A 71862-nucleotide genomic window follows, 5' to 3' on the forward strand; every position below is an offset into this window, starting at 1 on the left:
ATTAGTCGTTGACAGTTTTACCTGGTGCAATACCAGATAAGTATGACATGTGAAATTTTTTTGGATCACATAGATTAAGGAAGGCATAGGTTCAACCCATCGGGGCATCATAGAAACATATACCACAAACTTCAGGAGCGAATAACTCAAGCTCGGGAGCAGAGCCTGGTTGACAAAAGCAGGGGTTACAATTTTACCAAAGGCATTATATACCCATGGAAAGGCTCACAAGGTTATTGAATATGAAGGACGCTGTCGGATAAAGTCCATTAAAGGATCTGCCGGTCCATAACAGAGCTGACGTGAGCATCGGCACACAACCAGAGGAAGTAACAATGCAAAGGCATTGGATTATGGAAACAACTGACTAATACAGAGCTCAAATGCAAAGGAATTATGATATTCAAATCAAGGGATCAGAAGCAATGTTCTGATTAGGGACGAATAAGTTAAATAGCCTTAGGGGTACAATCGACGGCAATTGGATTTGTTGAGAACCAGCTCATGTTTAAAATGACGTCTGAGCCGGAAAGATAATTTAGAAGGATCAACTGATGATTGCGTGCATTCGCACTCATGTTGAATCAAAGGGATCAAAATGACGGTGTCTAAGGATACTAACGAATATTGCCAGACATATGGAAAGCATCCATCATGCAAGCAGGCAAGTATTGCAGAGCAATAAGCTACTAAGGATTTTTGGAGGATCGAATAGTATTTCGATGACCATTGTGAAACACATGGACAACTAATGAGCGGATACTCGATAAGTGCGAGAATTATCCGTAGGGGTATTCAGGTGACAAAGAACAGCAAGGCAGTAAGCTCAAAGGATTATCGAAACAACAACGAGTATTTTGGGGTATCTTGTAATAACAAGACCAACTCGGAATAAAAGTAAGAACGACAAGTGTAAGTATTTATCCATAGGGATTTTTCGGTGGTAGGGAATTGCAAAAGCAATGGCACAAAGTTTCGGGAGAACATCGGAGAGTATTATCAGAATCTTCTGTTGAAGCAGTCGATCATCTATAATAAAGGGCTCTCCGGGAGAAAGTGATAACGAGATCCTAATGTTAGATTTAGCAAAATTCATTTAACCTGAATAGAAGAGAGTTCAGAGTCCCAGAGTAAGGATCGAGGAGTAAAAGATCCTAATACCACCCAGATGGCGACATGGGCCCGTAAGCCGCACAACCATGTTAGTAAAAGTTTTTCAATGACTAGACTCGACTTCGGCCAAGGAGTTGGAAAGGGGGATTCATACAGGCAGTCGGCTCTGATACCAACTTGTGACGCCCCCGATTTGACCGTACACTAATCATGCACGCAAATGTGTACGATCAAGATCAAGGACTCACGGGAAGATATCACAACACAACTATACAAATAAAATAAGTCATACAAGCATCATATTACAAGCCAGGGGCCTCGAAGGCTCGAATACAAGAGCTCGATCATAGACGAGTCAGCGGAAGCAATAATATCTGAGTACAGACATAAGATAAACAAGTTTGCCTTAAGAAGGCTAGCACAAACTGGGATACAGATCGCAGGAGGCGCAGGCCTCCTGCCTGGGATCCTCCTAACTACTCCTGGTCGTCGTCAGCGGGCAGCATGTAGTAGTAGGCACCTCCGGTGTAGTAGGAGTCGTCGTCGAAGGTGGCGTCTGGCTCCTGGGCTCCAACATCTGGTTGCGACAACCAGGTAGAAGGGACAGGGGGAAAGAGGGAGAAAGCAACCGTGAGTACTCATCCAAAGTACTCGCAAGCAAGGAGCTATACTACATATGTATGCATTGGTATCAACTGGAATAAGGCTATTATATGTGGACTGAACTGCAGAAAGCCGGGATAAGGGGGGATAGCTACTCCTTTCGAAGACTACGCTTCTGGCAGCCTCCGTCTTGCAGCATGTAGAAGAGAGTAGACTGAAGTCCTCCAAGTAGCATCGCATAGCATAATCCTAACCGATGATCCTCCCCTCGTCGCCCTGTGAGAGAGCGATCACCGGTTGTATCTGGCACTTGGAAGGGTGTGTTTTATTAAGTATCCGGTTCTAGTTGTCATAAGGTCAAGGTACAACTCCAAGTCGTCCTGTTAGCGAAGATCACGGCTATTCGAATAGATTAACTTCCCTGCAGGGGTGCACCACATAACCCAACACGCTCGATCCCATTTGGCCGGACACACTTTCCTGGGTCATGCCCGGCCTCGGAAGATCAACACGTCGCAGCCCCACCTAGACCAATAGAGAGGTCAGCACGCCAGTCTAAACCTAAGCGCCCAGGGGTCTGGGCCCATCGCCCTTAGCACACCTGCACGTTGCGTGGGCGGCCGGAAGCAGACCTAGCCTAGTAGGCGTTCCAGTCCAATCCAGCACGTGCCGCTCCGTTGCTGACGTCACGAAGGCTTCGGCTGATACCACGACGTCGAGTGCCCATAACTGTCCCCGCGTAGATGGTTAGTGCGTATAGGCCAGTAGCCAGACTCAGATCAAATACCAAGATCTCGTTAAACGTGTTAAGTATCTGCGAACGCCGACCAGGGCCAGGCCCACCTCTCTCCTAGGTGGTCTCAACCTGCCCTGTCGCTCCGCCTCAAAGTAACAGTCGGGGGCCGTCGGGAACCCAGGCCCACCTCTACCGGGATGGAGCCACCTGCCCCTTCATCCCCCATCTCCGAACAGTATCACAGGTAAGGTAACTGTGCAAAGTATATTGTATATGCCCGTGGTCACCTCCCGAAGTGATCACGGCCCAGTAGTATAGCATGGCAGACGGACAAGAGTGTAGGGCCACTGATGGAACACTAGCATCCTATACTAAGTAGTAGGATAGCAGGTAATGGTAACAACAGTAGTAGCAAGGATAGGCTATGCATCAGGATAGGAATAACGGAAAGCAGTAACATGCTACACTACTCTAATGCAAGCAGTATAGAGAAGAGTAGGCGATATCTAGTGATCAAAGGGGGGGCTTGCCTGGTTGCTCTGGCAAGAAGGAGGGGTCATCTTCGATATAGTCGAACACACGAATATCGGCAGCGGTCTCAAGTCTACCGGAAAGGAGCAACGGAGGGGGAACACAATAAATAACATAGCAATCAAATGTAACACAAAGCAAGACGCGGCAACACGTTGTGCTAGGGGTGACCTAGCGTAGGGATAGGCGATACCGGTGAAGGGGGGAAACATCCGGGAAGGTATTCCCGGTGTTTCGCATTTTTGGACAGACGGAATGGAGGGGGATTGTTGCATGTTCGCGATGCTAGGGACGTGTGGCGGACAAACCGACTGCGTATCCGGATTCGTCTCGTCGTTCTGAGCAACTTTGATGTACAAAGTATTTTGATCCAAGTTACGGATTACTTTATATGATTTTTCAAAGTTTAAAACAAATTCTGTAATTATTTTAAAAATTAAAATAAAGTTATTGCATCAGCATGACATCATCGTGACATCGGCAGGGTCAACAGTTAACTCTAACCGGGTTGACTGGTCAAAGGGGCAGTGGGGCCCAATCATCATTGTCTATTTAATTAATTAACAGTTAAATAGCTAACTAATCAGACTAATTAAATTAGGTTAATTAACATGATTCATTAAATTAATTAATTACTAATTAATTATTTAAGTAATTATGTTTTTAATTATATTTTTTTAGAAAAGAGGGCGTGGGGCCCCGCTGTCATAGGCCCAACTAAAACTAAGCCTAATATAAATTAGTGTAACAAAAGGGCTTGTTTTAACTGGGGATTAGTCCCTAAGCTAGCAAAGGGTTGGCCACACATGGCTGTGGCAAAAGCCAGCCATACACACAACTCACGCACACACACATTGCGCTCTCACACACCACGGCCATGGCCTTTGCCGTGGCTAGCAGCAAGCAGAACAGAGGCAGGGCAGCGCAGAAGCACGCAAGGAGCATCAGCAGTGCGGCGCCAGCGGTACGCGGCAGCAGCGGCCAGCAGCAAACGGAGCAGCAGCGCAAGCACGCACACGAAGTAGGGGCGGGCGAGCACGGGACAGCAGCAGCGACAACCGGCAGCACCGGCAACAACGACAGCAGAAGAAGTAACAGGCGGCAGCGAGCGCACGCACGTACGCGTACACGGGGGTTCGAGCTCGACGGAGATGACAGCCTACAGCGTCCAAATTGAAGGGCTAAAAAGGGGACCCGAGGGAGAAGCTCACCCCGGTTCTTGTGGACGAGGTTAGAAGGTCGGAGGCGGCCCGGAGCAGTGGCAACGATGACGAGTTGGTGACGTCCGCGGCGGAGAAGGGCTCGATGGCGAGCGCACGGACCGTCCCGGCTTGAGGTGATCCCCGGAGCGGACGGATCCGGCCGCGACGGACCTCCTGGACGTGCTCCCGCACGCCGGAGACGACAGTGGCTGCGGATGACGGCGAGAAGGTCGGCGGGGTAGAGGCGGACCGGTCAGGGCGCCGCGACGTCGGCGGGCGTAGAAGGAGGGGGCGCGAGGGGGGATGGACTGCGAGGGGGCTAGGGTTTCAGGGGCGTCGACAGAGCCTTGTAGGCGGGGCAGGGGTCGCCGATGGCTGCCACTGCGGCCAACGCGCCGTGGATGGCTGCCACGGCCCCCTCCGTCTCCTGTAGCGACGGGAAGGGAATGGCAGGGGTGGCTGGGCCGTTTTTCTTGGGCTAATGGGCCACGTGGCCCAGTAGATTAGTTTTTGTTTTTACTTTTCTTTTGTATTTTTCCTTTTGTTTTCTATTTCTTTTAATTAGCTTCTGTTTTCCATTTAAAACTTGAACCAAATGACTTTTGTAAGAAGTGGAGCCTTGACATATAAATACTATGCAATAAGCTGCACTACCACCAAAAGTCTAGTCCTCAAATAATTTAGTTTGATATTTTATTAATTAGTAAAGGCATTTCAATAATTATGTTTGCTACTATTTTATTTATATTAGAGCATTTAAACACTTTATAAAAATGTGGTTTCCTCACCATAATTACATATGCATTATTTGTCACCGGTTGTATTTTTTACTTTTGACATTTGATTTTTTTCTAGTTTGACTTTATTTTAAAATTTGAATTTCGAATCGATTTTGAACTACGGAAGAGTAACAACAGTAATTGAGGTGACATGGCATCATTAGGCGAGGGTTACTGTAGCTTAATTATCCAGGCGTCACAATGAGGATGATGAACCCCTCCGTGATTGTTTCCCGCTCCGGCAAGGTGCTGGAATAGGGCTCTAGATTGGATCTCGTGGTTCTGGAACTTGCGGCGGCTGGAATTGTGTTTCGTCGACTCCCCTATGGTTTCTAGAATATTTGGGTATTTGTAGATCTGAGAGGTGTTGGAAAAGATCACCATGGGCCCCACAAGGCACCAGGGCGTGCTTGGGGCCTCTGTCGTGCCCTGGTGTCTTGTGAGCCCCACAGGCCTCCTCTTGTACACCACCTAGGCTCCCTGGGTCTCTTTTGGGCAGAAAAAAACTCCAAAAAAGTTTTGCGGCATTTGGACTTCATTTGAGACAGATATTCTATGAAGTAAAAAAACAAGCAAAAAAGCAACTGGCATTGGGCACTATGTCAATAGGTCAGTCCCAAAAATGATATAAAATTGCTAGTAAATGAATATAAAACATCCAAGATTGATAATATAATAGCATGGAACAATAAAAAATTATAGATACGTTGGAGATCTATCAGCATCCCCGAGCTTAATTGCTGCTCGTCCTTGAGTAGGTAAATGATAAAAACATAATTTTTGATGTGGAATGCTGCCTAACATGTTCATGACATATTCTTTTCTTTTTAGCATGGACATTTGGACTTTTAGATGATTCAAAGCAATAGTCTAGAATTGACATAAGGACATCAATACTCAAGCATATCAACAAGCAACCATGTCTTTCAAAATAGCAACACTAAAAAAGCTATCCCCAGCCCATTATGCTCAATCATTGATCCATTCATGAAACACACTCGAATATTACCTACATCCAATGCACACGTATGATTATAGTGTTCCCTAGTTGGTACTTTATAAGAGAAGATGGAGACACAAATAGAAATAAAAATTGCATCAAGTAAATAGGTAGGCCCTTCGCAAAGGGAAACAGAGATTTGTAGAGGTGTCAGTGCTCAAAGCTTAAATTGTGAGATAAAATATTTTGAGAGGCATGCTTTTCCCGTTAATGAAAACGACCGAGAATTACCAATATTTCTATGCTAGATTTATCATAGGCGGTTCCCAAACATAAAATAAAGTTTATTACTTTTACAACCATTCTTTCACAATCCATGACTAGCCGTATCCACGGGTGCCTTCCATACCAACACTTTCCAAGGAATTTATTATTTAACAACGTAAATATTTTTTTCATTTTGGGACTGGGCATCCCTATTACCTTGCCACACTCTCGTGCAATGACAAGTGAATGAAAACTCACCTTAAGAATAACATATCTAGCATGGAAAAATATTGGCCATCCTTGCGACTTCATGAGCAGTACGGGCACACAAAAAGGAATTTCATTTTTAAAATTAGAGTTCGCACATACAAATTTACTTGGAACGGCATGGAAATACTGCATATAGGTAGGTATGGTGGACTCGTTTGGCACAACTTGGTTTAAGCAGTTTGGATGCACAAGCAGTATTCCCACTTAGTACAAATGAAGGTGTAATATCCCGAGACCGACGCTCCAGATGCCTTCCATGTTTTCTTGGTAGCCTCTTTAATTATTTTTGTTTGTTGAATTATTCATCCGATCATTTGCATTGCATCCGGGTGTTTTTATAAAAACTCATAGCCGTTCGTAGTTACTGCTTTACTTCTTGTCTCCGTGTCCTTTTGTCAAATTCCTTTTGCCTATGTCAACCTTTCTCAGACCAACCGTTCTTTTGTTGTCTGAACATTTGACTCTCTCTGCTCAGTACTCAAACCCCCTCGTGCACGTCCAAAAAACTTCCCACAGATCCGAACTAAGCGGTTGTGACCATTGAGTCTGAAGGAAATATGCCCTAGAGGCAATAATAAAATTATTATTTTATTTCCTTATATCATGATAAATGTTTACTATTCATGCTAGAATTGTATTAACTGCAAACTTGTTTCATGTGTGAATACATAGACAAAACAAAGTGTCCCTAGTATGCCTCTACTATACTAGCTCGCTGATCAAAGATGGTTAAGTTTCCTAAGCATAGACATGTGTTGTCATTTGATAAATGGGATCACATCATTAGAGAATGATGTGATGGACAAGACCCATCCGTTAGCTTAGCATTATGATTGTTGAGTTTTATTGCTATTGCTTTCTTCATGACTTATACATGTTCCTCTGACTATGAGATTATGCAACTCCCGAATACCGGTGGAACACCTTGTGTGCTATCAAGTGTCACAACATAACTGGGTGATTATAAAGATGCTCTACATGTGTCTCCGAAGGTGTTTGTTGGGTTGGCATAGATCGAGATTAGGATTTGTCACTCCGTGTATCAGAGAGGTATCTCTGGCCCTCTCGGTTATGCACATCACTGCAAGCCTTGCAAGAAATGTGACTAATGAGTTAGTTACAGGATGATACATTACGGAATGAGTAAAGTGACTTGCTAGTAATTAGATTGAACTAGGTATGAGGATACCGACGATCGAATCTCGGGCAAGTAACATCCCGATGACAAAGGGAACAACGTATGTTGTTATGAAGTTTGACCGATAAACATCTTCGTAGAATATGTAGGAGCCAATATGAGCATCCAGGTTCCGCTATTGGTTATTGACCGGAGATATGTCTCGGTCATGTCTACATAGTTCTCGAATCCGTAGGGTCCGCACGCTTAACGTTCGATGACGATTTGTATTATGAGTTATGTGATTTGATGACTGAAGTTTGCTCGGAGTCCTGGATGAGATCACAGACATGACGAGGAGTCTCTAAATGGTTGAGAGGTAAAGATTCATATATTGGAAGGCTATATTCACACATCAGAAAGGTTTCGAGTGATTCGGGTGTTTTTTGGAGTACCGGGGAGTTACGGGAATTCACCGTGAGAAGTAATGGGCCATACGGGAAAAGAGGAGGCAGGCCAAGGGGAGGTGGCGCCCCCCCCCCATGCGTCCGGATTGGACTAGGGGAAGGGAGCAGCGCCCCCTTGCCTTTTCCTACTCCCTCTCTCTTTTCCTCTTTCCTTCTCTCCTACTCCGAAAAGGAAAGGGATTCCTACTAGGACCTGGAAGTCCTAGTAGGACTCCATACTCTTGGCGCGCCCAAAGGGGGCCAGTCTCTCTCCCTCCATCCTTTATATACGTGGGAGGGGGGCACCCCAATAGCACAACAGATATTATTTTTGCCGTGTGCGGTGCCCCCCTCCACAGTTACATACCTCGGTCATATCGTCATAGTGCTTAGGTGAAGCCATGCGCGGGTAACTTCATCATCACCGTCCCCACGCCATCGTGCTGACAGAACTCTCCCTCATCCTCAAATGGATCAAGAGCTCGAGGGACGTCATCGCGGTGAACATGTGCTGAAAACGGAGGTGCCATACATTCGGTGCTAGGATCGTTGAATCGCGAAGACGCTCGACTACATCAACCATGTTACTAAACGCTTTCGCTTTCGGTCTATGAGGGTACGTGGACACACTCTCCCCTCTCATTGCTACGCATCTCCTAGATAGATCTTGCGTGATCGTAGGATTTTTTTTGAAATATTGTGTTCCCCAACAGTGGTATCAGAGCCAGGTCTATGCGTAGATGTTATATGCACGAGTAGAACACAAATAGTTGTGGGTGATAATAGTCATACTGCTTACCAGCAACGTCTTACTTTGATTCGGCAGTATTGTTGGATGAAGTGGCCCGTACTGACATTACATGACCGTGTTCATGAGACTGGTTCTACCGACGTGCTTTGCACATAGGTGGCTGGCGGTTGTCTGTTTCTCAAACTTTAGTTGAATCGAGTTTGACTACGCCCGGTCCTTGTTGAAGGTTAAAACAACACACTTGATGAAAAATCGTTGTGTTTTTGATGCGTAGGTAAGAACGGTTCTTGCTAGAAGCCCGTAGCAGCCACGTAAAACTTGCAACAACAAAGTAGAGGACGTCTAACTTGTTTTTGCAGGGCATGTTGTGATGTGATATGGTCAAGACGTGATGATATATAAATTGTTGTATGAGATGATCATGTTTTGTAGAAGTTATCGGCAATTGGCAGGAGCCTTATGGTTGTCTCTTTATTGTATGAATTGCAATCACCATGTAATTGCTTTACTTTATCACTAAGCGGCAGCGATAGTCGTAGAAGCAATAGTTGGTGAGACGACAACGATGCTACGATGGAGATCAAGGTGTCAAGCCAGTGATGATGGTGATCATGATGGTGCTTTGTAGATGGAGATCAAAGGCACAAGATGATGATGGCCATATCATATCACTTATTTTGATTGCATGTGATGTTTATCCTTTATGCATCTTATTTTGCTTAGTATGGCGGTAGCATTATAAGATGATCCCTCACTAAATTTCAAGGTACAAGTGTTCTCCCTGAGTATGCACCGTTGCTACAGTTCGTCGTGCCGAGACACCACATGATGATCAGGTGTGATAAGCTCTACGTTCACATACAACGAGTGCAAGCCAGTTTTGCACGTGCATAATACTCGGGTTAAACGTGACGAGCCTAGCATATGCAGATATGGCCTTAGAACACTGAGACCGAAAGGTCGAACATAAATCATATAGTAGATATGATCAACATAGTGATGTTCACCATTGAAAACTACTCCATCTCACGTGATGACCGGACATGGTTTAGTTGATATGGGTCACGTGATCATTTAGATGACTAGAGGGATGTCTATCTAAGTGGGAGTTCTTAAGTAATATGATTAATTGAACTTTAATTTATCATGCACTTAGTCCTGATAGTATTTGCAAATTATGTTGTAGATCAATAGCTCGTGTTATAGCTCCCCATTTATTTTTGATATGTTCCTAGAGAAAAATAAGTTGAAAGATGATAGTAGCAATGATGCGGACTGTGTCCGTGATCTGAGGGGTATCCTCATTGCTGCATAGAAGAATTATGCCCTTGATGCACCGCTAGGTGACGGACCTATTGCAGGAGCAGATGCAGACATTATGAACGTTTGGCAAAGCTCGGTATGATGACTACTTGATAGTTTAGTGTGCCATGCTTTACGGCTTAGAACCGGGACTTCAAAAACATTTTGAAGGACAAGGAGAATATAAGATGTTCTAAGAGCTGAAATTGGTATTTCAGACTCATGGCCGAGTTGATAGGTATGAGACCTCTGACAAGCATTTTGCCTACAAAGATGGAGGAGAATAGCTCAATCAGTGAGCATGTGCTCAGAATGTCTGAGTACTACAATCTCTTGAATCCAGTGGGAGTTAATCTTCCAGATAATATAGTGAATGACAGAGTTCTCTAGTCACTATCACCAAGTTACTGGAACTTTGTGATGAACTATAATATGCAAGGGATGACGAAAACGATTCCCCGAGCTCTTTGCGATGCTGAAATCGGCGAAGGTAGAAATCAAGAAAAGCATCAAGTGTTGATGGTTGAAAAGACCACTAGTTTCTAGTAAAAGGGCATGGGAAATAAAGGGAACTTCAAGAAGAATGGCAAGCAAGTTGCCACTCACATGAAGAAGCCCAAATCTAGACCCAAGCCTTAAACTTAGTGCTTCTACTGCAAATGAAATGGTCACTAGAAGCGGAACTGCCCCCAAATACTTGGCGGATAAGAAGGATGGCAAAGTGAACAAAAGTATATATGATATACATGTTATTGATGTGTACTTTACTAGTGTTCATAGTAGCCCCTGGGTATTTGATACTGGTTCAGTTGCTATGATTAGTAACTTGAAACAGGAGTTACAAAATGAATAGAGAGTAGTTGAGGGTGAGGTGACAATGTGTGTTGGAAGTGATTCCAAGGTTCATAAGATCACCATCGCACACTCCCTTTACCTTCGGGATTAGTGTTGAACCTTAAATAAATGTTATTTGGTGTTTGCGTTGAGCATAATATGACTGGATCATGTTTATTGCAATACGGTTATTCATTTAAGTCAAAGAATAATTGTTATTCTGTTTACATGAATAAAACCTTCTGTGGTCATACACCCAAGGTGAATGGTTTATTGAATCTCGATCATAGTTGTCGGCGTACTGGGAACCATGGTACCCAGACTTGCCTGTCTACGGCCCATGTCGCGTACCTGGTATGGCCCGGTAGGGCCCAGCTGATCGACCAGCTGCTCAAGACCCTCGCAAGGGGGACAGCCCTAGCGAGGAGAACGACCAAGACCTCCTCGGGGAGCGGCCTCACCTAGGCTGCTCCAGAGGGGCAACCGAAACCTCTACCAAGAGTGGCCTCAGCTAGGCTGCTTCGGGAGGGCGGAGATCTCAAGGCAAGGGCTGCCTCAGGAGGAGGCAGTCACGCAAGCCATGATGAACCGTGCCAGCGGGCGCCAGCGCACGCCGGCGGGCGCAGTTTCCATATCGGTGCAAAGGAGACCGCGCAGGCGCAGGTTCCCGAGGGGCGAGACAAAGGTTTCCCCTTTGGTGCAACAAGACCGAAGCCGCAAGGACGGCAAGAAGGATGTCATCGCCGAACCCACCATCGCGTCACCGCCTGCCCTCTTTGCAGGCGAAGACCACCTTTTGTCAGGATAGGAGCGTCCTTGTGTTCCCGCTCGAATGGCCGTTGTGGGATTCCCTTCCCGCCTAAACATTTCGGGGGAAGAGGGCCATGGCCGTCTATATAAGTATCTAGGGTTCCTAGCATAGGGAGGAACCAACCCATTGGGACTTAGATAGCAAAGGAGCAAGAACATCCGCTTCCTCACCCCTCTCGAGCTCACCTCTAGAGCTCAGGAGACCATTGTACTTGTTCATACTCGAGCCCTCGCGAGGCCAATCCACTAAAGCAGGACGTAGAGTTTTACACCGCAAGGTGGCCCGAACCTGGGTAAACTCTTGTGTGCTCTACTTCTTTGCTTGCTTGCATTCCATTCCCACCACCAGGAGAAGAGCGAGGCGCTAGGTAGATGTGTAGTGGTAGAGATCTTTGTCACGCCCCTGTGTTCGAATCTTAAGGGTTTTGCGGAGCCCGGAATCCGACATTTGGCGCGCCAGGTAGGAGGCATGTCGAAATCTCGCTTCTCCGACGACCTCGCTCCGCTCTTCTCCATCGACCTTGGTTCACCGCCATGGTGGACACTCGCCGAGCACGCGCCGCCCGTCGCGCCGCCAACGTCGCTCAGGCGGCGCCCACGGGTAACGGCGCACCACTCCACCCCAACTCGCTGGTCGCCAACGCGGCCACGGACCCAGCCGTTCACAAGCAGCAGGACTCGTCATTGCCGCTGTCCGTGCGGCGCGAAGGCCGCACGGTGACCCCGTCACCTTCGCCGACCGCGACGTTGTCCTCGCTGGTCCGCCGTGGGCCGGTCTACCAGCAGCCTGCGCTACTGATGGCGCGGGAGCTCCTACGCTACTGTCCGGCGGACGACATCTACGACGAGTGGCTCCACCGCATCACCGAGCTCGTCAACGCCGTCGGGGAGGCACCCGCACCGACCTATTTCTCTCGCCCTCTGTCGCCCATGGCGGGGAACGAGGACCACGGCTCTCCGCCCCCACCTCCACCGCGCGGCGCCGGCCAGGGGCTCAGGCGCGAGGCTCCATGGCGCGAACAGCCCCGCAGGGCCCCCGCGCGCGACGAGGAGAGCTGCCAGGTGGTCCCGCGCCCCCAGGCAGAAGCGCGCGTGCTCCCCGCTCAGCAGCACCAGAACCGCGCCCCACAGGAGGTGGTGGCGCCCGCACCCCAAGATCCAGCACCGCAGGCACAGGGGGCGCCAGCAATCATGAGCGTGGCTGGATGCCGCGCCCTAGCTCCTGAGCTACGGTGCCTCGTCTGGCCCGGCAAGTTCAAGCCAGACCTGCCTTCGCGTTACGACGGCACCGCCGACCCGGCGGAGTTCCTCCAGCTCTACGAGCTCAGCATCGAGGCGGCGAACGGCACCGAGCAGGTCATGGCGAACTAGTTCCCCATGGCCCTCAAGGACGGTGCGCGCTCCTGGCTCCTGAACCTTCCTCCAGGATCCATCTCTTCTTGGGAGGAGCTTCGTGAGCGCTTCATCGCCAACTTCCAAGGTACCCGCGACCGAGCTCCAGCGGCCGCAGACCTGCGCCGTGTGAAGCAGCAGCCTGGGGAGACCCTGCAGAAGTACATCCAACGCTTCAACACCGTGCGCCTCAAGATCCCCAGGGTCTCCGACGAGGCCATCATCTCGGCGTTCTCCGATGGTGTCCGCGACGTCAGGATGAATGAGGAGCTTGCCATCCACGAGGACCTGTGCACGGCCCTCGAGATGTTCAATCTCGCGGCGAAGTGTGCCAGGGCAGAGGAAGGCCGCCTCTCCCTCCTGGAACTGCCTGAGGCAGAGGCCGACGACAAGAAGACCAAGGCCAAGGAAGCAAAGCGCAAGGGACCAGCCGTGCTGGCCGTGGAGCCAGAAGTGAAGCGCGGCTGCGGCTACAACGACCCTCCAAGAGACAACCGTCCGTACTGCGTCTTCCATGATGTCCATAGCCATAACACCAACGACTGCCAAGAGCTCAGGGCGATGCGCGGTGGGCGCGTCGGGTAGCGCCCTGAGCGCAACAACCGTGGCTACGTGTGGGGACCCCGACTCATAAGTCGTGATCACCGAATGCACGTGTACAGTGATCCCAGAGATCAATGCTCACTGAACACACAGAAGCTGAATAACAAGAGTCTTACATCCATACATACCGTATTACACAAGTAGGACCATTATGGTCAAGTCTTGAGTATAACATTGTAGCGGAAATCTTCGTCGATAACTTGGACCCATGCCATCTGCCTTAACCCTACAGGCATTCTGACTGGGAAGCGTCCTAGCTCGCATGTTCGTCACCAAAGTATTCTTCATCCTATCATGTTCTTTCATGCCTGGCCAATAAAATAACCAGTGGCAAGCCAATGAGTACTTTGAATGTACTCGCAAGCAACCCAAGGGTGATAACAGAATAATTATGCAAGGCACTGCTGCTAATTTGGCATTTTTGCGGAAAACTAGTTTTTCTCATGCAAGTATGATCAACATTTATCAAAGATATGAATGCATCTGCAACAAGTATCAGGAGGTTACAGACATCAACATCGAGATAGAGTTGTGAACAACTCATACTCAAGCTCATCGTGACTTCCTCATGAATCACGTCAACCAAACCGTGTTGTTTGTCAGAAACATATGGACGTAGTCTAAGCAGCACCACCCAACTGTCCTTGACCGTGGACACGACTATTCGAATAGTTTTACACTCTGCAGAGGTTGCACACTTTACCCACAAGATCCGGGGAACTTCCGTGTCATCCATGACCCGCGGTACCTCAAGTACCCGGGGTAAGCACCCGATCACTATCTTTCCCTAGACGACACTAACAAGGAGTCCACTCGTTGTTCCGTATCCTCTCGATATACATCATACGAGACTCACTCGAGATCGTAACATCCGAGAGGGGACACAACGGTGTATCCGGTGCCCTGTGAAAACAGTCATGGCCGCCCTACCTGGCACGACCCCGTCCCGAGAGAGCGCACCAACAACTCTCCCGTCACTAGTAATGTGGGCTGCAAGCTAGTATCGGCCTAGGTAATCAATAATGCACTTTCCCATATAAGGGTAGAGTGGTTGCGCGTGTAAGGTTGGGACAGTCGACAAATCTTAAATCTAATCCGTCTCTGTAAACAACACTTTTATCGAGCCTCAGTACACTACTTCTCCACCAAGTAGTGACCTAGTTCATCATCATCTCCCAGGGGCATTGGTGGCACCCACTGGGCTATTTGCAAGTATGTCAAACCACACTTGTTTCTTTCCATGCATAACCCTGACCCACTTTGTGTAGCCATTTACTATAGCATAGTTCTACAACCCACCAACACAACTCTAAGCAAGGGTAGAGTCATGAACAATGCAAGTATCAATGGAGTATGCAACGGAGGCAAGCCTAGCAAGGTTGCCATTCAAAATATATCATGCACTCAGTGAAGCAACGAAAATGCCATCATGATGTAAAATGGTTCATCATGGTCAAAGGGCTGCTTGCCTGGTTCATCAGAGTCTTGAGATCTTCTAGTCCTTCTCCAAGTACTCCGTCTACTTCGGCAACTAACGTCGAAACAAACACAATAAGCAACACAACAAGGCAAGAATAAATGTGCTCAAAAAATATGAAGTTGACTTTTCTAGGACATCTCTGGTTATACGAAAATTAACCAGAGTGGTTCCATTGGAATTGGGTCAGTGGATATTTCTAAACATTTGGATATGATGGAATCAAGGGGTTTATGGATTTGCAAGAAGTGTACAGAAATATATTTTTGAAAAATGAGCAAAGGCACCCATTCAACAAAGGATGATTTTAGAAGCATCTAGGAATTGGTTTCACTGGATTTCGAGTTGAAATGATTTTCCTATGAATTTGCAAAGTTCACAAATATGAAGAAATAGACCATTATTTGAGGTGATACAGAAAGTATTAGTAAAAATGTTCAAAAACTAAGATTTGAACTTATGGACATCTAGGATTTTGAATCATGGAATTTGGATCAAAAATGGGCTCTCTGTGATTTTCTAAAGTTCAGCACAGAAATAAGAAAATAGGATTTATTTAATATGTGTGAAGGGAAATGTGCTAGAAAAATGTGCAAAAAGCACCATGTGATAGGGCATGATTTTAGGAACTACTAGAAATTTGAATCATCAAATTTGGAGTTAATTTGAATTGTTTATGGATTTTTGAAGCTGACTGGAAAAAGAAAAAGGAAATAAGGTTTTAACCTTATCCTGCACACGGGGCAGCAGATAGGCCATGGGCCGGCCCAGCCGAATGGCCGCACGGGGTGACCGAGGCGACGTCGAAGGCGCCCGCGCGAAGTGCGCCTTCACCGCGGGGACGCGAGAGCAGGCGAACCCGCCTCCACTTGCCAGCGTGGCCCGGTGGCTGGGCCACTGACGAGCGGGGCCCGCCTGCAGGGCCTTCGTCTTCCTCTTCCTCTCGCGCGCTTGCCTGGCCGAGGGAGCAGAGAGCCCCGACGGCGACTGCCGGCGCTACGGAGCACCTCTGGCGACGCTCTGGCTATGGATGAGCTCGGCGTCGAGCGCCGCATCCATTCGTGTATGCTACAGCTACCGGGGATGGTCGAGGCGACGGCGGCTTGGATGCCGGTGAACGGTGGCATCGGGCGAGATTGGGCACGGCGCTACGGTGCGTCCTCGGACGAGGGAAAGAGCGTGGGAGCTCCGCCTTGCTCAGGGGAGCCTGCTGGTGGAGAGAGGAGAGGGAGAAGAGCTCGGGCTCGGCTGAATTTAGGTGGAGGCCGGCGGCTCGACTCCGGCCTTGGAGGTGGATGGAGGGCTCGGGGAGAGGTTTGGCTTCGTCCCGTGGGTCTCTGGGAGGGAGAGAGGGCGAGTGGTGAGGAGAGGAGGGCTCGGGGAGGCCTTTAAATAGGCGGGCGACGGTCTACCGAGGACTCGTGCGCCGGCGAGCTCGTTGCCATCACCACGGGTCACAGGAGCTCGTCGCGGTGTGTCTGGGGCGTTCCTGGATTCGGTCTAGAGCTAGGGAGAGAAGAGAGAGAGCAGGGGGGCCAGGGGCACCGCGCGTGTGAGCTTGCTCACTGGTGTACTCGGGCGGCCGGCGCATGTGCGAGCAGGGCAGGAGGAGGGAGAAGGAGGAGGGGGACAGGGGTGTAGCGTGCTGCGGACGTCGAGGCGCGTCGGCAGGCATGTGGGGGAGGGCCGAGGTGGTCGGAGGCATCGGGCAGAGGGCAGCTACAATGCAAGGGCGCACTGTAGCGTGCTCCAGAGCATGCATATGGCCGGCATGGCCATTTTAAAAGGTCAGGGGCATGTCCACTTGTGTCCTGGAGCTTCCTTGGATGCTCTAGAGTGGTCAGGAGCTAGGTGGGGGCTGCATATAGAAATGAGAGAGAGAGAGGAGGAGTTGCCATGGGTAAACAGAGAGAGAAAGAGATGGGTTTCACCCCCAAAATATTGAGCTGAGGCTAGGGAAGAGTTATTGGAGATAGGAGAAGACTAGGAGGAGATGTGGTAAAAAGTTGAGCTCAAGGAGATTACTGGAAGAGGTCAAAATGATGATTTTGGGAAAATGGCAAAAGGTGTTTGTTGTTGTTTTGGGCAAGAAAATTAATTACACTTGCCATGAGAATTAACAGGATGGAATGGCACATAGAAGTAGGATGTTCCACCAAGTTTGAGCTCATTTGGGCAAAGTAGCCAACGTAACTTTGGTAAACCCTAGAAATCAACAGAAATGGCTTTACCAAGATTTAGTCATGCAAATCTATTTTCCTTGATGCACCACTTGGTGTAGTGTCATCATTTGAGGTTATGAACATGTCCACAAAAGTTGAGATCAAAAGGAGAAAGTTGCCAATGTAGAGTTGTTCAAATTTGGTTCTGAACAGGAAGGGTTTTGGGGTACTTTGAGCAAGATAACATTCTCTCCAACTTGTGCCATTTGGTCTAGATGCATAATTAGACCATTTGAGCATGTTCACAAGGTTTGAGAACATTTGGACATGTTTGGCAATGTAAAGTTGCTCAAACTTCAAAATGGACAAAAATGGTTTTGAGGAGATTTCATGGGGTTATACTATTCTCCATGACATGATACTTGGCAAGATCATCAAACATATCATATGTGACATGCTAGAATTTTCTTGGAATTGCTGGGGAATATTTCCTGTAGAAATATTTCAAATTCTTGAAATGGGCAGAAATGGTTTTTGAGGGATTTGACCAATATTTTGAACATGACCATGTGTTGAAACTCTTATATATGGACAATATATGTCCATTGAGTTTCCCTAAATTTTCTCAAATATTTTTGAAACAATAAAATAATTTTTCCCTATTAAAGACCATTTCTGGCCTTAAGAAAAAGCTTTTAAATAAAATAGTAAAATAACTTTTAAAATTATATTTTTGTGGTTTATGGGAGTCCTATATCTAATAGGATTCAAATATATTTTTGGAAAGATTTTTACTGCCCTGAATTAAGTACTTGCAGTACAAATCTTAATTCAGGGGTTTTTGGAAAACTAATTTTTGAAAATACTTTTTGGCCAAATTATTTTTGTAAGAAATACTATATTGCTCTATACACATGGCATGATCATTGGTTCAAGAGTTTGGAGCAAGGAGATGAAGTATAGGAGTTGGAGGATTTATTTGATTTTTAGAGCACTTGCAAACAACAGACAAAAATCCAATCAAGGCAAGGTCCAAAACACTCAAAAGTTTTTGTCAAACCACATTTTATCATGATTGTTAGCTTAAGTGTTGTGGCATGAAAATCAGGGTGTGACACTACGACCGCGGAGGAGGCCATGGCGGAGGACGCTGGGACGGCAGGAGCAGCCTCGTGACGCCCCCTAGCGCGACTAGCCTCGCGAGGGTTGCCCTCAGGGCAATGCGGGCCTGCCTCCGCTGCCACCACTGCCAAGAAGGAATGACAACGACCGCCAGGGAGACAAAGCGGGGGGCTTCCAGGAGCCACACGGGGTCGCGTGCATCCTGGGAGGAGCCCACGCTCCGGCTTCTCACCGCATCTTCAAGCAGTTCGCTCGTGAGGTGAACGCGGCTCTCCCCAGGCCTGACGTCGCGCGCAACCTCAGGTGGGCCAAGCAGATCATCGCCTTCGACCCCAAGGATCAGCTCAGGTGCACCACCATGCCAGGCACTCTCCCGATGCTCTGCACCCTGACCATCAGTAACGTCCGCGTGACCAAGACCCTCATCGACGGTGGGGCAGGGCTCAACGTCCTCTCCGTTCAGATCTTTGAGACTCTTCAAGTACCCTACGATGAGTTGCACCTGACCAAGCCATTTTACGGAGTCACAGATGGCTCCACCCTCCCGATGGGGCAGGTCCGCCTCCCCGTCACCTTCGGCGACCGCGACAACTACCACACCGAGCTCATCGACTTCGACGTCGCCAACACCAACCTCTCGTACAACGCCATCCTAGGGTATCCGGCCCTCTCCAAGTTTATGGCGGCAACCCATCACGGCTACAACATCCTCAAGATGCCTGGAAGCGGCGGAGTCATCACGATCGCCTGCGACGAGAAGGAAGCAGTACGTTCTCTGGAGCGCTCCTACCAGACAGCGGCGATCGAGATCTCCGACGGAGACGGAGCCGTCTTCGCCCTCATGACCGCCCCCAAGAAGAAGCAACTGCCCGACACTCAGGCCTCGGGGGCTCCCGACGGCACCATCTCAAGCTCCGCGCCTGCTGTCAAGGCGCCTTCCGCCCTTGCATAGGGAGGCACGCCCGGCGCCCCTCTCAGGACGGGCTCGGGGGCTCCCCTCAGGGGGACCCAGGACCTGGTCATGAGGGAGGTGCCCGGGCACCACTCGCGGGTGCGCCCCGCCGTGTGTCATCATGAGCCCAGCATGAGCCTCATAATGCTGGGGGCTTAGGACCCCATCGACCAAGCTACCAAGGAACCTTACCCACCTACTCAAGACCCAAGCAACCAGTTTCGCGTCTGCATCGACATCCCGAGCCTCAACAGGGCTGCCGCCCAGGGCCTCTTCCAGCAGATGGCGGTCGGCTGCAGGAGGGCCTTCCCCTCTGGCCTCCGCAACGCAGCCACCACGTACCAGAACTTCCTACAATAGGCCGTGGGGGCTCAGAAGGCTCAACGACAGGCGGTCCTGACGGAGCAGGACCAGGACCCCCGCGACCGCTGAGGGCCTCCGGAGCCCTTGGGCCTTGGGAGCTCGGCTCTCCTCAGGAGCAACCTGCATGGCTTGCGTCTCCAGCTACCCCAACTCCTCTTCAGCGGCAAGTACCAGGTGATGTCTCAGGTATTCTGTCGAGGGCGCCCCTCAGGCTACATCATCCTCGAGCTGCTGGGGGCTTACCCCCACAGCTGTCTCTTTTTGTGCATGAATCAGAACTGGTTGCTTCCTTTCACATTATCTATATGGTTGGCACCCTCACGGCCACTAAGGTCATGAGCCCTTGTGAGCCCACCCGTGACCGCCCCATGATTAAGGACTGGCACGGAGTCTGTGCTCGGGTCCGTCCCTGCAGCGTCGCTAAACCCAAGGGCTGAGCTCTCTCTCGCGAGCCATTCCCGTGACGTCGCCTCCCGTGGTCCTTGGTGCCTTGTTCTCGCATGGGCTAATAGTTGGTGGGTAAGTAGGGGCCCGTGGCAGGTGCCTCGCTCCCGCAGGAACCGCGTGTCGGTTGTTTATCTTTTGGACTATAGCATGAGAAGACTAGGCGCGGCGTGTGTGCTTGGGTCCATCCCTGCAGCGTCGATAAATCCAGCGGCTGAGCTCTGTCTTACGGGTCGGTCCCGCTAATGTCACCTCCTGGGGTCGTTGGTGTCGCGGCCTTCTCATGCAATGCCCTCTGGAGATGCATTCGGCACAGGTCTAGGCAACCCATCTCTTTTCACATTTTGCAGAAGAAGACTTAGGCGCAACCCGCCTCAGGGTAGGGTCTCGTGAGTGATGCGTAACCTCGCGAGAACTTCCTCAGAGTGAAAGGATCAAGAAGAGGTGTCTAGAGGGGGGTGATTAGAGACTAAGTGCCAAAAGTTGCAGTTTTTAATTTCTTTAAGTTGAAGTGGAGTTTAGGCACTAGTTTAACAAACACAATACATATCAAGCAAGCATGCAAAGAGTATGTGAGCAGCGGAAAGTAAAGCATGCAACTTGCAAGAATGTAAAGAGAAGGGTTTGGAGAATTCAAATGCAATTGGAGACACAGATGTTTTTGTCGTGTTTCCGATAGGTGGTGCTATCGTACATCCACGTTGATGGAGACTTCAACCCACAGAGGGTAACGGTTGCGCGAGTCCACGGAGGGCTCCACCCATGAAGGGTCCATGAAGAAGCAACCTTGTCTATCCCATCATGGCCATCGCCCACGAAGGACTTGCCTCACTAGCGGTAGATCTTCACGAAGTAGGCGATCTCCTTGCCCTTACAAACTCCTTGGTTCAACTCCACAATCTTTATCGGAGGCTCCCAAGTGACACCTAGCCAATCTAGGAGACACCACTCTCCAAGAAGTAACAAATGGTGTGTTGATCATGAACTCCTTGCTCTTGTGCTTCAAATGATAGTCTCCCCAACACTCAACTCTCTCTCACAGGATATGGATTTGGTGGAAAGAAGATTTGAGTGGAAAGCAACTTGGGGAAGGCTAGAGATCAAGATTCATATGGTAGGAATGGAATATCTTGGCCTCAACACATGAGTAGGTGGTTCTCTCTCAAAAAATGTGTATTGGAAGTGTAGGTATGTTCTGATGGCTCTCTCTTCGAATGAAGAGTGGGTGGAGGGGTATATATAGCCTCCACATAAAAACTAACCGTTACACACAATTTACCAATCTCGGTGAGACCAAAGTGAAAAACTCGGTCGGACCGACTTAGCAAACCTAGGGACCGTTAGGGTTTTCGGTGGGACCGACTAGATCAACTCGGTGGAACCGATGTGCTAGGGTTAGGGTAAAACCAAAACTCGGTTTGACCGATTACTCAGACTCGGTGGGACCAATTTGGGTAATAATCGGAACAGAGAGTTGGCCAAGCAAACTCGGTGGGGCCGATTGCATATCTCGGTGGGACCAAAAATATTGCAACAGGTAACAGAGAGTTTGCAAGCCCATCTCGGTGAGACCGAGATCCCATCGGTGAGACCGAACTGATTAGGGTTTCTGGCAGTGGCTATTTCAACTAAACTCGGTGGCTCCGGATAGAAAGAATCGGTGGGGCCGAGTTTGACTTTTGGTTTAGGACATATTTGGAAGTGAGAAAGTGGTTGAGGGCTTTGGAGCATATCACTAAGCACTTTGATCAAGCAAGCCATTAAGCAACACCTCATCCCTTCTTAATAGTATTGGCTTTCCTATAGACTCAATGTGATCTTGGATCACAAAGATATAAAATGTAGAGTCTTGAGCTTGGAGCTTGGGCCAATCCTTTGTCCTTAGCATTTTGAAGGGGTTCCACATCCTCTAGTCCATGCCACTTCATTGTTGAACTCATCTGAAACATACTAGGTAAAAGTGTTGGTCCAACAAGAGATATGTTGTCATTAATTATCAAAATTACCTAGGGAGCACTTGTGCTTTCAATCTCCCCATTTTTGGTAATTGATGGCAACATACATCAAAGCTTTAGATAAAGATATAGAGAATAGCAAGTAAAACTTTGGAAAGACATGTAACAAGCATAGTCTCCCCCTACATGTATGCAATCATGTGAATATGGTATATAGAAGCATGTGAGAGCATAACCATGACAGAGTAGCAATGTGTTACATGTATCTTGGCTATATGCATCAGAGCAAGTGATGAAAACATGAGAAATGTACCTTCATGCCCATGAGTCCTTCTTGCAAACAGTATGCACATCAGCAAGAATTTGTCATACACATGACCATGATGCATATACTTACCTTGTGGTCTTGACTTGGCTAGGATGTGATGAACCTACGTAAACAAGGTTAGATAACACAGATGCACCTACTAGCTAGAGCAAACAAAAGAAACCACAAGAGTACCAAGACTGGGATGACATGTAGAGTGAGTACAGAGTACCACGATAGGTATTGACATGTCCCCATAGAGAAGGATATGCAATGAATTTAAGAATTTTCTTTCCCTTGGATGTCTTGCTCCCCCTGAATCTAGCATGGCATACTGGGAGAAGATAGGGAACAGAAAAACAGAGCTCAAAGAAACAAATGAATAGAGCTAATGCAAATAAGCACATATGAACATGTCTTTCCCCAAGAAGACATATGGCATCTCTCCTCTTGAACATCAAGCATCTGGGATCCTTGAAGATTACTCTTTCCTAGAGTATTCCCTCCCCTAGAGATCTCTCCCCTAGAGATATGATTAAGCTTTGATGTGATCTATCTCTCCCCCTTTGACATCAATTTCCAAGAAGGGTCTTCTGGAATTTGTTGTGAATGGGTTCGGTCCTTGAATCACAGTACAAAGCATTAAGGTAAATGTGATGCTTGCAGAGGACAGGATTCATTGAGTGGAGCTGGATCAAGAATAAAGCAGGAATAAATGGCAAAATGTTTTTCCTGTAGTGAAATCGGTGTCACCGAGTTGTATGCTTCAGTTGCTCCGAAAATCTTCGGTTAGACCGGAAACATGATACCGGTGGAACCGAGTTCATCATAGAAAAACACTCGTCACCTCAGCTCACTAGACAAATAAGATCTCACAAAGATTTGCAGTGAATTGGATGCAGAAAAATGCAGAACAAAGAACAAAGAAAAGAAACTAAAAGGTCTAGATGAAGTTTGAAAGGGGAAACAAACATGCATGAGACAAGTGCAAGAACACAGAAAAGAACACAAGAGAACTTCATCTAGAGTTGGGCGGTGACAAAGTCACCTATGTTAGAGTACATTGACTTAGGAGTCAAGTGAGATCACTTGATCATAGGTCGTACTCATCGTTTAAGCTCAAAATGGGGTTACCATTTTTCGTTGAAGTATCTTGATGTATTCACATCTTGTCGAGTTGCTTTGACTCATGACTTGGAGTAAAGCTACTCTAAGATGGAATAACATACCTTGGGTGGCGGTGTTGATCTTGATCATGTAGTTGAACTTGTGTGGGTTGCTCAAGGTTGATTTAGCCCATCAAGAGTTGGGAGCACCCTTTGGATTTTGAGTTCATCTACCTACATGGGTTAGTTTTCTCAAGGAAGAGCACTTGTGTATCCAACATGACAATCATGAAACTCAACATAGAATTTGTCAAAGGATATGTTTGAAAGGTTTCGTGTTTCCTTGTCATCAATCACCATTATGTAGAGACTTGATGATGTAGAGATTGCTCAAGATGTGAGTGAATTGTAATCTCATAGCATTAGATTCATCCAAGTAACTACAAGGGTTAGATAACATGCAAAATGCAAATTTTCAAGACATAAGATAATCATCAAAATATTAAGTGATTAGTCATGAGCTCAAGTCTTGCATGTATCCAATGGAGTTCCTACTCCAAGTTTGAAACGTCAATGATGTTCAATTCACCTCTTAACCTGCAAAACACTTTATCATCAAGTGGTTTCGTGAATATATCCGCTAATTACTTATCGGTGCGAACATGCTTAAGGTTTATGTCACCCTTAGCAACATGATCTCGAATAAAATGATGACAAACTTCGATATGCTTAGTTCGAGAGTGTTGCACGGGATTGTGAGCAATCTTGATAGCACTTTCATTGTCACAAAGCAATGGAACATGTTTCACATATATCCCATAATCTTTAAGAGTCTGTGTGGGAGTCCTAAGAAGCAGTCAAAGCGGCGGCGCAAGCGCCGCCCCAAATCATGCCTCGCCAGAAATAACGATAACACAGACCCAGCGTTGGAGCAGGGCGAACCACTGCCGGACCACGGCAATACGGAGAATCAAACCGAACAAACCAATTCTGTCAAAGATAATAGTCTGGACGACACAACGCCGGACAGGCATCCGGAGCAGCAGAATGCCCGTCAAAGGCTTGTTGCCACCGCGAGGAGTCTGAAAAAGCAGCAGCAAAGGCTCAAGGCTGCGCAGGACACACTCCAAATCAGATGGAGTAAATTACTCAACACAGCAGCGAAGTACGGCGACAATCGCCCCACCAAGAGCTACCCAAAGTGGAAGTTGCTACCTGAATTCGATGAGGAGGCCTCAGATCCCTCACAACCAAAAATCCTAACAGCCACCTGGCCGGATAGACAACCTCATGGCCAACATAGAGCACGGCCGTAAACGCCGAATTTAAAAGCTCTCGGCCAGGTCAACAAAAGCCGCCCCCTAAAGGCGCCAGAGACGAACTGTCCAGCCTAAACAAAATTCTGGACCAAATATGTCAGGTCCATAGCACCCCTGGCAAACCAGCCAATCATACCCACAGAGAATGTTGGGTCTTCAAGCAGTCCGGCAAGCTCAATGCCGTACACAAGGGGGAGGATACACCAAGCGAAGATGAGGATGAGCCTCTCAAGGAAGACACTGGGGAACAAAAGAAATTTCCACCAAAAGTCAAAACAGTAAACGTGTTACACGTGATCAATGGCAGAAACAAAACGGCACTCCCAGAAAAATACGCCAGAAGGCCTATCACCGCGGAGTCCTGCCACTGGTCGTCTCAACCGATCACTTTCGACCATCGTGATTACTTAGCAAGTGTCCGGCGTGCAGGATTGGCTACCCTGGTATTAGACCCAATAATTGACGGATACCACTTCACACAAGTCCTGATGGACGGTGGCAGCAGTCTAAACCTGATATACCAGAATACAATCCGCGAAATGGGGATAGACCCAACAAAAATTTTCCATAGCAATATTACCTTTAAAGGAGTAACGCCAGGCCCAGGGACTCGTTGCACGGGCTCCCTGCTACTAAAAGTTATATTCGGCTTCCCCGATAACTTCCGTAGCAAACATTTAACCTTCCACATCGCTCCGTTTCAAAGTGGCTATCAAGCACTACTCGGACGCGAAGCTTTCGCTCGCTTTAACGCAATACCACACTACTCTTCCCTCACACTCAAGATGCCCGGTCCACGTGGCATCATTACAGTGAACGGAAGTATTAAGCGATCTCTGCGCGACGAAGAGCGTGCGGCTGCCCTGGCAGCTGCACACTAAAAACGGCCTCACCAACTAAAGCATTTAGCAGGTCGTCACGACCTCGGACACGGTTAGACGAGTCCGGTGCATCCATATGCAATTTTTACCGGATCAATGATCACACCCCTATTACAAATACAAGGGGCTCAACGTGCACAGACAAGCGGCAATTCTTACTTACCTTGAATTATACATGCTTTCTTTAAAAAACTATCTTTTTGCGCGACAGCTTTTTCACCTAAGCTCCTCTCTTTTACAGATAATCATCGTGCTACACCCGTCCAGGATACGGCACAACGGAGACACAGGCGCAGACGTGTAGCAGGGACCCACTCCAAGGATTCTTTTTAGATTAAGACCCTGCGTAAACCTTTTTTACTGTCTCTTGTTGATACATATCCATCGAATTCTCAGCACAGTTGAGAAGGATGCTAGCGTCTTGGCATGTGGCCACATCAGAACAATGCACGTACCTGGACACAAGGGGCTTCTTATGAAGGGCACTATTTAGGCCCGGTTTATACCATAAAGACCGAATACCTTAGGGAGTGTTCGGCATCGCGAGTTTGGCCTTATATGCATCAGCTCCGAATCATTGTCTTTGGTAATATGTTGGGTTTGCCCGGCTCCTGTGTTTTGGTGCCTTATGTTCTGCTTTACCGGCTAAGGTAGCACCAGGAGAACTACTGCGATTGTGCCCTGGTTCATCCGGACGAGCACCTCACTAGAGAAAGCCGAAAACTGACTGTCATGATATAGCGTGAGACTGGTTAACCACTCGGTGACCTATCGGAATGTTAAAAGTCCTCCGCCTTAACGAAGGGCCGTTTCCCGGCCAGGCATGTACGCACCCCGCGATTGGGAGAGTGCGGAGCCACCAGGGGCTATCTAGTGGCCCCACTGTCAAACTCCTATGGCTAAGTGAAAGTGTTAAAGCATTATAGTCTGGTTGCCTCGCTCGCTACGCTATCACCTCCTTAATAGGACCAAGACGTTGGGTTAAGTGTGAACATGCGTTTTTTGCGAACACCCCCGCATTTTATGCGTGGGAGTTGACGCCGACGTCTGCAATCTTTCAGGTTATACACAGGTATACATAAACGGCCGCACATGAGGCATCATACTACTTTCAGGCAAAAGTATAAAAATAACCTTATAAACAATTCATAAAAGCATTGTGCTTACAATGAAAATACATATCACTCAAACATAATATTTTTCGAGCACTGGGCCTCTATCAAACGAGCACCCTCGAGAACCTCCTCGAAATATTGCTCGGCAGCCACCCGGCCTATGGCCGATCCCTGCGCCGCAACAGTGGTAGCGTCCATCTCCGCCCAGTATGCTTTAACACGGGCAAAGGCCATCCGCGAGCCTTCTATGCACGCCGACCTCTTCATCGCATTAATGCACGGCACCGCATCAAGGAACTGCTGCACTAACCTGAAATAGCTGTTCGGCTTTGGTCTTTCCGGCCATAGCTGATCCACAACAGACCTCATGGCGAGTCCGGACAACCTATTCAGTTCGGCCCATTCGTCTAGCTGGTCAGTCAATGAAAGCAGACGCTCTGGAACATGGAATTGCGTCCAGAACAGCTTGTCCACTTCATGATCTGTCTGACCTTGGAAGTACTTGGCCGCATCAGCAGCGCTCGCCGGCAAATCCATATATGCATTTGCCGAACTCCACAGCCGATCCAGAGGGGCATACCGAGGATCTCCGAACTTCCTCTGTAACATGAAGGGTTTCCCAGCCGCAATATCCTGGCTTCCCGCAGCTCCTCCTTCTTCGCTCTCATAGCAGAACAGGTGTCTTTGTCCGCCACCGCGGCCTTCTCAAGGTCCGTTGCCTTCGCTCGGTTTTCTTTTTCGAGGAACCAGCAACGGTCAGCAGTGTCTTTTAATTCTACGGCCATCTTGGCCATCTTCTCCAGGCTCTCGCAATGTACGGCCTTCTCGGCTTTCGACTCTTCGGCTGCCTTCAAAACAGCCGCATTACTAATCCTCGCTTGTTCCTTGGCTCGGGCAAGTTCCGCCTGCAAGGCTTCCACGGTGGCAGCTCCATCTGCAGTCACAACATATTAAAGATACTGGCATTATGCTACTCTTACTATGTGGCGTTCACCGGATAATAACACTTACCATGTGCCTCGTCAAGCCTCTTGTTAACAAGCTCGATGTCGGCGTCTGCCGCATCCAGTTGCCGTTTTAATTGGGCAAACTCCCTAGTCCGGCTAGCCACCGGAGCTTCCACCACCTGTACATAGAGGCAGTTTGGTTATTGCCTGGGAATATGATCCTCTGTTCGCCGCCGTTCTCGACGACAACCAGAGTCTCCAGGGGCTACTATCTACACAGGGCACACCTAACATGTGCAGTACTATCACATATTATCTCACATACCTCAAAGCCTATCAATAGACTCATAAAGGCTTCATGTAATTCGCTTTCGGCGGACGAGATTCTCTCCATCACCGTACCCATCAGCGTACGGTGCTCTTCCGAGATGGCCGCTCGCCCCACCAACTCCTTCAGAATGTCCGACAGCACACCAGACGGTGTCGGACTCTTTTGTATGCTCTCTTCGGGAGCCAGACACTGGGGACTTTGGGGGTCTACGGGATTATCTTCTAGCCTCACCGGATCCGGAGAGGCCCTCCGCGATGACACTTCGGGGTCGCCCGCTTCTGGAGCGGAGGAGTCCGGGGGAGGCGTTTCGCTCTCCATCATCTCTGGAAGATCCCCTGAAGATGAGCTCATTTGAGAGGGGCTGAGGCCCGAACTGCAAGATAGATGCGGTGGTTATTTTCTCAGAGGAAAAAGATAGCATACCCTTACTATTAAAATATTTTGGATCACTTACGACTCGTTGGAGGGCTGATCCCCACGTGGACTCTGTGCGGCAAAGGCACCCCCCAAGGCAGGACCCTCAGTGGGAGACCTCTCCTCCCGTTTGGAGGCTTCGGCTTCTAGATCCTCGGAAGCAGTCCTTTTCCTCCCCCGATCGTCCTCCTTCGTGGAGACGCTCGTTCCCTCGGTTGGAGCGGATAGCGATGGGGGCCCGCGTCCGCCCGTATTGTCTCCCTCGGTATCTTCCTTCAAGGGCTCCGGGCAAGGTGCGACCTTGAGCATCTTCTCCAATACTGGATTTTCCAAACCCTCGGGGAGGGGGGCCAAACACCGAATCATCTTCGCCTTTGTTAGCCAGTCCTGGTCAAAAAGCAAACTCTCAGAAATAACTTCAAATAAAAGACAATGTGTTTGGCTAGAGGATTTCTTACTTGTTCGGCAGCGCGGTTACTGCTCAGGCCCACATCCTCGGTGATATCCGGACATTCCACTTGAGGTCCGAAGAATGACTTGTACATCTCCTCGTGCGTCAGGCAGAGGAAACTTTGAATGGCTCATGGTCCCTCTGGGTTGAACTCCCGGCGTTTGCAAGGCTGGACTTGACAAACCAGCATAACTTGTATTACCGCAACCAAATTAAAATCTCCCTCGAAGAGATCTCGGATGCGGCTTTGCAGTATAGGCACGTCCTTGGCTAGACCCCAGCTCAGACCCCTGCTAATCCATGACATTAGTTGTGGTGGGGGGCCCGGGCGGAATGCGGGGGCAGCCGCCCACTTGGCACTTCTGGGAGCCGTGACGTAAAACCACTCCCATTGCCATAATTCGGACACCTCTGGAAAGGAACCTTTCGGCCATGGAGCTCCTGCCATCTTGCCTATTGATGCACCTCCGCATGCTGCATGTTGCCCCTCGATCATCTTCGGTTGTACTTCAAAGGTCTTGAGCCACAGGCCGAAGTGAGGGGTCACATGGGGGAAGGCCTCACACACGACAATAAATGTCGTGATGTGCAGAAAGGAGTCCGGAGCTAGATCGTGGAAATCTAGCCCGTAATAGAACATCAAGCCCCTGACGAAAGGATCCAGAGTGAGGCCTAGACCTCGGAGGAAGTGGGATACGAACACAACGTTCTCGTTGGGTTCGGGAGTAGGGACGACCTGCCCTCGAGTAGGCAGCCGATGCGAAACCTTGGCGGTCAGGTATCTGGCCTGCCTCAACTTCTTAATGTCCTCTTCTGTCACGGAGGAGGGCATCCATCGGCCTTGAGGGCTGAATCCGGACATGATTGAATACCCGGAGCACCTAACCTGGGCTTTGGGTGTTAGAACTCGAGGCAGAGGAAGGGTTCGATTGAGCACGAGAGAGAAAATGCAAAAACCCCGTCCCTTTATAAAGAGGATGAATATCAAGCGTCCTCTCCGTAGCCGTTTAGGACTTGCCTATAATCTAGGAGTCCTAGACACAGTTGGGTTACCCATGATCGTATTAATGAGAATCCCGTAATTGGGGGAACACGATCTCCGCTTCGGCAAGACGTGTCACGAAACCGCCTCGCGTTATGTGTGGAGCTGGTTAAAAGAAACGGTTCGAATAATCACCGGGCCATGACGTAACATCATGCTACCAAAACAAGCCAGCAAATTAGATCTGCGAAGGCGTTATTCTCTCTGCGGTGGAATGTGGAATTTATTTTGCAGGGTCGGACACTATCCTCGTATTCGACTTCTTCTGTGATGTATTCAGAGAAGGAACCTACCTTGCAATGCTGAAGACAGTACTGCGCGTCGGACTCGTCGTCATTGAAGCCTGGTTCAGGGGCTACTGTGGGAGTCCTGGATTAGGGGGTCTCCGGACAGTCGGACTATCTCCATTGGCCGGACTATTAGACTATGAAGATACAAGATTGAAGACTTCGTCTCATGTCCGGATGGGACTCTACTTGGCGTGGAAGGCAAGCTAGGCAATACGTATATGGATATCTCCTCCTTTGTAACCGACCTTGTGTAACCCTAACCCTCTCCGGTGTCTATATAAACCGAAGGGTTTTAGTCCGTAGGACAACAATCACAACATACAATCATACCATAGGCTAGCTTCTAGGGTTTAGCCTCTCTGATCTCATGGTAGATCTACTGTTGTAACACCCATATTATCAATATTAATCAAGCATGACGTAGGGTTTTACCTCGATCAAGAGGGCCCGAACCTGGGTAAAACTTCGTGTCCCTTGCCTCCTGTTACCATCCGGCCTAGACGCACAGTTCGGGACCCCCTACCCGAGATCCGCCGGTTTTGACACCGACTGTTTGGGTCATCCAGAGTAATTGAGCACAACATGAACCCGCAGCAATGTATTCCGCTTCAGCGGTGGATAAGGATACCGAGTTTTGTTTCTTGTGAGACCAAGACACAAGAGATCTACCAAGGAATTGACAAGTACCCGAAGTGGACTTCCTATCAACCTTGTCACCGGCATAGTCCGAGTCGGAGTAGCCAACAAGATCAAAGGAAGTTCTCTTTGGATACCAAATGCCAAAATTTGGTGTATGTATTAAGTATCTCACTATCCTTTTCACGGCCTTAAGATAACATTCCTTAGGAGCAGCTTGATATCGTGCACACATGCACACACTTAACATGATATCGAGACGTGAAGCACATAGATATAATAATGAACCAATCATAGAGCGATAAACTTTTTGATCAACCGGTTCACCATCTTTGGTCAAATCAAGATGTCCACTAGTAGGCATGGGTGTAGTCATACCTTTGCATTCTTGCATATTGAACTTCTTGAATAAGTCCTTGGTGTACTTCGTTTGAGAGACAAAGGTGCCTTCCTTAGTTTGCTTGATTTGCAAACCAAGAAAGAATTTGAGTTCACTCATCATAGACATCTCAAACTTCTCCGACATTAACTTCCCAAACTTTTCACTAAAATGAGGGTTAGTTGATCCAAATATAATATCATCAACATAAATTTGGCATACAAATAGTTCTCCATTAACCCTTTTAGTAAAAAGAGTAGAATCTATTTTTCCAATTTCAAAGCCTTTTTCAATAAGGAACTTGGTCAAGCATTTATACCATGCTCTAGGAGCTTGTTTAAGACCATAAAGGGCTTTGTGAAGTTTGTAAACATGATTAGGTTTCTTAGGGTTGACAAAGCCGGGAGGTTGCTTAACATAAACTTCCTCTTCAATTTCACCATTTAGAAAAGCACTTTTAATGTCCATTTGGTACAAGGTGATATTATGGTGATTAGCATAGGCAAGTAAGATGCGAATGGACTCAAGTCTAGCAACGGGAGCATATGTCTCACCATAGTCCATACCTTCGACTTGTGTGTAGCCTTGGGCAACGAGACGCACTTTGTTGGGAACCACTTGTCCATCTTCATCTTGCTTGTTGCGAAACACCCATTTGGTACCGATGATGTTGTGGTTGTTGTCGGGCTTTTCAACCAATGTCCACACTTGATTTCTCTCAAAGTTGTGTAGCTCTTCATGCATAGCGTTTATCCAATCCGGATCTTCCAATGCTTCTTCAACCTTCATAGGTTCAATACGAGAGATGAATGAATAGTGTTCACAAAAGTTAGCTAAACGAGTTTTTGAGCGAGTGATTCTCCCGGTTTGGATATCATTGTAGATTTGCTCCACGGGATGATCTTTAGCAATTCTCCCGGTAACCCAACCTTCGTAGATTTGCTCCACATGAAAGCTTTTGCTTGGGTCTTTGTTGAACATCTTCTTTATCTTGTTCTTCTTCTTGGCCTTCTTCATTGTTGGCATTGTCGTTTTCTTGTCGTGGTGGAGAAGGAGGTTGTTGACGTTCGTCTTGGTGCACTTCCTCGTTTTCTTCTTCTTGGTGTGTCCCACTCGTGGATGCTTCCGTATCAACTCTTGGTTCACCTTGTCGTGAGGTAGAAGCCTCCACTTGGACGGACGAGGTACTCTCCCTCACCTCCATTGGACGAATCTTGACAATAGAAAAGTCTTAGATTGCTTCCGAGGGATCTTTGTCTCCTACACCAATTGGCAATTGCTCTACTTGCGAGCCGTTAGATTCATCAAAGTTCACATCTACCGTTTCTTCAACCTTTCGGGTGAAATTGTTGTAGACACAGTATGTGTGAGAGTTTGAGCCATAACCAAGTAGGAAACCTTCATGAGACTTAGGAGCAAATTTAGAACGACGATGCTTATCAAGAATGTAGCACTTTGAGCCGAATACTCGAAAGTATCCAACTTGGGGTTTGTTACCGGCGAGGAGCTCGTATGCCGTCTTGCCGAGTAGCTTGTGAAGATACAAGCGATTTGTTGCATGACAAGCTATCTCTACCGCTTCCGCCCAAAAGTGTTTTGGCGTCTTGTACTCATCAAGAATCGTTCTTGCCATCTCGATAAGAGTCCGGTTCTTCCTCTCAACAACTCCATTTTGTTGAGGTGTGTACGTAGCCGAGAACTCATGTGCGATCCCTTCTTTGTCAAGAAAGGTGTCCACATTTGCGTTCTTGAACTCCGCTCTGTTGTCGCTTCGAACCTTCTTGATCTTCACGTCAAATTGATTTTGGGCCTTCCCAGCAAAGTTTTTGAAGATCTTTTGGACCTGCGATTTGTCATTAAGAAAGAACACCCACGTAAATCTTGAAAAATAATCAACTATGACCAGACCAAATAAGTTACCACCGAGACTCTTGTAGGCATTTCGACCAAAGAGATCCATGTGAAGTAGCTCGAGTGGTCTTCTTGTGGTCATGATGTTCTTAGCGCGATGACTTCCTCCAACTTGTTTCCATGCTTGACAAGCACTACAATGTCTATCCTTGTCAAATATGACATCGTTAACGCCAAGGATATGATTTCCTTTAATGAGTTTGTCAAGGTTTCGCATGCCCACATGGCCTAGCCTTCTATGCCACAACCAGCCTTTAGAAGATTTAGCAATTAAGCAAGTTTTAGGTTGAGCCTTTTTAGTGAAATCAACAATGTAATGATCTCCTCAACGTATACCGGTAAAGACCATTTTATGATTATCTCTACGAAACACTTGGCAGTCTACTTCAGTAAATAGGGCATTGAAACCGAAATTAGCAAGTCTAGATACTGAAAGTAAGTTGTAGCCAAGAGATTCAATGAGCATGAAATTTTGTATGGAGCTATCATGTGAGATGGCCACCTTACCAAGGCCAACCACCTTACCCTTTGAATTATCACCAAAAGTGACATACTTTCGAGGGCCGTCATTTTCAGCAAGCTCACGGAACATGTCTTTATCTCTGGTCATATGATCAGTACATCCACTATCAAGGACCCATTCCTTTCCTCCAGCCATGTAGCCGCGAAGATTTGCCATAAGACCAAAGTGTCTCATCGCATCATCGAGATCATAGTCACTATCGTCATCATCCTCATCCGAGTATTCATGTTCAACATCATCTTGTGATTGATCAATTCCTAGATAGGGCAATCCATTAGATAAATGATCATTTCTATAGTTATCCTTATGAATTCTAATAGATCTAGAAATGATATTGCTAATAACTCCAACATCTCCTTTGGCACTCGTAAGATTAGTAAGCCCAATTAAGCAGTCGCCAAATTTGGGATCATTGGAACTCATCTTAATCAAGGAAATACACTTATGGAGGATTTCATCTAGATCTTTCAAGGAATAATTAGGAAAGAGTTCCTCAAGAAATTTCCATATGGTGTAGGCACACTTAAGAGTCGGCAAACATCCAATCAAGTTTCTAGGCAAGCCTCTAGTGATAAGATTAACAGTTCTAAGATTGCGAATCATGTCAATTGATTCATCAAGGGTAGGATGCATGGGATCAACATGAGGTGCACAAGGGCTAGCAATATACTTGTTCAAGTGATATTCATTGAAAATCTGAAGCATTTCATTTTTCCACTCATGAAAATATTCTCCATCAAGAATAGGCACTCTACGCCTAAGACTCCCCAAAGTAGACTCATCCATCTTCCTCCAATGGTGTTTAAACCAAGGCAATGGAGACCAAAGCTCTGATACCAATTGAAAGGATCGAGAAGAGGTGTCTAGAGGGGGGTGATTAGACACTAAGTGCCAAAAATTGCAGTTTTTAATTTCTTTAAGTTGAAGTGGAGTTTAGGCACTAGTTTAACAAACACAATACATATCAAGCAAGCATGCAAAGAGTATGTGAGCAGCGGAAAGTAAAGCATGCAACTTGCAAGAATGTAAAGGGAAGGGTTTGGAGAATACAACCGCAATTGGAGACACAAATGTTTTTGTCGTAGTTCCGATAGGTGGTGCTATCGTACATCCACGTTGATGGAGACTTCAACCCACGGAGGGTAACGGTTGCGCGTGTCCACGGAGGGCTCCACCCACGAAGGGTCCACGAAGAAGCAACCTTGTCTATCCCATCATGGACATCGCCCACGAAGGACTTGCCTCACTAGCGGTAGATCTTCACGAAGTAAGCGATCTCCTTGCCCTTACAAACTCCTTGGTTCAACTCCACAATCGTTGTCGGAGGCTCCCAAGTGACACCTAGCCAATCTAGGAGACACCACTCTCCAAGAAGTAACAAATGGTGTGTTGATTATGAACTCCTTGCTCTTGTGCTTCAAATGATAGTCTCCCCAACACTCAACTCTGTCTCACAGGATATGGATTTGGTGGAAAGAAGATTTGAGTGGAAAGCAACTTGGGGAAGTCTAGAGATCAAGATTCATATGGTAGGAATGGAATATCTTGGCCTCAACACATGAGTAGGTGGTTCTCTCTCAAAAAATGTGTATTGGAAGTGTAGGTATGTTCTGATGGCTCTCTCTTCGAATGAAGAGTGGGTGGAGGGGTATATATAGCCTCCACACAAAAACTAACCGTTACACACAATTTACCAATCTCGGTGAGACCGAAGTGAAAAACTCGGTCGGACCGATTTAGCAAACCTAGTGACCGTTAGGGTTTTCGGTGGGACCGACTAGATCAACTCGGTGGAACCGATGTGCTAGGGTTAGGGTAAAACCAAAACTCGGTTTGACCGATTACTCAGACTCGGTGGGACTGATTTGGGTAATAAGCGAAACAGAGAGTTGGCCAAGCAAACTCGGTGGGGCCGATTGCATATCTCGGTGGGACTGAAAATATTGCAACAGGTAACAGAGAGTTTGCAAGCCCATCTCGGTGAGACCGAGATCCCATCGGTGAGAGCGAACTGATTAGGGTTTCTGGCAGTGGCGATTTCAACTGAACTCGGTGGCTCCGGATAGAAAGAATCGGTGGGGCTGAGTTTGACTTTTGGTTTAGGACATATTTGGAAGTGAGAAAATGGTGAGGGCTTTGGAGCATATCACTAAGCACTTTGAGCAAGCAAGCCATTAAGCAACACCTCATCCCTTCTTAATAGTATTGGCTTTCCTATAGACTCAATGTGATCTTGGATCACTAAGATATAAAATGTAGAGTCTTGAGCTTGGAGCTTGGGCCAATCCTTTGTCCTTAGCATTTTGAAGGGGTTCCACATCCTCTAGTCCATGCCACTTCATTGTTGAACTCATCTGAAACATACTAGGTAAAAGTGTTAGTCCAACAAGAGATATGTTGTCATTAATTACCAAAATCACCTAGGGAGCACTTGTGCTTTCACAGAGTCGTTCAGCTCATCCTGAGGAGGGCCCATATACACCCTGGTTGTCCCGCTGTGCAAGCCACGTGTCCGGACGGGCTGTACACGCTCGGGAGTCTCTCCCGGTGGGAGGCTCCCCTCCCACGATCCAGTGGAAGTGCTTAGCTCCATGCTGGCAAGACCGAGGAGCGGTTGTGCCCATGAACCAGTGGAAGCACCAAGCTCCGCGCTGGCCGATACGACCGAGGAGCGGTTATGCCCACACTCCGCGCAAGTGTGGTAGCTCTATGCTCCGCGCTAGTTATAAACAACTGAGGGCAGCCCCCAGCGGTCGCACCAACCTCAGGGAGCTTTTCAGCTCACGACGCTCACAGCTTCTCCTTGGAAGGGTATCGCGAGGGGGGCTAGGCATGGGGGCTATGCTCAGGTCACGCCTGGCAGACGCCACCCTACCAGGTGCCCAGACGCCTGGCTTTCTCGCGCCCCCATCCTAGGCGAAGGCTCGTTAGCAAGGTATGGTGCTCGTTCTCCCTCATGAGAGCAGTTCGTACGTCAAGGGGGACCCCTGGTCATCGCGACCCAGGGGCCTCACTAGTCATGTAGCCCCTCAATCCTTGGGCCCGGTGCTCAATGGCGGTCGAGGTATGCGCGGGGCTGGGCCCTTCTGACGGTCTCCTGGACTAGGGGGTACTCAACACGTCATCTCCCGATCTGTTAGATTGGGCCGAGGACCCCCATGGTCGTATACTCATGGGCCAGTTCGGACAGCTGCCGCATACATGGAAGATTCCACAAGACTTGGTGATCAAGACAAGGACTCCTCCCCACCGGCGTATTCGGCTAGGACTTTTGTTATCCTAGGCCTTTGGTGCATTATATAAACCGAGGCCAGGCTAGTCGATAGAGGACATATACAACATACAATCATACCATAGGCTAGCTTCTAGGGTTTAGCCTCTCCGATCTCGTGGTAGATCAACTCTTGTAATACTCATATCATCAAGAATAAATCAAGCAGGACGTAGGGTTTTACCTCCATCAAGAGGGCCCAAACCTGGGTAAAACATTGTGTCCCCTGCCTCCTGTTACCATCCGCCTTAGACGCACAGCTTGGGACCCCCTACCCGAAATCTGCAAGTTTTGACACCGACAATGGTGCCTTCATTGAGAGTTCCGCTGTGTGATCGGCAAAAGGATCAATGGCTCGCCCGCAGGTCAACTGCGACGCCAGCATCTTCGTCGCCGGCTCGACTGGTCACCTTGGCTCGACCGAGGACCGTGCTCCATCTCCGATTGTCATGTTCGGACGGGGGCCTTCTTCAACATCAACTCCGATCTCTATCATGATCATAGAGGAGTCATCCATGGAGTTCGAGGGCTTAACATCAACATCGCCCTCGGGCGGCCGTGTTGTTTTTATGGACAGTGAACTTGTATTCGCCATCACCACCTCCTCGAGCGTCGGTTTGACGATTGCTTCGGTGGAATAATGCGTAATTACGTCTACAACAGCCATGCAAAAGTTCGTCGAGTTCCGATGGAGGAATCTCCGACAATCTACAATATACCGGAGCCCTGTCAAATCTGGAAGGGAATCTGTACAAGTTTAGGGCGTGGTCTCCAGAGCCCAGCTCGGAGGTCCTTTGGAACATCCAACCGTTCATCTACTGCAGAATTCCCATATCTACCACCCCTCCAAATTTCAGCTCGATCCGACGGTTCAAACTTTGGGAACCTTCCGATGAGTGGACCAATTTTTGGATCCGTTTTCTGCGCGAATACGGATCCGACCCGAATTCATGTTTCTTTATGAATGTGATATTGGACAACCTTTTTAGAGGAATTATCTTCTAGGGTATTGTGAGTTGTTTTTAAACACGCCCATAAATTTTAAATCCTCCCTGAGGTCATGTTCATCATCATGCTGGTGTCAAACCAGTCCATCAATATTTCTCCAAGACTGCCGACCTGCGCTAGATACGTCGTCACTTTGTTGAGCCGAGCTCAACTTCTTCGGATCATCATCTCGACAAGCCGAACAAGAGTCCGGCATCGCGAAGGATAAATCATCACCAACATCGTCGCCCCACGGATTACATGGAGCGGGCATACCGGCATCGCCGCACGGTCACTTCATCAAGCCGGCATCGACCACGTCACGACCTGCATCGGCAAGGCCGCACTACTGCTTCTTCAAGCCGATGTCCATCATGCCGACCTACTTCGACTCATTGGCTAACATCGAGGCTTCGACATCTCGGCTGGACCGGGGGCTTTGCCATCTCTTCATCAACCTACTTCGGAGACTTCAGCTCACTAGCCGACCAGCTTCATCACATTAGCTGGACCGAGGGCTTTGTCTCCGCAAGCCAACCTATGCCAGCATCGCCATGCCGTCGCTTTATCGCCCATTGGGCAATGGGTGTGCAGATCCAGTCCCAATTTTGGGAGTCACCTTTCTTCGGATTGCTACAACAAATAAACTAGGTGCTATTAATCCTAGTAATTTTTGCTTGTTGGAGTTTATTTTTCCCAAGAAAGTATTACTCTGGTTTGTTCCTGTACACAGGTCTATCGAATGATGTCCGCACTAACGACGGCCGCGTGGTGGTTCGATCAGCTTCCGTACATAGTCCGGCGAACGCCGCATCCGGAACTCGGACCGACCTATGAATTCAGGCTTTCCACACCTTTACCGCATCATGCCAACGCCCTGCATCGACATTGACTTCGGCGCCAAGCCATATTTCTTTTATTACTCACTTTGCATAAATTGTTTATTATGCAACATTTTTTTATTATCATTACTATTATATCCGGTTTTGCACTATTTTTTGTGCACAGGAAAATGATCCGGGTTGGGCAGTATCGTCAACTCGGCGTACTGACATACCACGTCACCTCGGCTGGACGGGGGGCTTCCTCAACACTTCATTACCCCATGCTAGGGACTTCGGCATCACTCTGCCGGCCTGCATTGACCATGCTATGTCAGCACTTCGGAGTGCCGAGCCCTATGCTCCGCCACCTCGGGACCGGCTTGGGGGATGGAACCTTGTCCCGCATCAAGCTCGGACCGCGTCATCAATACCGAACACATTAACCAGCTAAGTTGCCTTCATGCTCAAAGTTTTAAATTTTTAACTTGTTTTCGGTTCGACCAAGCATTATACTTTTTTGGAAAAAAGTTGCTTGTAAAAAATTTCCTTGTCCAAACTTTGTTTGTGACGCACAAATTTAAATACCCCGTTTATTTGGAGGCTTCCTTTATGAAGCTTTTCCTCTTGCATATGATTATACTTGTACGGCTTCGTTCCTTGTTCGTGTATTACACCACAATATGCACCATATTGACTTAAGCGATTTGCAAGCTGGGTTGCCTGGCTCCTGTGCTTACCCCTACGTTCCCGATTGTTTGGCTAGGGAGTAAAGGGAGCACCTCTGCGATTGTCACGACCGGGTCCTCCGAGCTCTGACCTCAGACTGGGTGAATCCGAAAGCTACCGCTCTTATTGTTTTCAATCATGGTCGGCACACAACGGAACTCATGAGTACAAAAAATCTATTGTACAAGTCTCATAGTAATAATGAGCACCGAAGAAAGGTATCGGTGGGGGTACTATTTTCTTCGAAGATGCTTCTTACACTTCGCCTGTAATCTCTATTCCTAATGGAGCAGTTGGTAGTCTCCGCCGATCAATTTTCATCCCACCACTTTCGTCCGGGTTTTTTCATAGGTTAACCTTCGGTTATTTTGGTTCCATCCACCACCTCCCCTCCGCTGGTTTTTCCATCGCGACAGAACCAATCCCTCGCTAGCCCTACCTCGTCTCCCGTCTCCAGTCGCAGCCGCCGCCGCACCCCAATCCAACCCCGCCGCCGGCGATCTCCTCGCCCCCCTGCGCCGCCGCCCCCAACCTTCTATTCCTCTCCCAAGGGAAGGGAAGGGAAGGGAAGGCAAGGGAAGGGAAGGTAGAGGGAGCGCCCAGATCCACGGCGGCATCAGCGCGCTCTCGTCGACCTAATCCGCGTCCGTCCTCGAGGGAGGTCGGCCATGGAGGTCCAACGCGGGCCGGTAGCAGCCATGGACGGACGGAGACGCCCCAAACCCTACCCCGGACGACGCCTCAACCTTCAAGGAAGCGCGCCGGCGACCGCAGATCTCCGGTGACGGCTATGTTGAGTGTGTACCTGCGGACGTTCTTCCTTAGATTCATCATCTCCCCCCGCTCGTGATTCCTTCCTTGGTTTCTTTTCTTTTGTGTGCAGGATGACTGCCCCGGATCTGGACGCACAACCTGCAGCTGCAGCAGCAGTTGGACGACCGAACGCACGAGCCCTCCCTCCCTCCCTCATGGTTCTACTTCCTCCTACCCTGCCCCCTCACGTGGGCGTGGTGAGCTTCCTACCCCCCGGTGCACATCTCATCTAATCTCATCAAATCTAGATTTCTCTGGACGTATTTATTGTTCTGGACACAACTTGGTTCTCTTCAGTTTGATGTCACTCCTTTCCTGCCGGAGTGAGTCAGTCAAATACTCCTACTAGCAGTATAAGATGTTTGCCGACTTTGAAAAATGATAGATAGTAAAAAAACGCTAATGAGGTTGTGCAGCGGCGGACGTATGACTGCTACCTGCACAAGCGGATGGCCCTACGAGCCGGACCAACCTCCAGCTGCTGTGGCGTACCACGGGCAGATTTATCCCAACGAGGTATGCCTGTGCACAATCATCATCTGAAACATATGGATGCAAATGCTTGGTGCTGCGTGCATGCATATATACGTCTAAACAGAATTACGGTGGGATGCAGGAAACAATGAGCCCAAAAATTAAATTAAAACAAATCGACGCCAACAGCGATGGGGGTGAGTAAGCTATTCATATTTCTTTTCGTCTGTGGATGCATTGATGGGGGTGAGTAAGCTATTCATATTTCTTTTATTATTATTGTTATATACATTACGGTCTTGTTTCTTGCGGTCATACACATTAACTTTGCAGTCACGTCTTCACATCACATTTGACCTGCAGCAATTGGTTAAGTGCAATGTACATGTCTAAATTTTGTTTAGGTGGATGTCACGCATGCTTTATTTGTAGATTCCCTAAGGTTATTGCTTGATTGTCAGCTTCCAGGTATAATGACTTTTCTGCGGTATAACCCTTCATATATTACCCGCAAAAAAACCTTCATATTATTAGTTGACCATTTACATGTTTGAATAACCTTTACCGTCATGCTAAAGCCTAAAAGGTAGTCAGGTAGAGAGTCTCAAGTCACCATTCGATCAAAAACTATTTAGTAAGCTGTTGTTCTCTAATTTCTCAGCGAATGAGCACAAATTCAGAAGGGTACATACACAAAAGAACCCATGTACAAAGTCTCTACTCTTTTACCAGGCTATCCACCATCTACACAGCAGGATTCACAAAGCCATGTGGATGCTACCAAAGTGATAAAATTTAGATGTTTTTGGAAATATAGCATCACAGGCCTAGTGAGGGGAAAAAGCCAACATCATGAAGAATGCATTAGGATAATGATTTTACCTTGGGTTTATAATCTGCATTACGTGCCTAGAGAGCTATTTGCTTTCAAGTCCAATTTACAATCCAGGCGCTGACCGTCGACACAATATTCTTGTCACCAAATTAGACACCAGAAAGCAGAGTACACCCAGGAGAAATCAGACTAGGAAATAGCTCTGGCTCATACTGTCAAGTAACCATATAAAATATCATTTCCAACACAAGGAAAGAGATAAGTTCTGGGAAAGAAAGAATAAAAATATCATACATGATAAAAATAGTGCTGAGAGAACGGATTTCAACTTAGTAACTTACACTTCAGAAAGCGTCGTGAAAATATGTGAGACCCTCAAGCCTGATAGCTTCTTGATGTAATGGTTCTTTGTGTTTGTCCTTCCATTCAAGACAAATATACCTGGTTAAAAACCTAATGGTTGAAAAACATATGTACTGATCAATTAGTGAAACAAAGTTGTATCACTGATGCTGTGTTTTTCATTGAAGCAAAATATGACAATGTACTAATCTAATAGTGCAGATGTAGATTATCTCGCCTAACCTGATCGCATGCTTCAAAGTTAGATTTTGTCCCAGTATATATTTAATGTGTATAGTTCACAGAAATAATAATGGTTCATTTTATTTCGTTACAAGCGCCGACAGACCATGACGCTTGAAGATATGGAGGCGACAAATCTGTGCCGATCCCCTCTTGGTGATAACTCTAGCCGAGCCCCTCTTGGTGACATTCCTAATCTTGAGCATCCTTCCCAAATGACACAGTGCCCGCGCTAGGTAATTGCAAGCATAATTTTTTTTTGTTGATCGCATTGGGGCATACATATAGTTGATACGGCTTTTCTACTGTTAAATTCTTGCTGTAGAAATACAAAAATTATATACAAATTAGAATGAACATCACAACATGTTCTTAAACACAATGGTGTTAGCACACAAAAATCTAGCTAATAACAGGAACTACGGTTTTAACCCAGGCTATTAACTAAGGTAAGGGAGATAATTTAACTGGAAATTACCTCTTGGTGCAAGTAGTACATGTGCTTTCAAGAGGAGCCAACGATGCGGCCAACCATGCTTAAAATGATACACAGTGCAAATCCCACACCTCTGGATTCCTCTTACTTCATCAGCTCAGTTGAGTAATGCCCTGCTTGTTTAGCAAATAAATTTTAGTTGTGTCTGGAAGATGATACATAGCTGTCTATTGTATCATGAAGAGCATGGCTCCAATGTATTTCAGGTACTTATGTCTAGCTTCAACTGATGGCATCTCTAATACTTCTGAATCTTTCTTTTTCCGGATAATGCATCTGTATGTCTGCATTCATATGCTTATGTATATCGTTGAATCCATTTTAGTCAAACATTGCGATCAATAGCTCACAAGAAAAAAGAACATTGTACAGTAGAAGAGGCATATGTGAATACATTGCGCAAATAACTGATACCAATTTTCTGAACTAGCCTGGTGGTACTTCAGAACAACATTGTATTCTCCAAAAATATGAAGGTATGAAAAGAAGTATTCTACACTTTGGAAATTCAGCGATTAATTGGCTACATTAGTGCATTACCTATCGGCCTGGGGTGGCCTGTCATGGAGATCGACGAGGCAGCAGCGCGACTGTGCTCAGCGCAGTTTGAGTGGGGTAGAAGACAAGGCTCGACGACAAGGGCGCCGTGGTCTTCCCACCCACATCCGGATGGTACAGCCACGTGGCCGGCATGTACGGAGAGCCGTGAGCACTTCTGCAACTACCATCTGGTTTTGGCTGCCCAGGATGCCAGACCGGCGGGCGCGCGGGATTGGCGTCGACACGGCGGCGCGAGATGTTGACGGGGAGAGAAGGAGGCCGGCGACGCCGTCGTGGGGAGAGGATCGTGCGGGCGGAGCTGTGGTGTGGAGAGATGGCAGGGCAACACCCTGGTGGGGAGAGGAAGGGTCGGGCGACGCCGTCGATGGGCGGCGCAGATTCTCTAACTTGCTTATAGCAAGTCAGAGGCAGCCCAGCGCACGCCAGATGCTGCTCGTTCTTGATCGGTCGGCTGCTTCTTTCGATCCCTCACTCAGCCTAAAATAAGCAGCCTAGCCCAGATTTCATAGCCCACCTAAAGGCCTACTTCAACACAGTGGAGGGAAAACAAAACTTCAGGCGGGAGCACGAGAGGATTTTGGCGGGGAAACGTGTGCTGCGCTGCTCTGTCGCGCGCTGTCTCAGCTTTAGGCGATCGCTGCGGCAACTCCAAGGAAATCAGCTGGCATATCGAGGAAAACTTCTGGCGATCGATTCCAGCCATCGTTCCTCCTCCTTCCAGATTACAGGTAGCAACCATAAATCTCCCCTTTGTCTTGTATTTTCTTCACAAATTGGAAATTTTCTTACTTGTATTTGTTCATGATTCCTGCAGTAATTATTGAGTTCATGTCTTCAAATTAAGAGATAATGGCAGAAACCAACAAGTAAGTTAGGCTTACACTGGAATTCCTTTGCTGACATCTAGATCTATAGCAAGTTAGGCTTACATTGGAATTACCTACATATTTATTTTGGTGCAGGGAGAATGTGATTCATATGTCCTTACCTCAAGTTGGTCAGAAATTCACAGACTTGGCTGAGGCATGGTCATTTTGGGTTAACTATGGAGGCCGGGCAGGTTTTGAGGTCAGAAAAAGGTCAAGCTGGAAAAGTAAAATTGATGGAGTGGTAACTTCATGTAGATATGTGTGTGCAAAGGAGGGTTGTCGAGTACAAGACAAGAGGGATCATCTCACAAAGAACCCTAGAGCTGAAACAAGAACAGATTGTGATGTCCATATGTCTTTCATTAGATCGAGTGGCAGGACATTATGAAGTGGTGGAGGTAGCGCTTGCTCACAATCATGGTGTCTACTTACCACAAACTTTCCATTTGATGTCATCACAACGGAGGATTTCAGAATTGCAAGCCATTGAAATTGAGGCTGTCGATGACTCTGGAATTAGGCCAAGGCATGCACATGACTTGGCTAGTCGCCTTGTTGGGGGGCCAATGAATCTCAGCTACACGCCTCGTGATCACAAAAATCACTTGCAGAGCAGGCGCCAAAGAGAGTTAGCATATGGTCAGGCGGGAAGCATGTTGAAGTATTTTCAACAAAAGCAGGCTGAGAATCCGTCTTTCCAGTATACTTTACAATTGGATTCCGAAGAAGAAATAAGTACTATATTCTGGGCTGATGCAAAGATGTGCATTGATTATGCACACTTTGGAGATGTTATCGCCTTTGACACTACTTTTGGCACAAACAAAGAATATAGGCCTTTTGGTGTTTTTGTCGGATTCAATCATTTTAGAGAGACCGTTATTTTTGGTGCTGCTCTTTTGTTTGATGAAACACGTGGCTCTTTCAAATGGTTATTTGAGGCTTTTGTAGAGGCACACAACCGAAAGCAACCTAGAGCTATATTTACCGATCAAGACACGGCAACGGGATTGGCTGTTGGGGATGTTTTCACCCAAGCATGGCATGGCTTGTGCACCTACCACATCATGCAAAATGCCGTCAAGCACTTGTGCAATAGCAAAGTTGAAGAATCAAAAAAAGAGGAAGATGAAGAACCTCATATCCTCTTAGATTTCAGCGCTTGTATGTATAATATTGAGGACAAGGCAGCCTTTGAAGAGGCATTTGACATCATGAGAAATAAGGTGGATAAGAAGAAGGCCTCATGGCTAGATAGCATCTACAAGTTAAAAGAAAAGTGGACTGAATGTTACATGAGGGATGTTTTCACATTGGGAATGAGAAGCACACAATTAAGTGAGAGTTTCAATAGTGATTTGAAAAAACATCTCAAATCAGATTTTGACATCATTCGCTTCTTAAAACATTTTGAAAGGGCTGTGCAAGGAAAAAGAAACAAGGAGCTAGATGCAGAATTTGAAGCTACTAAAAAACTTTCTAGAATAGGGATGGAGACTCCTATGTTGTTGCAAACAAGCGAAGCTTACACACCGACCATATTTGAAGCATTCAAATCTGAATATAGAAGATCCATGGCTGCATGTAGTAGAGCATTGGATGGAGATAATACATATGTTGTTACAATTGTGAGGGCTAATGGTGATTTGAGTTCCGAACTAGAGCGCATAGTTGTCGGTGATCCTTTGGAGCAAACGGCTTCTTGTAGCTGTTTTCAGTTTAAAAGGACCGGAGTATTGTGTGCGCATGCTTTAAAAGTTCTTGACTTGATGAATATCAAGTTATTGCCAAATCATTATCCTTTAAAGAGATGGACCCGAGAAGCAAAATCTGGAACTATACAAGATACCAAAGGAAGGGATATAATTGAAGATCCAAAATTGGATGCTATGTTGCGGTACAAGTTTGTTTCTCACAAATTTCATGATTTTGCAAGTGAAGCCGCAAGCGATCGGGAATGTATCTTGTTGGTGGACAATGCATTGGACATCCTTGCCAAGCAAGTACGCGAAAAACTAAGGATATCTAGAAGTATTTTGAGTGAATCCTCTAATGTGCAGCCTAATGTTCAACAAGATGAGGGTTTGCTTAGTTCTGCACGCCTCAAGAAAAAAGAGGTTCAACCGAAAAGTTCAAAGAGACATAAACCTTGGATCGAGAAGACACGCAAGTACAAAAAGAAAAACCCAAAGGAATCTAGCATATGTTGCTGAAAATTCTTGCAATTTAGTGTACTTATTTATTACTACATCATATATAAATTTGTTGGGTTTCTTTGTGCAGCAGCAAGAGAAAGAGAATCAAGTTGGTGGAGAAATTCAAGCAACAACTGAAAATGCTAATAATGCCAGCAATGCATTCAGGAGTTACACAGACTTGCTAATGGTACTTTAAATGTTGTTGTATCTTCTCTAAACTACTATTCTATTCCAACGTTTCATTTTGATCCTCTTTCTTTCCAGGGTTCTAATGGAACTGATGATATGGATTTTGGAGATCTTCTTTAGGTTCTTATTTCATGACAAGAAGAAGATAGTCCATCTTCTTCTTTTGGCCTGAATATGTTCAGCTTGAAGAAATTTGTGAAAAACACTGCAAAATGGTGTTCTTTTGTGTAGAACCTGCAGCTCTACTACTATATTTTGTTGGAGGTTATTATGGTTATTTGTATCATGACTACTGTTTGTATTCTGGTTGATTTTGGTTGAATTCTGGTTGAAAACGGAGTATTTTTACAGGTTTCTATCCAGTCTGAATATGTTCTGTTCTATTCTGCTGTTTACATTCAGTTAACTATCCATAGATGCACTTGTCGCTGCAGCTGGGCTGTTTGCTCCTAAATGGGCCTCCCTTGTTGCTTATGTGGGCTGGCCTGGCTGAACTGTGTTGTGTGAGGGAAGGAAACATGAAACAGAGCAGGGGACACACGATGGAAAAGAAACGGCATCCAGCTGCCTCAAGGCTGCCTCTGACTTGCTATAAGCAAGTTAGAGAATCTGCGCCGGTCGATGGGAGGGGCGCCATCGACTGGAGTGGCTGGGAGGGGGAGAGAGTGAGAGAAACTAGTCGATGTCCTGTGCATCGAGGATAAGCATGCTTTTTTAGGGGATAAGACTTTTTTTAGGAGGGGACAAGGCTGTGTGGGTGGAAAAAAACAGTTTGTTGTTCCACTCTTGTTTATATATGTTTAATATTAATATATAAAATGTTTTTATACAAAAACGCAAAAAATCTAAACACAGGAATTTTGCAATAGATCCGAACGGATCCTTTGCCATCAGATCTGAATCCTATGTTGGTTGTATGTCCGCTCGAACTGCCTTTTTATTCCTTGTTTGCTTATGTCCCCACTAATCCAGTGATCGCCCACACTCCCGCCAAATCCCTTGATTGCTCGCACTCCTAATTTTTTAATGATTGATGGCGGGAAAAAAGGTGGGGATTGAGAAAAATATGTCGCGAACAAGGGTAATAGAACCCACGATCCATCAGACTGCAATTGGAGGGCACAACCATCTTAGCCAACTTAACTTTCAATTTGTTCAACGCTTGTGCTTTTCGTAATTGGGAGTCTCCAAGTTTTGATTCAATTTATTAGAATGATTGCTACTATCTGCTTGATGAATGGAATGTGAAGATTATATAAAACAGTAGGATTTTCAGTTTGTATGCCCGTCCAGTAACTAAGTTTTTACAGGTTTCATGATAGAGTAATTGTGCCAATGTGTTATACTTTCTAATTACTTTTGCAGTGCCATTTAATTGTTAAATTTTCTATTGGGCATGCTTCTCATATCCAAGGCATGGAGAACTCCAAGGAGTTTGCTGACAAGCTGTTCGGGATATGTCGAGGCAGAGGAACATTGAGACGGATGAAGGCATTAACAAGGATCGGCTCAGAGAGGTCTAGACGGAGATTACTGACCACATCTTGGACTAAGCTATGTTCAATTTAAGTCAATCTAACATACTGATAAAAAAACTCCTTTGGGTGTCTCACATTAACAGGTGGAACATGAACATTGTTGGGATGCTCACAGAAGATAAGGTTAAGAAGGTGGCTACGCAAATGATCACAGAGAAGACTACTGCTGGTTCGTCTTCCCCGCCCTTTAAATATGTTCACGTTTGCACATCAATCTATCGATATTGTTTGGCATATTTTTCCAGGGCCTTTTGATCGACCATGCGATTCAAAAAGCTCTTTAGTGCAGTTTGCAACAACAAAAATCAGAGGATTGGTCGTTTGTAAGGGTGGATATCTCAGAGGTGGCTGCCACCCGGATTGGAATTTAATTCAATCTATTTCCCTGTCTGAAGTTTCATACTAGATGTATGTTCCTGTGATATGATTTGTTTATGGAGATGGAGAGATGTGACTTTCAGAGTGACATAAATTCAGAGTCCTTCTATTGAAATCTAGAGGATCGGTTGCATTTTTGTTGAGGTACTAGAAGAACTTTGTTTTGTGTTAACAATGGTGTCCTTTTGTGCATTGATATTCCCTGAGTGCCCACTGCTATGTTGTAGTTCCTTTTCCAACCAAGTTATTGTTGTATTCATTTTGACAGAACCGATACCAAGTGTACACACTTTGCGATTAAACCAAAGACACCAAAGCGCTAAGAGCGCACTGAATTGTTGGACTGAAAAATATATAGATAATTCATCTGTCAAGCATCGGAAACTAACCCACTATGACAGTCACATGAATAGATACAAAAATTGCCAAGCAATCTGCAAAGTATATACAAACTGATATGTATGAATACCACAAAAAAGGTTGTGCCTACGTGAGGACTGCATTCGCAGTGTGGGCAAAGAATCGATTATGGAATCTGTGCATTTCTTGCGAGGTATTCTGAAAATTTTAAATCAGCGGCAATGAGTGGCGATCATGAAGCAGGAAAAGGTGTGGGTGCAATTGTGGTACAGCAGCCGCGCTGCCCCACCACGCAGCACTTGCATTGGACAGGGCCGACCTTGGGATCAATCAAACTAAATTATGTAGCCTCGTACTTGGAGCAAAAGGGTGAATATTCTGCAAGTGCCGTCGCAAGGGACAGCAGAGGGCATGTTGTTATTTCTATCTTAATGTTGTGCAGTTCTTGCGAGGTATTCTGAATATTCTGTAGGTGCTGTCGCAGGTGTTGAGGAGGCCAAAGCAAAAGCAGCCCTCATTGGGTTGCATGCTCTCAAGGATCTACAGGGCCCCGTGATTTTGGAACTTGACTGCCAAATTCGGATTAAGGAACTGATGACAGGGAAGCAGTCCCTCTCCCCGTGCTATGGACTGCTAAGAGACATCAAGCAAGCACTAACAAACTTCTCGGATCATAGTATCAGTAGCGTGGAGAGATTGTGCAATGCCCTTGCTGATGGGCTTGCAGCGTTGGCCAGGAATTCGTAAGACCAGGAGAGGATTGCGGACCTACCGGACTGCCTCCGCCTGCTTATGATCTCTGAATTTGTGGTTTCAGCAGAGTAGCTTTACTACTCCGAATCTCAAAAAGAAAAAGGTTGTGCCTCTCCCTGGGATAATCATGGCAATTTCAAGGGGTAAAATTAAGGGGGAATTACCTGTAGGGGATAGAGCCAATGGCGGCCGTGTTGGAGCCCACGACGTTCACCACGACCATCGAACGCGGAGACGGTGCCCCCGCCGGCCTCAAAGTTGTCGTCGCCGTCTGCTTCCTCGCCCTTGAAGAGCCTCCATGATGCTGGACCCCCGCCACCCCTACGTAAGCCACCGGCAACCGAAGCCAATAGGACCTCACGCCCCAGCCCCATGAGATGAGCTCCTCCCGTGGTCTTGCGCTGCCGTCGGCCCGCGAGTCACCGGCCACCTCGCCGGAGATGAGCACCGCCGCAGATCTGGCCGGAACGGGACCGGTTTGAGCACCAGTGCCCGGATCAACGCGTCCCTGCGTCCGTCGTCGTTCGTCGCGCCGCACCCAGCTCGTCGGAGCCCCGAGCCCCGTGCTGCACCTCTCCCGCATCCCCAGCCTGCACTTATCCCAGTGCTCGAGGCCGCCACCATTGGGGCCGCTCCTCTTACTTGAGCGTCCGAGGCTGCTGTGGGACCAGCAGCGATCTTCGTCGCGCGGCAACTGCCGATGCATGCAACAAATGCGGTGGTCGATGGTCGGAGTCACGTGGTTGCGGCAGGAGCTCATCGACGCGCGCGGCGGATGCGCCGGGGGAGGGAGGGGAGACCGGGAGCGGGAGAGGTTGAGTGAGTGGAGAGGAGAGGAGAGACCGAGAGAGTACTAGGGGATAAGGCAGCGTTCCGTTTGATGCCGAATGAAACAAATTTTTGTTTTCTGAGAATTCCTTTTTTAGGTGTTAGATTGGGGGCTGGTAGGGCCGTGCTGGATAGCTAATTTGGGCCTTGGATCGGCAACGTTTGCTCTACAAAAAAATATAGATAATTAAAGTATATATATACCTCACAAAAAATTTAAAGTATGTATATAATTATATATTAAACATGGTTCATACAAATAAATATTTTTATACTTATTAGATATATTGAGAGTATCACAAAAATATTGAGAGAAGAAACCGAATATACTTGGTTTATGTTGGTTTGCTTGCATGTTTTTATCTTTTGTTGGACAATTTTCCACAGCGTATATAAATAATTTAAAATGATTTAAGAAAGTTTAGATGACTACTTATTTATATATGAACATTATTGTTGGTTGTTTTCCCCAAGAGAAATGCAACATCTTTTTTAATAATATGAAAAAGGTTTTATTTTTTAGAAAATAAAACAGTTGTGTTAGTTTCACTTTTATTTTTATTATACATTATATATTTTTATTTATATGATGCAGTTGAAAATTTCATTTATATTTCATCACAGATAGAAAGTGATACGTGATAATACAAAAAGGTGTTTTTTCGGAATATAGGAGACATAGATACGGATTTTGGAGATGCACAAAAAGAATCCATCGATAAAGGTTCCAAAGCGACGCCATTGAAAAGGGCCAAAAATTCATGAGTTTTTACAACATAATGATGTGAAAGTGGTGATATCCCATAACAAACCAAAAAAAAGGATGCCAATTTCAATGTTATCGTACAAGGTATTTTTCAATATTATTATTGATCTTTCCTTTGTAATATTTTCTTTTGTATTCAACTAATTTGGCTCATTTTGTTTACTAATTTGGCTCATTTTTGTATCATGTCGACAGACTATGTTTATATCCCTAGAGATATTACGATCATCGAAATAATCATGTCTGCCCCCAAGAAAACCAAGTTCGTGGACATTGCAAGTGAAGTGGACTTCAATTATTAATTAATTGTGTCCGTGTTATATTGTTTGTATGTGTAAAATTTAACATGCATTATCTTTGTATAACACTTACAAAATATTTCAAGAGCCCGTGGCAACGCATGGGCATTCGACTAGTATAGCATAAGTTCCCTGAGCGCGCTTTGTCTGTTACAGCCTTATGGCCCGGTTGTCTGGTTATCGGAAACACTGTCGATATTCTCGACAGGTGGAGTACATAACACTTTTTGGTCCTTGACCAAAGAGGGAGAAGCCGACGGTCGATTAAGATGCGTTTAAAGTTCGGGTGAACAAAGATATGATATTAGTACTTTGGTACATACAATCATTATACATAAAATTCTTTTACCCAAGTCACTTGGGGGCTCTTAAATTTATATGAGTCGTTTTATAATAAGTGTTCTTCTTCTTAGTTGTTGCAAATTTTTTATTACTATTATTATTCATCACTCCTTTTTTTGACACGAGTGTGTGGTCACTAGCCGAGGAGCCTAATTTCTTTCTCAAAGCCGCTAGAGTTTAGTTTGTTAAACTGGCCTAATGAGAAGTACTCCACCTTCGGGATAGGAGGTTGAAGTCGTAGGCTGACCTACTTGGAGTCTTGAGATAGGATGTGTCATGTTAAAGCACGACAGAAGCACTCTTTTTTTCTAAAACCAATTTTCGGATTGGCACCGAACACTTGATCTTGTTCGGACGTCATGTTTTTACTAACGTTTTTTTGGTTTTCCAAGCTTTTGGCACTTTTACACTATTTGTGTGTTTTCAGCACAAGTCTTGCAGTGCAACGCCGGACACCTTTAGAGATTCGGCAAAAACATTCTCGGATATTGCTATATATGCATCGGTTTCGAATTGTGTCTTCGGTCAATAGTTGGGTTGCCCGGCTCCTGTGCTTGCCTCCTACGTTCCGCTTTGTTCGGCTAGGTGTGCAAAGGGAGAACCACTGCGATTGTGCTTCCAGCTCACATGGTTAAGCACCTCAGTGGAGCAAGCCGAAAACTGACTGTCACAATAAGCGTAAACTGGTCAGCGATCCAATGACTGTGTTAAATGACGGGCCATTCATAACAATGGCCGAAGTGTTTACGGCTTGACCTCGACTGTCGCCGAACACTACCGGGGGCTATTAACTGGCCTCACAAACTAAATCCTCGATATTTTGCTCTTACATTAGAGCTGAGGTTTCATGTTCATGCTTAGCATGAAAACCCAAAGAAAGGAACCGATAGTGGGACTATTTTCTTTGGAAGACATTTCTTATGTTAAACAGTAATATAACATATCTCTCTGCGTACCTTTGTTTAAAAAACCGTATGGCCAGATTGCCTTGTTTGTCATAAATCTTTGCCCTCATAAAGGCTTTATAAAGTAGGACAAACACTCCTCGGCTATTGGCCGAGGAGATGGAAGCCGATGGCCGGTCAACAAAGTTTTGTACAATGCAGATCCGAGCATTAATGACGTAAAGTACTTGGATACATAGAGTCATTACACATAATTTGTGATTTTACTATGGATATCGATCCTTAATACGGCCACCCGTGCCCGCATTAGGGCTCGGGGGCTACTGGGCTTCGGGCTTATTATTTACAAATATTAAAGGGGCACATCGATCCCCTGATCTGGTGTTGCCACCCGACCAGTGTCTCGGGGGCTACTGCATTGCATGTTCAATGCAGAAAATTCTAAGTGCAATACAGTTTCCGACGAGATTTTGATCCTCAGGTTGGTCGGCCGCACCCAAAGTGAGTCTCGAGGACTGAGCACGCCGCTTTTTGTGTCCCGAAGTATTCTGCCGAGCTAGGACTTGATCCTCAGGCCGATTTTGCAAATCAACCTGAGTCTCAGCGGCTACTGGGATCAGCGGTCTTACGTCATCCTTCAGGTGCATCTCGGGTTTTAGGCCGATACACACCTTGAGGGCTACTGGCTATATATCTCGGCAGAGAATAAATTGCACCAATCAAAAATATTGACAAAAAATCGGCCCACAGTCGGGGTGGTGAACCACCTCGGAAGCATTCCGGCATAAAGCTCAGGCGCTAGTGGCTGGCTCCATAGAGGGCATTTCCGGCATTAAGCTCGGCTAAACTCCTTCAACTTTTTTGAACCAAGGTGATTTATGACAGTCCGGCGTTGGAGCTTGGACATAGTCCGGCGTTGGAGCTCAGATACAGTCCGGCGTTGGTGCTCGGATACATTCCGACATTGGAGCTCGGAAGTGGTCCGGCGTTGGTGCTCGTCTACAAAAGATACCTCGAATGCAGTCCAGCGTTGGAGCTCGGATGCAAGAGGACACTGCCTCCCGGGAAGAACTTCAAACCCGAGGTGTGGCATAAAAATAACAAGGCATTGATAAAGGGCGGAAACTTAAAGGGGCTCCTCGGATACCCAACATATAAACTCGTCGAATGCATTTCGGCGATCCTCAAGATCGAAGATGAGAAGATTTGTTGAACCAGTTTTCAAGACCGACAACCGAAGATGAAGAACAGTTCGGAAGAATCGAGGAGCGTCCCTAACTTGAAGACCGATTCAGGGCGCTACTGACGGTGTCCTGGACTAGGGGGTACTCAACACGTCATCTCCGGATCTGTTAGATTGGGCCGAGGACCCCCATGGCCGTATACTCATGGGCCAGTTCGGAGACCTGTCACATACATGGAAGATTCCACAAGACTTGGTGATCAAGACAAGGACTCCTCCCCACCGGCGTATTTGGCTAGGACTCTTGTTATCCTAGGCCTTTGGTGCATTATATAAACTGAGGCCAGGCTAGTCGATACAGGACATATACAACATACAATCATACCATAGGCTAGCTTCTAGGGTTTAGCCTCTCCGATCTCGTGGTAGATCAACTCTTGTAATACTCATATCATCAAGAATAAATCAAGCAAGACGTAGGGTTTTACCTCCATCAAGAGGGCCCGAACCTGGGTAAAACATCGTGTCCCTTGCCTCCTGTTACCATCCGCCTTAGACGCACAGCTTGGGATCCCCCTACCCGAGATCTGCCGGTTTTGACATCGACACCTGCCGACGCAAAACGCAAATGGGTCGCTTGAGCGTTAAGGGGGACCCTTGGGCATCGCGACCCATGGGCCTCACTAGTCACGTAGCCCCTCATTCCTTGAGCCTTCCCTGGTGACCTGGAGGGCTCAATGGCGATCGAGGTATGCGCGGGGCTGGGCCCTGCCGACACAGAGCACTTAAGCAAACATGAATGGAAGCAAGCACGGAAATCACAGAATTCAAAGCCTAGCTATTACAATAAGCTCAAGTTCATCAAACTCAAACAAGTCTCACGCCTCCCCGAGGCACTCGCATTCTCCTCAGCAGGAACAGGTCAGGCATCGCCGGACGCGTTGGCATCAGCTTCCGCCTCTTCAGACGCATCAGCAGCAGCCAGAAGGAACGCCTCCACGAGCTCTTTGACGTTCTCCGCCACACACTCAGCAGTCGCGCCCCCCGGGCTCACGGCCAGCGGCTGGGATAGCGTGGCTAGGTCGAAGCTGGGGTCACGAAGGAAGAGATGGCCGCACACCTGCGCCAAGGCAGAGGTAAAAAGCGATCGGCCCTCGGCATCAGCTAACTGACCGATTGCAGATGCCATGTCGCCCAGGGCCTTCACGAGCGCAGCTAGGAGCCCGGTGGCGCCATCCTCTGGGGTGGCCAGTGGCTCTTCGAACCCCTCCCCGTAGGCGATCTACAGCAGCCTGTGGGCCTCGAGCTCGAAGGCGGTGAGGGCCTCACGGCCCACCGTCGCCGTCTTCTCCGAGGCTACGAGGGCGTCCTCCCTGGCCTTCAGCTCGCCCTCGCGCTTGGCTTGGGACACCTTGGCTTCCTCGGCCTCTGTCTTCAGCTTCTCCAGGCTCGCGCGGTCGGCGAGCCGCTCCTCCTGCAACCGCGATGTCTCAGCCTTCTCGCCCTGGAGCTCCTTCTCCAACCTATCAAGCTCCAGGGCGTGCTTTGTGCTCTCCTCACGGAGGGTCTTAAGTTCATCTTCCGCCTCCTGACGACGCTTCTCGGAGGACGCTGCATGGGCTTCCGTGGTCTCCCGCGCCCGTGCAGCCGAGGCAGCGATGACTAAAGCTTGCCTAGGGACTGGGTCTCGCAGGCGTGGGGAACTAAGCTACTGCAGGGACGAAAGAGAAGGAAGGTCTTGCTCTAACAAAGGATCTCATGAGGAACCCGGGTTTACGACGCTTGTTCGACAGCAAAAGAAAGTTGCAAACATTTACACACCCTCGGGGGGCCATTCATGGTTGCCTCGCAGGGACCAAGCAAAAGAAAACCGCCTCCGGAGGAATGACGCCCGAGCTCCTTCAGCGGCGATGACGGTCGGAGGACGCCGCATCCCTCCCGCGGCGGGGGCAGCAGCTCGGCGGCTCATAGCTCTCGTCAGAGCTCGAGGCCATCGCGGGAGAAGCGGAGCTGCTACTAGGGGAGTTCGGGCGGAGCCAACGGCGAACACTTCGCCCCAGGCCTCGGCGCCCAGGTAGCACCGGAAATGGTCGTCGGCGAGCCCCTCCTCTTCGCTGCACGCTCGTCGCCGGCCATCCTCCCCGAAGACTTTGAAGGTCAGCGAAGCCAGCCCATCCAGCCTGAAGTGAAGAACGTGCCTCTTGGCAGGGGCGCATGCGCGGCGCACCACGCTCCAAACCCAGGTCATGTAGACCTGGCCGGAGGAAGTCACCTCCACGTCAGCGTACGAATGGGGGATATGACATCCATCATGCCGAAGCTGCATCGTCACTCGTCCGCGGGCTGGAAGCACCTCCCTCAGAAACGGGGGGAGGAGGATCCAAGTGTGCGGGGGAGCTCCCGCCCACACGATGAACTCACGGACGTCGTCCTCATCATGGGGCAGCGGCGAGAGGCATGGCGTCACTCGCCTCACCGGGCGGTCACCTGCGCCGCCCCCGTTGTCGTCGCCCACGCCGCGCACGACCGTCGTCGGGGCGGCCGTATGAGGCGGAAGCCCTGGTGGCGCCCGCATGCACCACGTGCGAGCATTCGTCGGGCTTCGAGGTGCCCTCAGCGAATCGCGGCGCCTCTTCTTCGGCGGGAGCTGCTTGGGCTCCACCACCGGGTCCTTCCCCTTCTCTGCGGCGGAGAACCTACGAATCGGCGCCATTGAAAAACCCTCGCCAGAGGAAGAGGAACTGGGGTTTTGGCCTGGAACAGCCAAATGAGCGGGGGTGGCGTTTCGTCCCCCATTTATAGACTGAGAATGCAAATCGCCAGCCACTCGCGTGCGGGCACGCCGGTTCTATCGCCCGCGCCAAGGAGTTGTCAAGTCACATGGTTACCAAGGCTGTGTGGGGAGTGGAGTCGTCACGTCCCATCCAACTGTCACGCGCCAGCCTGGCCCGCAGACTTTGGAGCCCGCGGCGCTTCGTCCTCGGCCAGGCTTCACCCAGAAGCCAACTCCACGCGCGCCTTGGGCCCGGGAGCTACTGTCGGCGTACTGGGAACCAGGGTACCCAGACTTGCCTGTCTGCGGCCCACGTCACGTTCCTGGTATGGCCCGGTAGGGCCCAGCTAATTGACCAGCTGCTCAAGACCCTCGCAAGGGGGCCAGCCCTAGCAAGGAGAACGACCAAGACCTCCTCAGGGAGCGGCCTCACCTAGGCTACTCCAGAGGGGCAACCAAGACCTCTCCCAAGAGTGGCCTCAGCTAGGCTGCTTCGGGAGGGCGGAGATCTCAAAGCAAGGGCTGCCTCAGGAGGAGGCAGTGACGCAAGCCATGATGAACCATGCCAGCGGGCGCCAGCGCGCTAGCGGACACAGTTTCCATATCGGTGCAAAGGAGACCGCGCAGGCACAGGTTCCCGAGGGGTGAGACAAAGGTTTCCCCTTTGGTGCAACAAGACCGAAGACCGCAAGGACGGCTGTAAGGATGTCATCGCCGAGCCCACCATCGCGTCACCACCTGCCCTCTTTGCAGGTGAAGACAACCTTTTGTCAGGATAGTAGCGTCCTTGTGTTCCCGCTCAAATGGCCGTTGTGGGATTCCCTTCCCGCCTAAACATTTCGAGGGAAGAGGGCCCAGGCCGTCTATATAAGTAGCTAGGGTTCCTAGCATCGGGAGGAACCAACCCATTGGGACTTAGATAGCAAAGGAGCAAGAACATCCGCTTCCTCACCCCTCTCGAGCTCGCCTCCTGAGCTCAGGAGACCACTGTACTTGTTCATACTCGAGCCCTCGCGAGGCCAATCCACTAAAGCAGGACGTAGGGTTTTACACCGCAAGGTGGCCCGAACCTGGGTAAACTCTTGTGTGCTCTACTTGTTTGCTTGCTTGCATTCCATTCCCACCACCAGGAGAAGAGCGAGGCACTAGGTAGACGTGTAGTGGGAGAGATCTTCGTCACGCCCCTGTGTTCGAATCTTAAGGGTTTTGCGGAGCCCGGAATCCGACAGTAGTGATACGCGTATTCATAATATTGAAACCAAAAGATGCAAAGTTAATAATGATAGTGCAACTTATTTGTGGCACTATCGTTTAGGTCATATTGGTGTAAAGCGCATGAAGAAACTCCATGCTGATGGGCTTTTGGAATCACTTGATGCTTGTGAACCGTGCCTCATGGGCAAGATGGCTAAGACCCCGTTCTCTGGAACATTGGAGCGAGCAACTGACTTGTTGGAAATAATACTTACCGATGTATGCGGTGCGATGAGTGTTGAGGCTCGCGGATGGTATCATTATTTTCTAACCTTCATAGATAATTTGAGTAGATATGGGTATATCTACTTAATGAAACATAAGTCTGAAACATTTGACAAGTTCAAAGAATTTCAGAGTGAAGTGGAAAATCATCGTAACAAGAAAATAAACTTTCTATGATCTGATCGCAGAGGCGAATATTTGAGTTACGAGTTTGGCCTTCATTTAAAACAATGTGGAATAGTTTCACAACTCACGCCACCTGGAACACCATATTGTAATGGTGTGTCCGAACATCATGACCGTACTTTATTAGATATGGTGCAATCTATGATGTCTCTTACCGACTTACCACTACCATTTTGGGGTTATGCATTAGAGACAGTTGCATTCACATTAAATAGGGCACCATCTAGATCCGTTGAGATGACAACATATGAACTAAGGTTTGGCAAGAAACCTAAGTTGTTGTTTCTTGAAGTTTGGGGTTGCGATGCTTATGTGAAAAAGCTTCAGCTTGATAAGCTCGAACCCAAATCAGATAAGTGTGTCTTCATAGAATACCCAAAAGAAACTATTGGCTACACCTTCTATCACAGATCCGAAGTCAATATCTTTGTTGCTAAGAATGGATCCTTTCTAGAGAAGGAGTTTCTCTCGAAAGAAGTGAGTGGGAGGAAAGTAGAACTTGATGAGGTAATTATACCTTCTCCCGAATTGGAAGGTAGTTCATCACAGAAATTAGTTCCAATGATTCCCACACCAACTAGAGAGGAAGCTAATGATAATGATCATGAAACTTCAGATCAAGTTAGTACCGAACCTCGTAGGTCAACCAAAGCACGTTCCGCACCAGAGTGGTATGGTAATCATGTTTTGGAAGTCATATTACTAGACCATGACGAACCTGCGAACTACGAGGAAGTGATGATGATCCCATATTACGCAAAATGGCTTGAGGCCATAAAATCTGAGATGGGATCTGTCGGTGTCAAAACCAGCGGATCTTGGGTAGGGGGTCCCGAACTGTGCGTCTAGGCGGATGGTCACAGGAGGCAGGGGACACGATGTTTTACCCAGGTTCGGGCCCTCTTGATGGAGGTAAAACCCTACGTCCTGCTTGATTTATTCTTGATGATATGAGTATTACAAGAGTTGATCTACCACGAGATCAGAGAGGCTAAACCCTAGAAGCTAGCCTATGGTATGATTGTATGTTGTCCTACGGACTAAAACCCTCCGGTTTATATAGACACCGGAGAGGGTTAGGGTTACACAAGGTCGGTTACAAAGAAGGAGATCTATATATCTGTATTGCCAAGCTTGCCTTCCACGCCAAGGAGAGTCCCATCCGGACACGGGACAAAGTCTTCAATCTTGTATTTTCATAGTCCAACAGTCCGGCCAAAGGTTATAGTCCGGCTGTCCGGATAGCCCCTAATCCAGGACTCCCTCAGTAGCCCCTGAACCAGGCTTCAATGACGATGAGTCCGGTGCACAGTGTTGTCTTCGGCATTGCAAGGCGGGTTCCTCCTCCGAACACATCACAGAAGAGTTTGAATACCAGGATAGTGTCCGACCTTGCAAAATAAATTCCACATACCACCGTAGAGAGAATAATATTTCCACAAATCTTAATGTGCTGACACGCTTTGGCAACATGACATTAGGCCATGGCTCGGTGATTATTCGAACCGTTTTTCTTCAACCAGCTCCACACATAACGCGAGGCGGTTTCTTGACACGTCTTGTCAAAGCAGAGATCGTGTTCCCCTAATTACGGGATTCTCATCAATACGGTGGTGGGTAACCTAACCGTGCCTAGGACTCCTAGATTTTAGGCAAGTCCCAAACGGCCACTAGGAGGACGCTTGATATTCACCCTCTTTATAAAGGGACAAGGCTTTTACTTTTTCCCTCCCGTGCTCAATCAAATCCTTCCCCCGCCTCGAGTTCTAACACCCAAAGCCCAGGTCAGGTGCTTCGGACCTTCAATCATGTCCGGATCTAGCCTTCAAGGCTGGTGGATGCCCTCCTCCGTTACGGAAGAGGATATCAAGAAGTTGAGCGAGGCCAGATACCTGACCGCCGAGGTTTCGCATCGGCTGCCTGCCCGAGGGCAGGTCGTCCCTACTCCCGAACCCAACGAGAACGTTGTGTTCATCTCCCACTTCCTCCGAGGTCTAGGCCTCACTCTGGATCCCTTTGTTAGGGGTTTTATGTTCTATTACGGGCTAGATTTCCACGATCTAACCCCGGACTCCCTTCTCCACATCTCGGCATTTATTGTCGTATGTGAGGCCTTCCTCCGCATTACCCCTCACTTCGGCCTGTGGCTTAAGACCTTTGACGTGAAGCCGAAGATGGTCGAGGGGCGACATGTAGCGTGCGGAGGCGCATTAATAAGCAAGATCGCTCGAGCTCCATGGCCAAAGGGTTCCTTTCCAGAGGTGTCCGGATTATGGCAACGGGATTGGTTTTACATCACAGCTCTCAGAAGTGCCAAGTGGGTGGCTGCCCCTGCTTTCCGCTCGGGCCCTCCACCACAACTGATGTCATGGATTAGCAGAGGGCTGAGCTAGGGTCCAGCCAAGGACGTGCCTATACTGCAGAGCCGCATTCAAGATCTCTTCGAAGGAGATTTCAATCTGGTTATGGTGGTGCAAGTCATGCTGGTTCGTCGAGTCCAGCCTTGCAAACGCCGACCCCTCCGCATGTGGGAGTTCAACCCAGAAGGACCGCGCACTATTTAGAATTTCCTCGGCCTGACGCACGAGGAGATGTATAAATCATTCCTCGGACCCCAAATAGAGTGTCCGGATACTATTGAGGACGTGGGCCTGAGCAGCAACCGCACCGCCGACCAGGTAAGTAATCCTCTAGCCGAACACACCGTCTTACATTTATCATGACCTCATTCTGAGAAATCGCTCTTTGACTAGGACTGGCTAACAAAGGCGAAGATGATTCGGTGTTCGGCCCCCCTTCCTGAGGGTTTGGATAATCCGGTACTGGAAAAGATGCTCGAGCTAGCACCTTGCCCGGAGCCCTCAAAGGAAGATAAAGGGGGGAATGATGAGGGCGAAAGCGGGCCTCCATCGCTACCAATTCCAACCGAGGGAACGAGTGCCTCCGTGAGGGAGGATAACCAAGGGGAGGAATCTGACATTCTCTCACCCCGGGGAAGGAAGAGGACTACCTCTGAAGATCCGGAAACCAAGGTTTCCAAACGGGAGAAGAAATCTCCACCAGAGGGTCCTGCCTTGGAGGGTGCTCTTGCCGCACAAAGTCTGCGCGGGGATCAGCCCTCTAACGACCTATAAGTAATCAAAATGTACTTTAATAGTGAGGATATACTACCTTACCTCTGAGGAAAATAACCGAAGCATTTATCTTGCAGTTCGGTTCTTAGCCCTTCTCAGCAGAGCTCGTCTTCGGGGGATCTTCTTCCGGAGATGATGGAGAGCGAAACGCCTCCCCCGGACTCCCCCACTCACGAAGCAGGAGACCTTGAAGTGTCGTCACGGAGGGCCTCGCCGGATCAGGTGAGGCCATAAGATAATCCTATGGTCGCCCGAAGTCCCTAGTGTCCGGCTCTTGAAGGGAGCAACCAAAAGAATTCGGCACCGTCTGGTATGCGGTCAGACGCACTGAGGGATCTTCTAGAGCGAGAAATTATCTCAGAAGAACACCATACATTGATGGGTACGGTGATTGAAAGGATTTCGTCCGCCGAAAGCGGGTTGCATGAAGCCTTTATGAGTCTACTGATGGGTTTTGAGGTGTGTGAAATGATATACATTTGTGATCGTACCGCACATTTTTAGGTGTGCCCTGTGTAGATAGTAGCCCCTGAGACTCTGGTTGTCGCTGAGAACGGCGGCAAATAGAGGATCGTAGTCCCAGGTTATAACCATACCACATTTATGTGCAGGTGGTGGAAGCTCCGGTGGCTAGCCGGACTAATGAGTTTGCCGAACTAAAGCGGCAACTGGATGCGGCAGATGCCGACATCGAGCTTGTTAACAAGCGGCTTGATGAGGCACAGGGTAAGTAATGTTTTCTAGTGAATGTCACATAGGAGGAGCAGTGTGATGCCAGTATCTTTAATATGTTGTGACTGTAGATGGAGCTGCCACCGTGGAGACCCTTCGGGCGGAACTTGCCCGAGCCAAAGAACAAGCAAGGATTAGTAATGCGGCTGCTTTGAAGGCGACCGAAGAGTTGAGAGCTGAGAAGGCCGCACATTGTGAGAGCAAAGAGAAAATGGCCAAGATGGCTGTAAAGTTAAAAGACACTGCCGATCGTTGCCAGCTCCTTGAAGAAGAAAACCGAGCGTAGGCGACGGACCTTCAAAAGGCCACAATGGTGACCAAAGACACCCGCTCTGCAATGAGAGCGAAGAAGGAGGAACTGCGTGAAGCTGGGGACATTGTGGCTGGGAAGCCCTTTATGCTGCGGAGGAAGTTCGGCGATCCACGGTATGCCCCTATGGATCGGCTGTGGAGTTCGGCCGACGCATATATGGACTTAGCGGCGAGCGCTGTCGATGCGGTTGAATACTTCTGAGATCCAACAGATCGTGAAGTGGACAAGCTGTTCTGGTCGCAATTTAACGTTCCAGAGCGTCCGCTTCCATTGACTGATCAGCTTGTCGAATGGGCCGAACTCAATATATTGTCTGGACTCGCCATGAGGTCTGTCGTGGATCATCTGTGGCCGGAAAGGCCAAAGCCGAACAACTATTTTAGCTTGGTGCGACAGTTCCTTGGTGCGGTGTCGTGCATTAATGCGATGAAGAGGTCGGCGTGCATAGAAGGCTCGCGGATGGCCCTTGCCCGTGTCAAAACATACTGGGCGGAGATGGATGCCACCACTGTCGCGGCGCAGGGTTCGGCCATAGGTCGAGTGGCAGCCGAGCACTATTTTGAAGAAGTTCTTTAGGGCGCTCGTTCGATAGAGGCCCGGTGCTCGAAGAATGTTATGTTTGAGTGACATGTATTCCCAAAACAATGTTTATGAAATTTATTAAGGCTGTATTTATACTTTCGCCTGAAAGTAATATGATGCCTCCTGTGCGGCTGTTTATGTATATATGTATATAACCTGAAAGATTGCAGTCGTCGGCTTCAACCCCCACGCATATAATGCGGAGGTGTTCGCAGAAGACGTGTGTTCACACTTAATCCAACGTCTTGGTCCTATTGAGGAGGTGATAGCGCAGCGAACGAGGCAACCGGACTATAATGCTTTAACACTTTCACTTAGCCATAGGAGTTTGATGGTGGGGCTACTATATAGCCCCTGGTGGCTCCGCACTCTCCCGAATTCGGGGTGCGTACATGCCTGGCCGGGAAATGGCCCTTCGTTAAGGCAGAGGAATTCTAACATTCCGATAGGTCATCGAGTGGTTGACCAGTCTCACGCTATATCATGACAGTCAGTTTTCGGCTTTCTCTACTGAGGTGCTCGTCCGGATGAACTGGGGCACAATCGAGTAGTTCTCCTGGTGCCGCCTTAGCCGATAGAGCGGAACGTAAGGCAGCAAAACACAGGAGCCGGGCAAACCCAACATTTGACCAAAGACATGATTCGGAGCTGATGCATATAAGGCCAAACTCGCGACGCCAAACACTCCCTAAGGTATTCGGTCTTTATGGTATAAACCGGGCCTAAACAGTGCCCTTTGTAAGAAGCCCCTGTTGTCCAGGTACGTGCATTATTCTAACGTGGCCACATGCCAAGACGTCAGCATCCTTCTCAATAGTACTGAGAATTCGAGGGATGTGTATCAACAAGAGACAATAAGAAAGGTTTACGCAGGGTCTTAATCTAAAAAGAATCATTGGAACGGGTCCCTGCTGCACGCCTGCGCCTGTGTCTCCGTTGTGCCGTATCCTGGACGGGTGTAGCACGATGGTCATCTGTAAAAGAGAGGAACTTAGGTGAAAAGTTGTCATGCAAAAAGGTAGGTTTAAAGAACCATGCACAATTTAAGATGAGTAAAAATTGCCACTTGTCTGCGCGCGTTGAGCCCCTTGTATTTGTAATAGGGGTGTGGCCATCAAACCTGTATGGATTACCTATAGCTACGCCGGACTCGTCTGACCGTGTCCGTGGTCTTGACGACCTATCAAATGCTTTAGTTGGTGAGGCCGTTTTAGAGTGCGGCTGCCGAGGCAGTCGCACTCTCTTCGGCGCGCAAGGATCGCTCAATGTTTCCACTTACTGTAATGATGCCACGTGGACCAGGCATCTTAAGCGTGAGGGAAGCGTAATGTGGTATTGCGTTGAACCAAGCGAAAGCTTCGCGTCTGAGTAGTGCTTAATAGCCACTTTGGAACGGAGCAATGTGGAAGGTTAAATTTTTGCTACGGAAGTTATCGTGGAAGCCGTATATAACCTCTAGTAGCAGGGAGCTCGTGCTATGAGCCCCTGGGCCTAGCGTTGCTCCTTTAAAGGTAGCATTGCTGTGGCAAATTTTCATTGGGTCTATCCCCATTTTGCGGACTGTGTCCTGATAGATCAGGTTTAGACTGCTGCCACCGTCCATCAGGACTCGTGTGAAGTGGTATCCGTCAATTATTGGATCTAATACCAAGAAAGCCCATCCTGCGCGCCGGATACTTGCCAAGTAATCCTGATGGTCGAAGGTGATCGGCTGAGACGGCCAGTGGCAGAACTCCGCCGTGATAGGCCCTTGGGCATATTTATCTAGGAGTGCCGCTTTGTTTCTCCCCTTTATCACGTGTAACACATTTACTGTTTTGACTTCTGGTGGAAATTTCTTCTGTTCCCCAGTGCTTTGTTTGCGAGGCTCATCCTTGTCTTCGCTTGGTATATCCTTCCCCTTATGTTCAGAGTTGAGCTTGCCGGACTGCTTGAAGACCCAACATTCTCTGTGGGTATGATTTGCAGGTTTATCGGGGGTACTATGGACCTGACATATTTGGTCCAGAATTTTGTTTAGGCTGGACAGTTCATCTCTGGCGCCTTTAGAGGGCGGCTTTTGCTGACCTGGCCGAGAGCTTCTGAATCCGGCGTTTACCGTCGTGCTCTTCGGGCTGTCTTCTTTATTCCGGCGCTTATTATTTTTGCTGCATCGTGATTTCCTGTTTCCATCTCTAACTTCGGATGTACTTGGGTCGCTGGTGCTGCATCGGGCTAGCCAGCTATCCTCGCCCGCGCAAAAGCGGGTCATGAGGCTTGTTAATGCTGCCATTGTTCTCGGCTTTTCTTGGCCGAGGTGTCTGGCAAGCCATTCGTCTCGGACGCTGTGTTTAAAAGCTGCCAAGGCTTCGGCGTCCGTACAGTCGACTATTTGGTTCTTTTTAGTAAGAAACATGTTCCAGAGCTTTCGAGATGACTCTCCAGGCTGTTGAGTTATATGACTTAAATCATCCGCATCCGGAGGTCGGACATAAGTCCCTTGAAAATTTGCCCGAAAAGGGTCTTCGAGCTCTTCCCAGCTTCCAATGGAGCTTTCGGGGAGACTTTTAAGCCAGTGCCGAGCTGGCCCTTTGAGTTTGAGGGGTAAATACTTAATGGTGTGGAGATCACTCCTCGAGCCATATGGATATGGAGGATATAGTCCTCAATCCAGACCCCAGGGTCTGTTGTTCCGTCGTATGCCTCTATGTTTACGGGTTTGAATCCCTCTAGAAATTCATGGTCCAGCACCTCGTCGGTGAAACATAGGGGGTGTGCGGCACCCCTGTATCTGGGTGTACCACGTTGTTCGGATGTTTGTTGTGTTGCATTGTATGCTGGAGCGCGCTTGCGTGGTCCATAGATGGATCTGGTTGCGTCGTGCTTTTGATGCGAGCCCTCGCATGGATCGCGTATTGGCTTATGTGCGGCGTTGTTTGCCGCTCTGTGTTGGCCGTGAGGTCGTCTATCCGGCTAGATGGCTGTTTTAATTTTTGGTTGCGGGGGATCTAAGGCCTCCTCATCGAATTCAGGTAGCAACTTCCGCTTCGGGTAGCTCATGGTGGGGCGATTACCGCCGTACTTCGCTGTTGTGTTGAGTACTTTACTCAATCTGATTCTGAGTGTGTCTTGCGCAGCTTTGAGCCTTTGCTTCTGCTTTTTTAGACTCCTCGCGGTGGAAACAAGCCTTTGACGGGCATTCTGTTGCTCCGGGTGTCTGTCCTGTGTGATGTCGTCAGGACTATTATCTCTGACAGAGTCGGGTTGTTCGGTTTGATTCTCCGTGTTGCCGTGGTCCGGCGATGGTTCACCCTGCTCTAATGCTGAGTCTATATGATCGTTGTTTCTGCCGAGGTGGGATTTGGAGCGGCGCTTACGCCGCCGTTTTGACTGCTTCTCGAGTGGACAACCCTTCGTTGTGTCCTTTCGTTCCTCGTCGTCGTTTTCTTTTTGTGTGTCCACCATGTATACGTCATGTGATGAAGTGGGCGTCCAGTGCCCTGTGGGAAGTGATTCCTGTTCGTCTCCTGCATCGTCGTCCATACCGTCGATGTCTACGGAGTCGAAGTCGAGCATGTCGGTTAAGTCATCGACAGTGGCTACTAAGTGGGTGGTGGGTGGGCGGCGAATTTCTTCGTCATCCGCATCCCAATCCTGCCGGACATAGTTCGGCCAGGACTCTCCTGACAAGGAGAGAGACTTTAACGAATTCAGTATGTCGCCGAAGGGCGAGTGATGAAAGATATCCGCGGAGGTGAACTCCATGATTGGCGCCCAGTCGGATTTGATAGGCACGGGCGCAGGCGGTTCAGAGTCCGTGGCCGGAGAAGGATCCGGCAGTTTGACAACACAGCTCTTGTAAAGGATAAGGTTGATATTCGGCTCGATCGCCGCTGAGGATACGACCTCCGTTACGGGGTCTATACACCCGTCCATGGATGGCGCAACTAGCTCCGAATTGAGGCTCGGAGCGGCTGCCGGTGCGATCTCCTGAATACGGTCCGATGGTAGAGCTAAATCGTACTCATCGTGACCGCGTGGCGCACAAGGCAAGGGCTCGAATCCGTCGAAGATCAAGTCTCCGCGGATATCGGCTGTGTAATTTAAGCTTCCAAACCCGACCTGATGGCCAGGGGCGTAGCTTTCGATCTGCTCCAGATGGCCAAGCGAGTTGGCCCGCAGTAAGATCTGTCCAGGGAGAAAAGTCTCACCCTGGACTGCATCGCTATCGATGATAGAAGGAGCCATCAAGCCTAACGGCGACGACACAGAGGAACTCTCAATGAAAGCACCAATGTCAGTGTCAAAACCGACGGATCTCGGGTAGATGGGGTCCCGAACTGTGCGTCTAGGCGGATGGTAACAGGAGGCAGGGGACACGATGTTTTACCCAGGTTCGGGCCCTCTTGATGGAGGTAAAACCCTACATCCTGCTTGATTTATTCTTGATGATATGAGTATTACAAGAGTTGATCTACCACGAGATCAGAGAGGCTAAACCCTAGAAGCTAGCCTATGGTATGAGTGTATGTTGTCCTACGGACTAAAACCCTCCGGTTTATATAGACACCGAAGAGGGTTAGGGTTACACAAGGTCGGTTACAAAGAAGGAGATCTATATATCAGTATTGCCAAGCTTGCCTTCCACGCCAAGGAGAGTCCCATCCGGATACGGGACGAAGTCTTCAATCTTGTATCTTCATAGTCCAACAGTCCGGCCAAAGGTTATAGTCCGGCTGTCCGGATACCCCCTAATCCAGGACTCCCTCAGGATCCATGTATGAAGATCAAAATGTGGACTTTGGTTGACTTTCTCGACGATCGGCAAACCATTGAGATTAAACGAATCTCCAAGAGGAAGACAGACACTAATAGTAGTGTTACTATCTACAAAACTTGAATTGTCGAAAAACAGTTTTCAAAAAGTTCGAGGTGTTGACTACGATGAGATTTTCTCACTCGTAGCGATGCTTAAGTCTATCTGAATCATGTTAGCAATTGCCACATTTTATGAAATATGGCAAATGGATGGAAAAACTACATTCCTTAATAGATTTCTTAAAGAAGATTTGTATATGATGCAACCAGAAGGTTTTGTCAATCCTAGAGATGTTAACAAAGTGTGCAAGCTCCAGCGATCCATCTATGGACTGGTGCAAGCATCTCGGAGTTGGAATATACGCTTTGATGAGTTGATCAAAGCATATAGTTTTATAAAGATTTGCGGTGAAGCCTGTATTTACAAGAAAGTGAGTGGGAGCACTACGACCTTTCTGATAAGTATATGTGAATGACATATTGTTGATTGGAAATGATGTAGAATTTTATGGAAAGCATAAAGAAGTTTTTGAAAGGAGTTTTTCAAAAGAAAGACCTTGGTGAAGCTACTTACATATTGGGCATCAAGATCTCACTACTAGGGAAAACCCTATACACAGAATCTTAGCAGCAGCACGGCTCAAAAAGGAGCGCTGCTGCTAATTAGCAATAGCGCGGGTGTGGAAAACCCGCTACTGACAAGTGCTTAGCAGTAGTGCGCTCGGCGTAACCCGCGCTGCTACAAATATCGACCGACAGTGCCCACCCAACTCCATTTAGCAGCATCGCGGTGCCGCGAGCCGCGCTACTGCTATAGCCGTAGCAGTAGCGCAGTTTTTCTGAGGTCGATGCTGCTAATTTTCAAATTGGGCACACTTTTGGTCCCGGTTAGCAGTAGCGCTTGTACCGAAAGCGCGCCGCTGCTACTTTCTTAGCAGCAGCGCATTTTACGAACCGCACTACTGCTAATCCGCACCCACCACCTTTTCCCCACCCGTCCTCCCCCTCCCCCAAATCCCTCCTCTCTTCCGTCACTCCCTCCTCTCTCTTGCTCTCCATACGTTCTCACATTGACCTCTTGCCCATGCGCCCCTCCTCCTCCATGGCACCGAAAGAGGGCGCCGCCTCACGCCACTGGCGTCTAGGAGCTCGCCGGTCTTCCACCGGCGTCTAGGAGGCCGCCGCCTCACGCCACCATGCCGGAGACCTAACCACCGGTGACCAGCCCCGCTACTCCCTCCATCTCCTTCCTCTCTCCCTCAGTTTTCTTTTTTTTTCTCTCTCTCCCTCTGGTTTGACTCACAATCCCATGTCCATGCCCGTGCAGGTAGTCGCCATGGACGACCATATATGGCATGGTCGGGAAGAGGAGTCCCACGCCGTTGCCTTGCTCTTCCATGGAAACAGGCCCTCCTCCAACAACCACCGTCGGATCTAGTCTGCCGCTGCTTGTTCATGCCTCCGGTGACCCCAACCATCGCTGGATCGAACAACTGCTGCCATTGACAACATGCACGGGATCGAGATATTTTTTTTGCTTTTGAAAGTAATAGTAGTAGCGCGGGGTATAAGACCCGCTACAGATAATTAGCAGTAGCTTTGTACTGCAACGCACGCTACAGCTAACCATGTATAGCAGTAGCGCGTGTCAACACGCGCTACTGCTACAAGTTAGCTGTGGCGTCGTATCAGTAGCGCGGGCGCCCGTGCTACTGATACACCCAAAACCCGCGCTACTGCTAGGCTTTTCCCTAGTAGTGTCTATAGAGATAGATCAAGACGCTTGATAGTTTTTCAATGAGTACATACCATGATAAGATTTTGAAGGAATTCAAAAATGGATCAGTCAAAGAAGGAGTTCTTGCCTGAATTGTAAGCTATGAAGTTGAGTAATACTCAAAACCCGACCACGGCAGAAGATAGAGAGAGTGTGAAAGTCATTCCCTATGCCTCGGCCATAGGTTCTATAAAGTATGCCATGCTGTATACCAGACCTATCATGTACCTCGCCATGTATTTGGCAAAGGGGTACAATAGTGATCCAGGAGTAGATCACTAGATAGCGGTCAAAATTATCCTTAGAGGACTAAAGAAATATTTCTTGGTTATGGAGGTCATAAAGAGTTCGTCGTAAAGAGTTACGTGATGCAAGTTTTGACACCGATCTGGATGACTCTGTGTCTCGATCTAGATACATTTAAAGTAGGAGCAATTAGCCAGAGTAGCTCCGTGCAGAGCATTGTAGAGATAGAAAATTTGCAAAATACATACGGCTCTGAATGTGGCAGACCCGTTGACTAAATTTCTCTCACAAGTAAAACATGATCACACCTTATTACTCTTGGGTGTTAATCACATAGCGATGTGAACTAGATTATTGACTCTAGTAAACCCTTTGAGTGTTGGTCACATAAAGATGTGAACTATTGGTGTTAAATCACATGGCGATGTGAACTAGATTATTGACTCTAGTGCAAGTGGGAGACTGAAGGAAATATGCCCTAGAGGCAATAATAAAGTTATTATTTTATTTCCTTATATCATGATAAATGTTTATTATCCATGCTAGAATTGTATTAACCGGAAACTTGATACATGTGTGAATACATAGACAAAACAAAGTGTCCCTAGTATGCCTCTACTAGACTAGCTTGCTAATCAAAGATTGTTAAGTTTCCTAACCATAGACATGTGTTGTCATTTGGAAAACGGTATAACATCATTAGAGAATGATGTGATGGACAAGACCCATCCGTTAGTTTAGCATTATGATCGTTTAGTTTTATTGCTATTGTTTTGTTCATGACTTATACATGTTCCTCTGACTATGAGATTATGTAACTCCCGAATACTGGAGGAACACCTTGTGTGCTATCAAACGTCACAACGTAACTAGGTGATTATAAAGATTATCTATAGGTGTCCCCAAAGGTGTGTGTTGGGTTGGCATAGATCGAGATTAGGATTTGTCACTCTGTTTATCAGAGAGGTATCTCCGGGCCCTCTCGGTAATGCACATCACTATAAGCCTTGCAAGAAATGTGAGTAATGAGTTAGTTGCCGGATGATGCATTACAAAACGAGTAAAGAGACTTGCCGGTAAAAAGATTGAACTAGGTATGAGGATACCGACGATCGAATCTCGGGCGAGTAACATACCGATGACAAATGGAACAATGTATGTTGTTATGCGGTTTGACCAATAAAGATCATCGTAGAATATGTAGGAGCCAATATGAGCATCCAGGTTCCGCTATTGGTTATTGACCGGATATATGTCTCGGTTATGTCTACATAGTTCTCAAAACCGTATTGTCCGCACGCTTAATGTTCGATGACGATTTGTATTATGAGTTATGTGATTTGATGACCGAAGTTTGCTCGGAGTCCCGGATGAGATCATGGACATGACGAGGAGTCTCTAAATGGTTGAGAGGTAAAGATTCATATATTGGAAGGCCATATTCGCACATCGGAAAGGTTCCGAGTGATTCGGGTGTTTTTTGGAGTACCGGGGAGTTACGGGAATTCATCGGGAGAAGTAATGGGCCTTATTGGGCCATACAGGAAAAAGAGGAGGCAGACCAAGGGGAGGTGGCGCCCCCACCATGGGTATGAATTGGACTATGGGAAGGGGGCGGCGCCCCCCTTGCCTTTTCCTACTCCCTCTCTTTTCCTCTTTCCTTCTCTCCTACTCCGAAAAGGAAAGGGATTCCTACTAGGACTTGGAAGTCCTAGTAGGACTCCATACTCTTGGCACGCCCCTAGGTGGCCGGCCTCTCTCCCTCCCTCCTTTATATACGTGGGAGGGGGCACCCGAATAGCACAACATATAATCTCTTAGCCGTGTGCGATGCCCCCTC

General features: G+C 47.9%; 1 protein-coding gene, 1 long non-coding RNA gene and 1 pseudogene across 13 annotated transcripts; 2 read left to right on the top strand and 1 right to left on the bottom strand.

Moving 5' to 3' along the window:
• Positions 1–1413: 1413 nt before the first annotated feature.
• On the bottom strand, positions 1414–50559 carry LOC125551580 (uncharacterized). Of its 11 annotated transcripts, none has more exons than XM_087518437.1 (11): positions 49845–50559; positions 42817–42947; positions 42095–42206; positions 41801–41965; positions 40882–40966; positions 32319–34080; positions 29050–32172; positions 28632–28978; positions 28172–28550; positions 27911–28025; positions 18810–27833 (listed from the first exon to the last, which is right to left on the bottom strand). In XM_087518437.1, exons 7-11 carry the CDS (start codon positions 29134–29136, stop codon positions 27319–27321), a joined length of 1443 nt encoding a protein of 480 aa, XP_087374563.1. In that variant the 5' UTR covers positions 29137–32172; positions 32319–34080; positions 40882–40966; positions 41801–41965; positions 42095–42206; positions 42817–42947; positions 49845–50559; the 3' UTR covers positions 18810–27318. The 11 variants fall into 11 exon arrangements, 10 of the variants coding, with proteins under 10 accessions (XP_087374563.1, XP_087374561.1, XP_087374568.1 ...); XM_087518435.1 differs by having other exon boundaries at positions 40882–40983; XM_087518442.1 differs by lacking the exon at positions 40882–40966 and having other exon boundaries at positions 42095–42194.
• Positions 42444–46958, top strand: LOC125551582 (protein FAR1-RELATED SEQUENCE 5-like; annotated as a pseudogene). Its single transcript, XR_015601158.1, has 6 exons — positions 42444–42574; positions 43265–44123; positions 44210–44261; positions 44358–46434; positions 46548–46649; positions 46727–46958. The product of XR_015601158.1 is annotated as a protein FAR1-RELATED SEQUENCE 5-like (transcript).
• Positions 47791–48780, top strand: LOC125551579 (uncharacterized). The gene is made up of 3 exons (XR_015601160.1): positions 47791–48168; positions 48273–48358; positions 48435–48780. It is a non-coding gene; the product is annotated as an uncharacterized LOC125551579 (long non-coding RNA).
• Positions 50560–71862: the final 21303 nt, after the last annotated feature.

This window comes from Triticum urartu, chromosome 4A (assembly GCF_056163025.1).
Source record: "Triticum urartu cultivar PI428250 chromosome 4A, HENAU_Tu73, whole genome shotgun sequence".
Lineage (NCBI taxonomy): Eukaryota > Viridiplantae > Streptophyta > Magnoliopsida > Poales > Poaceae > Triticum > Triticum urartu.

Bases quoted from the DNA above. Each gene is read 5' to 3' on its own strand.
- LOC125551580 (XM_087518442.1), bottom strand. From the start codon at position 29,136: ATGTACAAGTCATTCTTCGGACCTCAAGTGGAATGTCCGGATATCACC. The intron at 28,026-28,171 runs GTATGTGAGATA...CTCTATGTACAG, and splicing joins GTCTATTGATAGGCTTTGAG to GTGGTGGAAGCTCCGGTGGC. The intron at 27,834-27,910 runs GTAAGTGTTATT...TTGTGACTGCAG, and splicing joins GAGGCTTGACGAGGCACATG to ATGGAGCTGCCACCGTGGAA.